Here is a 72,089-nt window from a genome sequence, read left to right on the forward strand (position 1 = left end):
GGATTTGCCATTTTTCTCCATAGAACCTATATCGTCTCTCAGCACTGACCTGGTGTTGTCCTTGAATACAGAGCTACACCACCTCCTTTACCTTCCTGTCTGTCCTTCTGAATAGTCTGATTGTGAAACGGCATACACTGGAATCTAAAGCAGCAGGTCTGGCAACATCTGTAAAGAGAAATCACGTTAACATTTTGGATCTGGTGACACTTCCTTAGATCTAATAGTAGTTAGGAAAATGTTGGTTTATGTGCAGAATATAGGGTGGGGGGATGGGGGGTGATGGTGGGGAGCGCATAAGAAGATGGGGATATTTGAGGTTAGATGGAGCTAGAAACAATAGTTGGTGATAGAGCCCAAAAAGAGAGAAGAGCAGTTGGACAGGCAAAGGATTGGATAAAGATCTGGCTTGGAGAGTGAACAGCTGGTAATGGAGACTGTCAGTGGCTAACAATAGTTATTGTGTAATGTTAGACCATGTGATAACAAGGTCTGATGTGTGGGATAGGGGGCTAAGACATGGGAGAGCTTTGGCCCTAAAATTATTGAACTCAGTATGGAGTCCAGAGGGCTGCAGATCCCCAAGTGGAAATGGAGATGTTGTTCTTCCATCTTGCACTGAACTTCATTGGAACACTGCAGCCAGCCTGAGACAAAGATTTTGGCCAGGGAACAGGGTGGTGGGGTGCACCGGAATCTGTTTAGGAATGATGATCTTATGATCATGTCATTGCCAAACTGATTCAGAGTGAATTCAAAGAACTCTTTGCATCAGAAGTTAACCAATATTATATTTGACAGCTTTTAAACAGTATAGTTGTTGTTTATACAATCGTGTGGATTCGTTTAATTAAAAACATGACAGATTGATTTAATTTTGATTACCAGTGTCATTATTTTTCATCATTTACAATGGCAACCAACTTTATCAAAGTGTTCATTTTTTTGCTTTCCTTTGTCTGTCCAACTGTTCTTCTCTCTCTTTGGGCTCTACCAACTGCTTACTCCTTACCACCTTCCTCATCCTATCTTCTGCACATAAATTAACATTTTCTTAGCTACCATCAGTTCTGAGGAAGGGTCACCGGACCTGAATTGGTAACATTGATTTCTCTTCGCAGATGCTCCCAGACCTGCTGACCTTTTCCAGCAACTTCTGTTTTCGTTCATTTTTTAAAGAAAGTTTTAAAGCTTCATAGATTAGCATATGCATTATAAACTATGAATTTACAATAAATAATTGATTTCTTATAATGTTATACTGTATTAACATGACTTCAGAGCAGATTTAGTGGCCAGAATATGGTTTAAATGAGATGTGTGAGTTACAATAACTATCAAATGTTCACAAGATTACTTCAATCTGTTCAAATAGAAACCTTAATCTTCTCAAAGCACAATTATAAGTTTTAGAGGAGCTTCAAGTCCTATTTAAAAAAAAACACCAAGAACAACTCTGATACTGATGATGCAATGCTAATACAGATGTTGTATATGAATGTATTGAAATTTATGCTAATAATAGTCAGGCTATAGGGAAATTCATATCACCCTTGCATATATAAGGAGCATTGTAAAATATTAATAATGAAGTTAAGGTGTTAGGAGAATGAGTTTGATCATTTATAATTAAATCAGTTAATGGTGTGGTAATTTAGATATACATAAATGAATTGGCATAGGATTGTTGAACAATGAAAGCCTTGGGCAACTTGAAGCCATGGCAAATACTTCCTGCATTGCCCTCATATGTAACTTCAGAGGAGCTGTGAATAGAGCCAACAGCTAATGCATTGTGAAATAGCTAATTCATGATCCATACAGAGGAATATTGATAGCATTCATAATTCAAGAATTAATGCTAAGTGTCTGACCCTATCACCATGAACCCAAAAACATTTGGAATCGTAATGAATGTGAATCATGTTATAAAATGCTTTTAGAAAAGTTGTGTGCAAATGAACAGCATGCATGAAAACTGGATCGGGTTAATCAGTAAAGCAGTTTGGCAATAGAGTTTGTCTCTAATTTTATTCTTAATTGTCACAAATTAAATTATGAATAAATAGTGGACAGATAAACCGACACCATTTGGGATCTGAGGATATTATTAACCAAAAGATACAAAGTCCAGTAAGGCATTCAAAAAAAGCACAAGTCTGACAAGCTTTTCCAGACGACTTTCTTTTACTGTTAAGCTTGCAGTAGCAATAGTTCAATTTCATCAACAAACTACTGAACGTCTTTACTATTTAAGATTTAAAAAAAAAACACAACAAAGCTAAAGGATAATGCAAATATTTAATTGGTATCGATTCATGACACAGGGTTACATTATGATTGTTTTCACTGAAAACCTCAGATTATTCAACACTTTGAAAGGAAGCAAGAACGTTAGGTAGGCCTCTAATGCAGGAGGTAAGTGTAAAAGCCCAGCAAACATGTCTCTAAACAGCTGAAGTTTGGCAGTGGTTGAAGAATGGCATGTTTTATGAGGAATCCAAAAAAAAGTATTGCCAAACAATCAAAGAAAATGTTTAAAAAGATGGTTAGATAAAGATGCATTGGGGAAAAAATAGTGAAGACTAAAAATGATAAGTGTTTAAGCAGTCATCACAATTGCAGTTAACAGAGGAGGTTCCTCATGTTTTATGACTTTAGTTTGGTCTTGTGCTTGTTGACAAATTAGAAGTGGACTGATTATAGGACATTGCAGCCGTCAGCACTATGTTTAATACAAGCAGGTGCATCCTCATCATGTAATATACTAATCCTGGACATATTACAACTATATAACACATTTAACACACCAAAATATGCCAAGGTGCATAACAAGGCAATATCAATAAAAATGTTTTGGCATAATATCAAAGAGTTTTCAGGATTGATGACCAAAAGCTTAGTCAATGAGGCATGGTTTATAAGCATCTTAAAGGAGAGGAAAGATGGTGGAGAGTTTTGGATCAAGGCAGCTGAAGGCACAGTTGTCACCAAGGGTGATTAAAATCTAAGATGCACAGGATGCTGGATTTGGAGCATTGAAGAGTTACTGAAAGATTAGAAGGCGGGAGAGGTTTAGAGGGATTGGGCTGTGGGTTGGGGATTAGGGATTGGGGCAAGGTCCAGAAGTGATTTGTAAACTAGAATGAGAATAACATTTTGTCAGATTCAAACTGGGGTGCAGTGTCAGTCAGCAAATACAGAGGTGATAAATGAATAAGTGAGTGAGATAACTGGAACAAAAGAACAGAAGTAAACTATTTAGTCCTTTGTGCCTATTCCATCACTTACCAGATTATGATCAATCTGTGAGCCAGCTTAATGGATCTACACTTGCCTTTCATCCCTTAATAATCTTACAACAGCAGAGTTTATATTGTATATTTTACATAGCACCTTTAAAATAACAAATCATCCAAGGTGCTTTACCCAGAGCAATATAAAACAATGTGACACCAAAACACATAAGGCATTATCAGGTCAAGTGACCAAAGGCTTGATCAAACAAGTCCTAACAAAAGAAAATGAAGTAATAAAGTAGATAGGTATTGGAGTGCATTCCAAAACTTAGGGTTAAGGCAACTGAAGATGTTGTCAAATTTTGTGGCTTCATCATTGGCCATGTACAAATTTAGAAGAATGCAAATATCTCAAAGGATTGTGGAGCTAGAGGAGATTACAGAGAATAAGGCCAGAATAAGGTCATGAAGGGACTGGAAATGAGAATGGATGAGATATTTAAAACCATAGATGATTGAATAGCATTTTATGTAAGTAAGTACAGGTGTGATGGAGACTTAGGACTTGGTGCAAGTTAATGGATAATTAATGGAGCTTTAGATGACCTCATGTTTATTGAGAGTAGCATTTGAAAGACCAGCCAGGATATGTTGGTATCACTGAGTCCAGAGGTAAAGAAGGAACAAGGTGAAAATAGTTGATTTTGGTGATGGTTCAAACATGAGGTTGACAGCTCATCTCATCCTGTAATATGGCATTAAGGGTACGATCAAACTAGCTTACTCTAAGAGTTTTACCAGGAAAAGAGATGGAATCAGCAGCTGCCAAATGGAGTTTGGAATGAACTTGAAAAACAATAATTTCAGTCTTCCTAATATTTAACTTGATGAAATTTCTGCTCTTCCAGTACAGGTAAGCTGTCTAATAATGTGACAATAGTAGAGGAGGCAAGGTGCTAGTTGTGGGATAGAGCTGAATGTCATTAGCATTCATATGAAACTAATTTATGTGGCCAAGAGCCAATATGTAGTTGAAAAATAGGAGGCAAAAATAACACTTCTTGGGGTTACAAGAAATAACTATGTGTGAGTGGGAACGCAAGTGTTTTCAAGTAATCCTCTGATTATGGTAAATAATCAAGCAATGAGAGCAATCTCAACCAGCTGGACAGCAGTAGAGAAGTTTTGGAAGAGGATAGAGTGGTTAACCATGTGAAAGGCTGCAGATAGATTCAGAAGAAAAGATTTATCTACTTCACAGCAACTCGTGACTTTGATTTTTGTGTCCAATGGCATTAATGGAAACCTGTTTGGAAGAATTCAGATATGACTTTCAGTAAAGAGAAATTACCACAAACCTTCTTTTCGTCCTTTCCCCAGCCATCTTTCTCTACCTCTTCCTAGTCTAACTAAATGTCATGGGCCTGAAATGTGAACTTGTTTTTCTCTCTCCATAGATACTGCCTGATCCGCTGAATAGTTCTGGCATTATATCCTTTTATTTCAACTTTCTAGCATCTTTAGTATTCCAGTTTTTGATTAGTACGCTTAGGTGACTTTCCTGCCGTGAGAAGTTTTTAAACTGTTGTCAGATACTACCATGGTGCGATTGTCTTGCCAAATCCGAAACGCACTGAAGATCACATGATTAGCTAATAGTTTGCATTTGCCTAGAGGAACTTTCAACGTTAATGTAGACAGACTATAACAAATGTAGAAGTAACAATTTATTGTAAAGAACATAACCAACCAGCTCTTGAATAACCTTTTAGCCTCACATCATGCTGAAGTCCAATCTACGTCTTTATAAGCTCTGAATTATTCTTAGAAACTTGAGCTACAGTGTCTTGGTTTTATCAGTGCTCATCTAACGTACATAGAGGTTATAATGGTCAGCATGGATTTAGAAGGATTGCTCATTCTTGGCAAACATTGAAAGGCAGACTAGTTGGAGTGCTAACCTGTTTGATTACCCCACTCGGCTAATTCAAGGAAAGGAATAAAGACATTCCTAATAACTACAGACCAGTTTCCCATCAGTGTGGGAAAGATTTTAGAAACAATAATCAAAGAAACAAAAACAGACTCTTGGAGAGGGTCGTGTTAATTAAGCATACCAGCATGGATTTGTAAAAGACAGATTGTGCTTCATGAATCAAACTATTGTCTTGAATGAAGTAACAACGATGTTAGATGTAATGAAAGTTGTATACATATATATAAATGAATGTTAACTAGTGGTTTATGGTTGTCAGTTATCTTTGTGAAAAGTTTAAACAAAACAAGGACAGAGTGTCCTTTTAAGAGTCCTAATCCAGTATTGGTGTCAGCAGGCAGTAATTGCAAAATGGCTGAAATGTCTTGAAATGCAAAAAAGTGGATAAATTCCCAGGACCTGATCAGGTATACCCGAGAACTCTGTGGGAAGCAAGGGAAGTGATGGCTGGGCCCCTTGCTGAGATATTTGTATCATCGATAGTCACAGGTGAGGTGCCAGAAGACTGGAGATTAGTTACTGTGGTGCCACTGTTTAAGAAAGGTGGTAAGGACAAGTCAGGGAACTATAGAACAGCTTTGTGCATGGGAAATCATGTCTCATGAATTTGATTGAGTTTTTTGAAGGAGTAACAAAGAAGATTGATGAGAGCAGAGCAGTAGATGTGGACTTCAGTAAGGCGTTTGACACGGTTCCCCATGGGAGACTGGTTAGCAAGGTTAGATCTCATCGAATACAAGGAGAATTGGCTTGAAGGTAGAAGATAAAGGGTGGTGGTGGAGTGTTGCTTTTCAGACTGGAGACCTGTGACCAGTGGAGTGCAACAAGGGTCCACTGTTTTATGTCATTTATATAAATGATTTGGATGTGTGCATAAGAGGTATAGTTAGTAAGCTTGCTGATGACACCAAAAATGGAGGTGTAGTGGACAGCGAAGAAGTTACCTCAGGTTACACCAGGATCTTGATCAGATGAGCCCATGGGCTGAGGAGTGGCAGATAAAGTTTAATTTAGATAAATGTGAGATGCTGCATTGTGGGAAAGCAAATCTTAGCAGGACTTACACATTTAATGGGGAGTGTTGCTGAACAAAGAGACCTTAGAGTGCAGGTTTATAGTTCCTTGAAAGTAGAGTCATAGGTAGATAGAATAGTGAAAAAGGCATTTGGTATGCTTTCCTTTATTGGTCAGAGCATTGAGTATAGGAGTTGGGAGGTCATGCTGTGGCTGTACAAGACATTGGATAGGCCACTTTTGGAATATTGTGTGCAATTCTGGTCTCCTTCCTTTTGGAAGGATGTTATGAAACTTGAAAGTGTTCATAAAAGATTTACAAGGATGTTGCCAGGTTTAGAGGATTTGAGCTATTGGGAGAGATTGAATAGGCTGTGGCTGTTTTCTCTGGAGCATCGGAGAGTGAGGGGTGACCTTGTAGAAGTTTATAAAATCATGAGGGGCATGGATAGGATAAATAGACAAGATCTTTTCCCTGGGTTGGGGGAGTCCATAATTAGAAGGCATAGGTTTAGAGTGAGAGGGGAAAGATATAAAAGTGACCTAAAAGGTAACTTTTTCAGGCAGTGCATGGTAAGTAAATGGAATGAGCTGCCAGAGGAAGAGGTGAAGGCTAGTACAAATACAACATTTAAAAGGCATCTAGATGGGTATATGAATAGGAAGAGTTTGGAGCGATGTGGAGAGGGTGCTGGCAAGTGGGACTAGATGAGGTTGGGATATCTGGTCAGCATGGACGAGTTGAACTGAAGGGTTTGTTTCTGTGCTGTAAATCTCTATGACTCTATGACACTAATTGATGTGCCTGCATACTAATGTTTTTTGTTTATGTATTAGAATATCCAGTACCTCAGAAACTGGCAATCTCTCTCCATTTAAATAATATGTTATTTTTCTATTCTTCTTGACCCACTGGACAATTTCATATTTTCCCATACCATTCTCCACCTGCCAAATTTCTGACTTTTTATTTATCCTATTTGTTTCACTGCAAGGACTTGCAACTACAAAAATTGGGAAGCCATCCTATACTGGCTGAAAGTAACCTTAGGCCTTTGCTTCTTTACAAGAAGCTCATTAAAAGATTCACTGACAATCTCTGCAGACTCTCTGGGACAATCACTCGCAACTGTGATATTCTTATTTGAAAATTCCTGGATTTTGTCAGATTCCCCTCAACTGCAGAGACCTCGGTAGTCTAATTGAATTTGCTGCAATAATCTTAAACCTGCTCCTCTAGAGCCATTTGAGATCCCTGGGGTCACTCACCTGCTTTTTTGTGAATAGGGAAGATATCAATTTGCAAATATCTATGATCATACCAGCTAAATACTCTGGGTTTGCACACAATGTTGATGGAACTGTCACAATACTACATTCTAAAGTGGGTGAAGTCTTTAATGCACCTGCTGGCTATAGGACTAGCTGCTAGGAGAGAGGGGCTGTCCACAGAGACCCACTTGATGACACCAGTGAGGATGTTAGTTATTCGCCTTACATAGACCACAGGAGACCTGAGGTATACAAACAACCTCAGTCTTATACTGGCTAAACAGAATTCTACCTGATATTCTGACCTGGCTGTGACCCACGTTTATCCAATGTCTCTCCATTTCATACAATCACTGCAGTATGGAAACAGGCTATTTTTGCCTATTGAGCCCATGCCAACACTCTGAAGAGTATCCCACCCAGACCACACCCTACCTTATCCCTGTAACCCTACATTTCCCATGGCTAATCCACCTAGCTTACTCATCTTTGTACCATGGTAAGAAACTGGAGCACCCAGAGGAAACCCAGGCAGATGAAGGGAGAATGTGCAAACTCCACACAGATGCTCACCCGAGGCTGGGATCGAACCTGAATCTTTGGTGTTATGAAGCAGCAGTGCTAGCCACTGAGCCACTATGAAAAATATTGAAAAAAAATTGCATATTAAAAAACATCAATCCTTATACACATACATAATTTACACTTCATTTTTGTATAATAAACAGAAATCTTCCACCCTATATCTTTATCTGATAGTCTCCAATCTGCTCTCAAGGCTGATGCAGGCCTTAGGACATAAAAAGCTCCTCTCCAGTGATTTCTAATGACATGAACACTTAGAGTTTTAGCAATAGGGTGTCCATGGATTTTGCCTGCTGAAATGTGTCTTAAGGTATTTGCTGGGGCAGAGGGTGTCTTGCCTTTCCTGGATGGTTTGATGGAGAACCTATGGGAAGGCATCGCTAAATCTTAGGGACAGTTTTAGCTTCGACTTAGACAAATCCAGGAAGGTCTGGGTAACCAATGTAGGCTGGGTGTTGCAGTGACTGATGGGCAGTATGGGTACCTTTAAATATGGCGCTGAGATCTTTGACCCCAGTAGTTGTGGTGGGGTTGGAAAATTCCTGTCCATCCCACCCTCATCAAGTTTGCCATTATGCATATGCTAAAACTAGCATGTGTATGTATTGAATAGAGAATTGTGTGATTGTGTGAGAGAAGTCCAACTGGAAATGACTAACATTTCCAGGCCTCTCACTGGACATTGACTCTTCAATGGAAGATGCTGTTTGTTTGCTAATTTACTGCAAATTAATACGTAAATATCGAGGCTTGTTGACTAACGTTTCCAGGCCTCTCACTGGACATTGACTCTTCAATGGAAGATGCTGTTTGTTTGCTAATTTACTGCAAATTAATATGTAAATATCGAGGCTTGTTGACCACTTCACTGCATTAGTTGGGACTTCACATAAACCTACTGGGAGGGAGAGGTAATAATATTTACTGAGGCCAGGTGGTATAAGTGACTCATAATTTTAAGTAATCTTGCACTTTCATAAATACATATACACTTGCACCCTTAAAATGTCTGCTCTTGTGTGTTTCTTCCTGTTGGACCTGGTTAAGTCGCTCCCGTGTGAGAAATGAATGCCTTCTTCTGAAATCCCAAGCACGAAAGAAGTTGTGATGGCCAAGCATTGCTCATCTGTCACAAGCAACAGCCTGTCTGACTGAAAATAATTTGAAATGTCAGGGATTCTTGAACTGATGACCTTGCCTAAGACTTTGCAATTTAACATGGACAACACTGTGGTTAATGTCCTGTTCAAGGATTATTGTGAGGCCTAGCCTGCACTTATTTTCTAAAATTGCATCCACTTTATGAGGAGAGCACAGATCAATGCTGATTTCTGGAGGGAAAGATTCATTCTATCAACTTTTCAAGAAAGAAAACATTCAAGATTGAGAGATATATAATGGACAGTTCAAATGTTTACCTCATAATCAAAAATTGCACTAAGTCCAAGTTGTGTTGAGTTCTTAATAAGAGTTTCTTGCTACGAAGCTTAATGGGCCTTTTTTTACCGATCTTATCATTAATAACCTATCACACCCCTCTCTTATGTCTGATTTTTGCTCCAACTTACCATGTCCCATTCATGAACACTTGCTGCTTAGCAGATATCTGCTCAAAGATCGACATCCCCAGCACCTACACTATCTTTAAAAGATCGCAGTGCACTTGGCATTCAAAGCTGTCCTATTCATTGATATTCTGAATTGGAACACATCGGAGAAGGGGAAGTTGTCACTAAATTTCTGTGACAGGTACCTGGGGGGGTCCAGGTGAATGGGGTGGTACAACAAAGAGGAGTTGTCTTCCTGGAGATCAGGCAAAGGATCCTGCCATTCTGGTCTGATGGCAACATCTATGTCATGACATCTCCAGGATGCAGAAGAATGGCTAGTAATGTAGAAAGAATCTTAACTACCTTATTTGCATTGCCAGGGGAAGCACACGCTCACTCTATCAATACCACTGCACATTACCTCCCACCAAGTGTCATGCCTCACCACCCACATTGTAGTCTGCAGCACATTGCCTCACCCGTTCTACTCCCTCAGGCTGGCACACCACTAAGCCAGCATACCCTCTGTGCTGCCTCTTCAGTTTTTCATACCACTTTCACAACTTTCACCCACATGCACTTGAACTAAGAGCCATGCCATTTCACTCAATTTCCCCCTTTTGCTCATTATTGGTGAAGATAAACCATAAGACAGCAGCTGTAACCCATACAAATGGGTCTGTGTCCCCACCTTCTTGGGGGAGAGAATCTTGTTTTTTTTTCATTTTTTTATTTTCCTTTTGGGAAGTGAGATAAGTGCACAGAGACTGGTATCCCATCATCAAGTCACCTTTATTTACTTATTCCCCTTTTTTTTATGAAACCCCCACACTACTGCCTAACTGTGGTAGTGCTTATATTTTCCCCAGTACCCATGATGTGTGTGTGCAGGTGTGAGACACAGTGAAGACGACAGGTGTACAAATCTTTATTCAATTTTCATCATCTGGAAGAAAGAAACACCAGAGTGGCCAGTGACAAGCAGTGCCCTTCTCATCAAAGGACAATGCTGCATGATCAAAAAAGTGAAGGGGAGGGCAGGGATTAAATCAAAATAGAGTTGGAGGGGGAAATAAAACACTCCACTCCCTGAGGTGCCCACCTTTTCCTGAAAATCAAAGGTGTTAGAATCCTGGTCTATTTAGGAGAATTTTGCGACCAAAAATGCATGAATGTGAGATATTTATGTCCTGCCAAATGAATAAAATTCAGTCCACATGCTTATTCCTCTTTCCTATTAAACCTGAATCACTTTCAATCATTGCACACCACTTCTAAGCACTCATCGCAGTGTTTTCTTTCACTTCAGTCTTCTGTGGAGAAGCAACTGGCTGCAGAGGAACTGGCTCCCAAAAATCTGAGCATACTGAGACCTCAGAGGAAACATTGGCAAGGTTGCCTCCTACCCTTCCTCTATGAATGCCGACACTACAGTGGGAATTGTAGGCATTAAGAGTGTGGGTACACAATGTGGCGAGAACCTCACTACAACATCCACAGCTAGCCAAGGAAGAACCTCCCCAGGTTGCTGGCACTTGGAGAACTGGGGAGACCAGGCACCTGCTCAGCCCCAGGTGGGAGAGAACCTGTAATATTGACGATCAAAGAGACATTCCAAATTTGCAAGGCAGAGCAGCAGCTGCAGACAGACATATTGGTTATAATGGGCCTCAATGCCCAGAAATTGCATTAGTGTAGTGAATCCTGTGACCATCTAGCTCCCTCCATGGGCAGGTTGGTGGGTGCCATGGACAGACAGACTCAGCACCCTCAGCATCTGGAGGAGAGCCATGTATACATAGCCATTGGCATTTCTGGTTTATCTAGACATGAATACCCCAGGGTGACCCTACCTAAACACGAGGGACAATGGGCTCCACACCAGAGCAAGCTGTCTTCTATCCAACTCAGTGTACTCAATTTTTACCTGAATGGAACACCAGAATGATTCACATTGCTGTGGTGATTGTCTTTGGGAAGGGAAGAATACAAAGTAATACATTGTGGAATGAAGCTCAGGTTCACATAAAATATTACTGAATATCACAGACAAGTTCGTCTGCCATGGTTTGGGAGATCGAGCACCAAATTATCAAAAATCTCTATTGTTTGCCATGCAGAATGTGGTTTGGAGCTTTTAGCTTGGATTGAAAATATTACATTCATGAGAAGTTTACGAAGAAGCTAAAAGATTAATCTAGGTTTAGCTAATAGAGAGAAATCTCTACCAACATTCATATCATAAAAGAGAGTGTCAATGTTCAATGTTTCCAGACTGGGAAAGAAAACAATTGGAAATAAATCCTTGGGAGCTAAGAATCATTTTAGAACAACTTCTGAGAGAGTTGATCGTCTACTTAAAGGACAGTGTAATGTATAGCTGGTTAATTTTGATTATAATTGTGTTAAAAGTTCTGTCCTGTAGCTTAAATTAGAAATAGTTTAGTCAATAGTCATTTTAGTGTGTTGGTTACACTGTGTTTTAAGATGTAAAATTCTCTAAATTAAATTTTTTTTCTGATGTTATCAGTCTCTAAGGCGATCATATACTAATGCCACCTGCATTAATTGGACTTAGGAACATGAGGGCAAAGTTCTTTCATAACTACAAGCAATGAAGTGCATAAACCGGTGTCAAACAGTTTTAGCTGTTAATACATAGCTTTGTGACAGCCTCCTTGCTGATACAATGCTGCCAAACACATTATTCTTCACCCAACTGGATGTTCAATGTACTTGTTTTATACTGGCTAAAATATGCCTCCTCCAATATTTTATCTTTTGTCCTCTTCTCCTTATTCTTGTTTCCTGCTCGTTTTACTTCTGCCCCATCAGCAACAATAGCAGACTGGACATACTGCAAGAAGTTTCTTGCAGGAGTCCCCGAACTGAAATCATCTCTCAACTCCAAAATAAAACTATTGAAATGATGATGACAGCTAAAATAGCCGAAAATTTCTTGTGAGGAGGTATGAATCAGAAATAATTCCTCCCTTGGGAGGCAGAGAATGTGAAAGGAAAATCACTCCTACCATGGTTTTGCATTTTCTTGTCATTTGCTAGTCATAGATTGACTCAGGCAGAGTCTTGGCAACATATATTCTACGCTTCTCAGCCAGAGATGAAATTGGACACTTTGGAGGCTGATCAGGATTTGGGACAAGATGAATCATGTACTTCAGAATAAATACATTAAAATTGATAAAAACAACAATGCTTTGAATAATATTCTCTTGCATTTGGGATGGAAGAAAGGATTCTCTTGGATATCTTTTATTTCTAGAAATAAAATTCAAATCAAAGATGCAGATGGTGGGAAGATTTCCTGCTATCACTAACTGGGAGGTTTGGTCCTGATAAATCGGTAACAGTTTAGCAGATCATTTTCTCATCAGTTCTCAATGTTCATGTAAGAAAGCTAATTCCAGGATTCAGAATATAGTTTAGCAATGCAAGTAAAGTACTAGTGATATGACTCTTTATTTTGCACATGTTGACACAAGTACATTGCAAGCTCATGTGATTTCAACACAGTTAATTCATTTAACTTGCTAGATCTCTGGGGCTCTAATCAACTGCAGTTTTACTTCAAAGGAGACACCTTGACTCCAAAGGTAACCTGCTTAACAAACTTTCAAACATTCCACTTTATACCTGGTTATATGCAATCAGTCTTAATGTGGTTTACGGTCAGTTCAGAAAACAAACTCAGAGAACAGTTCAATTTCTCCAATTTGCTGCAAGCACCAGCAAATGAATAGGTTCCTAGTTGATGACAGCTGCTTAATTGTGGTGTTTTTATCCAATGGATCACTATTGGATCAGTTTTGCTTTTGATTTTTTGAAAACTTTTTGAGTTATTTTGATTTTTTTCCCATAAACAGGAGGCACGCTTTTTTGTAACCAGCTGTAGCTTACAAGTTTCTGTTGTTCATATCACAAGGTCCTTCCCCTGCTGTGACTGTCAACACTGCTACCTTTGGCTGTCATTTTTACTGTGGTGTAAAAAAAGAGAAGCATTAGAAGTAAGTAAATATCCTTGGCTACTTGCACTCTATTTATTGCCGATACCAAAATTTTTTTTGAAATAATATTAATGTCAAATTAGAAGATGAAACAAGCTGGTGGGATTTTTTCCTCAGAAGTGGCTCTAGTCATAGAAATGCTCAATCTAGCACACTTCAGAACTTTTGAATGTAAAGTTCCAAGTTAAATTTGAACTTAGTGCTAAGTATGTTGACTTTATTAATTCATGCATAAAATGTGGGCATCATTGGCTAGTTCACCATTTATTGCCCTTGTCTAGATGCCATTGAGAAGATGGTGATGAGCTGCCTTCTTGAATTGCTGCGGTCCATTTGTGTAGGTATATTCATAATGTATTAAAGGAGGAATTCAAAGATTTTGATCCAGTGATATTGACAGAGTGGTAATGCATTTCCACACATCAGTGAATGGCTTGGAAGTGACCGTGTCCTTGTAGATGGAAGTGGTCATGCATTTAGAAGATGAGTCTAAGGAGCCTTGGTGAATTTCTGCATTCCATCTTGTACATACCACTGTTACAGAGGTTCAATGGTGGGGGGAGTGAATGCTTGGGGGTATAGTGCCAAACAAGTGGATAGCTTTGTCCTGGATTGGGGTCAAGCTTATTAAATGTTTTTGAAGTTACATTCATTCAGGCAATTGGGGAATATTCCAACGCACTTCTAACTTGTGGAATGTAGACAGTGGACAGGCTTTGGGGAGTCAGCAGGTGAGTTACTTTTAGCAGGATTCCTAGTTTTTGACCTGTACTTATAGCTAATGTATTTACACGACTAGTCATTTTCTGGTCAATGGTAACTTCCAGCATGTTGATAGTACAATGCTTAGCGATGGTAGCACCATTGAATGCCAAAGGGGTGACTATTAGATTCTATGTTGTTGGAGATGGTTATTGCCTGGCATTTATGTGGCATAAATATTACTTGCCACTTTCCAAGCCAAACCTTTGGACATGTACTGCTTCAGTTACCTGAGGAGTCATAAATGGTGCTGAACATTATGCAATCATCAGCAACTTCCCCATTTCAACCTTATTATGTAGGGAAGGTCATTGATGAAGCAACTGAAGATGGTTGGGCTTAGGATACTAGCTAGGGAATGCCTACAGCGATGTTTCAGAGCTGAGACAACTGACCTCCAGCAAACACAAATACCTTCCTATGTGCCAGATATGACTGCAATCAGTGGTGAGTTTGCCCCTTGATACCCATTGATTGCAGTTTTACTCGGGCTCCTTGATGCCACACTTGATGCCACACTCTCACCTCATCTCTGGAACTCAGCTCTTTTGTCCATGTTTGAACTAAAGCTGTAATGCAGTCAGGAGTGGTCCTGATGGAACCCAAACTGGGATCACTGAACAGGTCATTGCTGAGCAAATATTGCTTTTTAGCATTGTTAATGACACCTTCCATCACATTACTGATGATCTTGAGCAGACTTGATGTATTGAGAGGAGACTAGCAGCAAACAGGTCTTATTCTATCTTGTCTTCAGTCTAACAAATAATATTCCCATCTGTCCAAACTGTTCTCAGCTTACTTTTATATTTCTAAAGTTTTGAAATTTAGATGAAATTGTTTTTAAATGTACTATACACCAGAAGAACAAAAATAATAAACCAAGGGCAGCATTTTCACCAGAAGATGTATATTGATTTACTGAGATTGTCAAACAAGCCTGAACTAGAAAGTCACAGATTCAGTTCCCAGTTGGTGCAAAGATTGTGGCTGGGATACTTCATTTGATCTTATTCCTTGCAAATATTCTCATAAAGACTTCACATGAACACATCTTTGTAAGATGAAATTAATTCAACTGTCTTTAATAAGTATGTTTGTCCAGGTAATTTAAACTTCAAAGTCAAATATAATGTAACAAAAAACAAAATCTTCTGTCTTTGAGGCAAATCATCACTGGGCAACCAGAGAATATAGTTGGCTAAGAATTTGCTGAACTGTGCAAGAAGCCCATTTGCCATTGTATAAAAGAACCAGAGACTGTGGAATTGCATATTAGTAAATGACAAAAAAATTGAGGATGAAAATAAATCAGCAAGAAAAACACTGTTGCCTTTTCAAGCAAACTTCATGCTGTTTGCTTTTCTCTATGATTATGCTTTGTAGTCCAACGGTTAATGTCAGTTAGCTGCACACTCAGCAACAGACCCAGTTGACTGTTTAAGATGAATTAAAGCTAACTTGCTCTTCTTAAAGGCAACTTGTCATTCTTAATTAGGTGACGTTTTAGTACAGAAGTTGGAATGGAAGAGAAATATCATTCTTCCAGAGTCTTTCCTGTATAAAGAGCATAAGGAATGGGTGCAAGTGTCCATCAAAGTCACTGCAATGGGTCTGAATCCAAGGCTGCAGAGCTGTATAAAACTTAATGATCTTACACAAGTGGTTATCTACATATGACATTTCCTACCAACTGTATCACCAATCTCACATGTGACAGAATGCAACAATCCCATCATCAATCTTCCAGTCAGGACACATAACTAACATTCATTTGCTCCAAATCACCCTTGCATGTGCGTTACTGATCCAAGCTTCATACCCATTTCTCATTGCTTCTAAATAGTTTATTTAGGTACATCACCCAAATACTTTGCAATGCATTCAAGTCTTCCCACTAACTTGCATGACAGGCCTTGAAAAGAGTGCAGTATAGGTTTACCAGAATGATACCTGGACCCCAAGGATTGAAATACAAAGTCTGGTTAAACAAACTAGAATTGCCTTCCTTAGACTTTAGAAGGCTAAGAGGTGATTTAATCAAAATTTCCAAAATTATGTCAGCTAACTTCCTAGTCCAAGACTATGGGACAGAGTCAAAATATTGAAGCCAGACTTTTCAGGAGTGAAATTATGGAATTCTTCTGAACACAGAGGATGATAGAAGTATAGACTGCTATTCAGGAAATGGTAATTGTTGGTCAATCAATTGTTAATTTTAAAACTGAGCAAGTAGGAAGGTCTTGTGGTGCAGTGTTAGTGTCACTTTCTCTAAACCAGAAGGTGTGTGTGTTCAAGTCCCATCTGTCCTGGAGGTCTGTAATAACATGTCTGAATAGGTTCATTAAAAAATAATTAAAACTGAACAGACTTCCACCAGCGATGCTTTAGCCACTAGGTGAGTATTGTACAGGGTCATTACGTTAAGCAGCCATGTGGAAGGCAGGCATTGTGGGAATATACTACCATGAATAGTTATTTTAAAATATTGTTGAACAAAGTGTTGGTTGAATATTTTTTCTTTGGCATCTTTTATTTCAGCATTTTCCAAAGAGGACCCTCAGACTGTCTAAGGCAGATGGATGGAATGTTGGAACAACAGTGATCTGGAGATATGATCAAGGGAAATAGAGTATATGGTGAGCAACTCATGAGTATTCTGTCAGGAGCGAAGGGGTCCCAGGTGCAACCTCCATTTCTTATTTACCACTTCACCTTCCTCAACCTGTTCCTGAGTAGCTCTGCCAAAGGTTCTTAACAGCCATGTTGTGTAGGTTGCAAACATGAATTTGGAAACATTCTCTGGCAGGTATTGCAGAATTCTCCCTGGGTGGACCACATATCAGAACATTTATTTAGAATACCTATGAATTGCCCCACATAATTTCTGGTTAATGCATTTTTCTCTTTGGATGAATGTCATCTTTGTATTAATGGGTAGCTGAAGGGAATCCTAAGCCAACTTTAGAACAAGCAGCTTCCCTCTGGTTTGTTGCAGTGGTTGGAAGATGAAAGCAAAGGCTATTTGGCACAGGATAAAATCATTGTGGTAGTCGCCAGGATAAGATTATGGTGCTCTGTTCATGAGTCATGCAATAAACAAACTTTAAAAGATTGAAGCACTTTAGCACTGCAAATTTTGTGTATCTCCTAAATGAGATGGAATGCCTCAAGTCTCCCTGGATGACTGGGAATCCTGCCACCCTGGAAAGGATATGCCCACTTCACCAATATCTCTTTGTTAAAAGAGAATCAACAAAATCTGAAACAAAACAGAAGTTGCTGGAAAAAATCAGTCAGCCTGATAGTATCTGTGGCACAAAATCAGAGTTAATAATTTGGATCCAGTGACCCTTCCTCAGAACTAACTAAATCCTGTCTTCTCAAATGTAGGCCATGGTGATGACTTATTGGAGGAAAAAAATATACAATGTTCCCAGCTCCAAGCCGGCAGAATCCTGAGATGTACAAATTGCTGGCAAAGTGTTATTGATAGCCACAGGCAGTATAGATAGACTGTGGTGCTGGAAAAAGCACAGCAGGTCAGGCAGCATCTGAAGAGCAGGAGAACTGACATTTCCGGCAACACCCATGTCCTGATGAAGGGTCCTGCCCAAAACATCAACTTTTCAGCTCTTCCGATGCTGCCTGACCTGCTGTGCTTTTTCTAGTGCTACACCCTATCAACACTGACACACCAGCATCTGCAGTCCTATCTCCTAGTTGTCACAAGCAGCACCATCATTGCCTTAACAACTACAAGTTCAGTTAGCAGAGGTGCCAATAGTAACTGACCATCGTTTTATGTATTATAATCACTTCAGACCTTGCTCTTGCCTGAGCTACAGGTATGAGAAGTATTCTGTGGATACTTTACATAGGTAGAGGTTTTTGTTGAAAGCCATTTTCTTTCTCCTATTTCAGTGCACAGTTTCCCATCTCTATTTTCTGGGATCTATTCCTTTATTGTGTAGTAGGCCAAGAGAAACTTCAAATGTAGTGCCCATCAACTGATGCATGCTAAATATTAGAAGTTATCAAAGTCCACATAACGTCTGTCAAAGATGCTGTTCGAGTTCCATTTAAACAATCAACTTTTTTTGAGCTCTTGCAAAAACACAAAACATTGTACTTCCACTCACATTGTGACAGATGTAAAACGAACCTCAACTGAAAGTCCCATGCTGATGCTTTAAATAGATCTAGCTGGTGAGGCCACTCTGATATACATGTTCAGCTGTGATTGTTCAAGATAGCACATCATGTGGACTTGCAGGTTCTAAAATGGCAGGTTGGGCTTCAAATCAGTGTTTGACATTGGCATCACAATCCTGCCCACTCTGTATGCACAATAAAACACACCTTTACAAGCATGACAATTGGCAGAGGTGATGCTAAAATTAGTTTCACACCATTTTTTTAACCCTTCAAAGCCCTTAAACCAGTGGCAGCACACAGTTCAATGTTACAGCTATGTGAATTAGTGACGTGGGTTTCAAGATTTGTAACATTCTTCAACTGAAAGAAATACGCTTCAATTTAACATTTGCGGGAGAAATGTACTGGACAGTCCTTTTCAACTTCGGTCAGCATGGCTCACTCGATCTTCGGGAAATCTGAAACAAAATAAGAAACACTGCAAACCTTACAAAAGTTCATGCAATGTCTGTGGGAGAAGGCACATAGGTCAATATTTCAGTTGCAGATCATCATTCAGAAGTCAAAGAGATTCCAAATGAGCTGCATTTGTTAGGAGGGTGGGGGGGTGGGGGGGGGGGGGGGGTGGCGGGGGGGGTTTCAAGGCAAGTGAGGGAAGAGATAATAGTGGCCTATTAGTATGCATTATTGTTCATTACCATCTCCATGAGCAGTGGCCACACACACAGACATTGGCATCTGAGAGGTACCAGCTTCAATGTATCACTGTGACTCATCTCTGTTCTATTTACTTCTGCACTGCAAAGTTGGACTTTTGTGTACACTGGCACAATTCATTGTAATGCTGCTGCCTTGACCCCCCACCCTCCTAACAAATGCAGCTCATTTGGAATCTCTTTGACTTCTGAATGATGATCTGCACAGGGACCCAATTCACGACTGGACCTGGATGCATTTCAGAGCTGCTTATTTGTTCTTATAGCACATAATCACTTAGCACCTACTTAGATGTTCGCAACATCTCTACCTTGACTTTCTGTGATTGTCCCCTCTCAGCGACACTTTATAAGCTCATAGTACTTCTGTCTTGCCTTGCTGTTGAGTGTAGACACAAAGCCAGGCATCTTGTCATAGTTCTCAGCAGTCATCAGTTTGAGGCCATGTTACAGTGCAGTACATCAAAGGCAGTCTCCAATATTATCTAGCTTTTGCATGGTTTGCAGGCCACTTGGAGCAGTCATAGCCAGGACTCTTTCCTCATAGAGGTAGAGAGCCAAAGTATTGCGTATCCACCACCTATTTTAGCTTTTAATGCTCTGTTGTGGATGATTTTCTTTTGGAATAAGACAAAAGAAGGGATTGAGTAAGGTGAAAGTGAGTGACACAATTATTCATGCAGGTGCAGATGGAATAAAAGGTGGTGAGATGTCCTAAGTGAGTGAGCAGATAATGCAGATTGCATGCAGGGTAAATAGAGTGAGAGATTTGAAAATGAGTGAGGGAAGATGTAGCATGCAAGTGTGAGAGCGGTAGACCATTAGCCTTGGTAGGAAATGGGTGCAGTAGCATGGATAGACTGAGTGCGAGGCAGTATGCAGAAGATGGTGGCACTTTATCCTGACAGAACAAAAAAAGGTCATTGACCTTCATTTGGTACTGCTGGGCATTCCTTCATCTGGCTGAGATGTCATTGATGTGAGTGGCAACATTGGAACAACCTGGCATGATCTGGAATCTTGGATTTCTCTGCTCTGTCTAGGGGAAGAGGACAGTCCTCGTCTGCATCACTGTGCACATCAGGAACTCCAGGCTTTAGAGTCATAGGGTTTTATAGAACAAAAATAATAGACAATAGACAATAGATAATAGGTGCAGGAGTAGGCCATTCTACCCTTCAAGCCAGCACCACCATTCATTATGGTCATGGCTGATCATCCTCAATCAGTATCCTGTTCCTGCCTTATCCCCATAACCCTTGATTCCACTATCCTTAAGATCTCTATCCAACTCTTTCTTGAAAGTATCTAGAGACTTGGCCTCCATAGCCTTTTGGGGCAGAACATTCCATACACCCACCACTCTCTGGGTGAAGAAATTGCTCCTCAACTCTGTTCTAAGTGGCCTACCCCTTTTTTTAAACTGTGTCCTCTGGTTCGGGACTCACCCATCAGCGGAAACATGCTTCCTGCCTCCAGAGTGTCCAAACCTTTAATAATCTTATACATCTCAATCAGATCCCCTTTCAATCTTCTAAACTCAAGGGTATACAAGCCCAGTCGCTCCAATCTTTCAACGTAAGATAGTCCCGTCATTCTGGGAATTGACCTCGTTAACCTACGCTGCAGTCCCTCAATAGCTGGAATGTCTTTCGTCAAATTTGGAGACCAAAACTGCGCACAATATTCCAGGTGCGGTCTCACCAGGGCCCTGTACAGCTGCAGAAGGACCTCTTTGCTTCTCTACTAAATTCCTCTTGTTATGAAGGCCAGCATGCTATTAGCTTTCTTCACTGCCTGCCGTACCTGCATGCTTGCTTTCATTGACTCTTATACAAGAACACCTAGATCTCGTTGTACTGCCCCTTTATCTAACTTGACTCAATTTAGGTAGTAATCTGCCTTCCTGTTCTTGCCACCAAAGTGGATAACCACATATTTATCCACATTAAATTGCACCTGCCATCTGTAAATAAGCCTACTTTCCAGCACTTGGTCTTCAGCCTTAGGTTCTCGTGTATTTCAAGTATTCTTCTCAATACCTCCCTGATGTTGTGAAGATTTTCACCTCTATCACTCTTTCATGCACTTAGTTCTGATGTCCACCACCCTCTGTGTGAGAAAATACTTCCTAAAATTCCCTCTAAAAAACCTGAATATTGTCTTAAATCTATTCCCCCGGTTATTAACTCTTTTAGTGAAGAGATTTTTTTTCTGTGCCCCTCATCATTTTGTACACCTCAATCAAGATCTCCCTCAACCTTCTCAGCTGCAAGGAAAACAATCCCAGCCGAACGAGACTCTTTTCCGAACTAAAATGCTTCTGTCCAAGCATCAATCACCTCTGTACCCTCTCAAAAGAGTGGAAGTCAGCCTGTGGCCTACTAACTATTACTTTAGTGGCACACTGCAGATCGTAAGGATTTATAAGATTTTAGCTTAGGGATTAGGGTTAATGTCATATATTTTAGTGCCACTCATGAAATTTAATCCTATCTGACAGCCCATCTATCATCATGTAGTCTAAGGCTTTCCTGCTTGCTATTTACCACACCACCAATTTTCATGTCTCCTGCAAACTTATTGATTAAACTCATGTCTAGATCATTTATGTACACCATTAACACCATTAACACCATTACCCTGTCTGCAAAGCTTTTGAACAACGTATTTTTCTGGATGTCACCTAGACAGCGCTCCACCGCACCTCCTCCACCTCCCGTTCCACTGCTTTAAAACCAAACTCCCCCAAACGCAATAAAGGCAGGGTCCCCCTTGTCCTCACCTACCACTCCACCAGTCTCCAAATTCAAAATATCATCCTTAAATACTTCTGCCAACTTTAATTAGACACCATCACTAAGAACATCTTCCCCTCCCCACCCCTCTCTGCCTTCACAAGGACCTTTCACTTTGCCAATCCTTGGTTCACACCACTCTCCCCACCAAACCCCCCGATCTCCCCAGGTATCTTCCACTGCTACCGTCAGCAAAATCTGCCAGCCTCCTCACTTCCAGCCAGGTCCCCAAACAGTCCTTCTAGGTGAGACAGAGGTTCACCTGCCTCTCCTCCAACCTAATTTACAGTATCCGGTGCTCCTACTGTGGTCAGGGCACGTTTTGCCAAACATCTCAGTGGGGCCTGCCGGGGCTGACCTGACCTCCCAGTCACTGCCCATTTTAATTCCCCTTCCCACTCTCTTTCCGACATGACTATCCTTGGCCTCCTCCATTTCCACACTGCAAATTGGAATATCAACACCTCATCCTCTGTCTGGGCAGCCCACAGCCCAGAAGACTCAACATTGAGTTCTCTAATTTCAAATAATCTCCCTTCCCATCCCCTGACTCCCCTCCCAGACCCTCCCCCTTCCATCCCTCTGATCCACCCTTCCTTCCAGCTACCAAACGGATTTATTCCTCCCAAAGACCGACCAGGTCATACCCTCTACCTGTGTTATCCTATCTCTACATCACCACTTGCTCCACCACCCACTAAATATCCTCCCCCACCCCTAACCCCTTTATCTGCAGCCTCCCTTACACACAACCCCAGTCTTGGAGACAGGTTACATGTGAAACGTTGACTTCTCCACCGCCTCAAGCTACCTGCTTGCTTTGTTCTTCCAGCTTCCCACTTGTTTACCTTGGATTTCGGCATCTGCAGTTTTTTTGTCTCTGCAAAGCTTATCTACCAAGTCTGAGGCTAATGTCATGAACTATACTGTGCAGTTCTGTATTGCTGGTACTTGACCAGGTACTCTATGGTCTTCTAAATGTGTTTCCAGTGACATGTATCCCACAATGTATTAACGATTATTTACATTTACAATGTTTGAGAGATGCAAGCTAACATTGGACAAGACCATTGCCACAGGGGCCTGGTAACTCACTAATGAGGTGAGTTTGGGATGAATGTATTAAAAAAAACTCTCTGAAACCCTCATGAAACTGGAGAGAAATGACATTTGTCTGATTTCCAGTCAGATTCAGCCCTAAGGGTTTCTTAATCTTTTCATGGGATGTGGGTACCACTTGCAAGGTCAGCATTAGTTATCCATTCCTAATTGTCCTCGAATGACTGGTTGTCAGAATATTTCCAATCAAAAGGGGCAGGCACGGTGGCACAGTGGTTAGCACTGCTGCCTCACAGCGCCAGAGACCTGGGTTCAATTCCTGCCTCAGGCGACTGACTGTGTGGAGTTTGCACATTCTCCCCGTGTCTGCGTGGGTTTCCTCCGGGTGCTCCGGTTTCCTCCCACAGTCCAAAGATGTGCAGGTTAGGTGAATTGGCCATGCTAAATTGCCCGTAGTGTTAGGTAAGGGGTAGATGTAAGGGTATGGGTGGGTTGCGCTTCGGCGGGGCGGTGTGGACTTGTTGGGCCGAAGGGCCTGTTTCCACACTGTAAGTAATCTAATCTAATCTAATCTAAAAAAAATGTGTGGCGCTGGAAAAGCACAAGTCAGGCATCATCTGAGGAACAGGAGAGTCGATGTTTTGGGCATAAGCTCTTCATCAAGAATGTAGGGGTGGGGGCCCAAGGGGGCTGAGAAATAAATGGGAGGGACGTGGGGATGGGAGAAGGTAGCTTGGAAGGCAATAGATAGATGAAGTTGAGAGGCGATGGTGATAAGTCAGAGTGGAAGGTGGAGCGGAGAGGTGGCAAGGAAGATGGACAGGTAGCACAGTTCAAGAGGGTGGTGCCGAGTTGGAGGGTTGGATCTGGGATAAGGTGGGGGGAAGAGACATGAGGAAACTGGTGAAATCAACAATGATGCTGTGGGGTTAGACGTCCCAAAGTGGAAGATGAGGCATTCCTCCTCTAGGCTTCCGGTGGCTTGGATTTGACGGTGGAGGAGGTGCAGGACTGGCATTTTCTTGGCAGAGTGGGAGAGGGTTTTGAAGTGGTCAGCCATTGGACGATGGGGTTGGGTGCGTGTGTCTTGGAGATGTTCTTTGAATTGCTCCACAAATTGGCGTCCTGTCTCCCCAATGCAGAGGAGACCAACGGATGCAGTAGATGAGGTGTTTGGATATGCAGGAAAATCTCTGCTGGATATGAAAGGATCCTTTGGGGCTTTGGATAGAGGTAAGGGGGTAGGTGTGGGTACAGGTTTTGCACCTCTTGCGATGGCAAGGGAAGATGCTGGGAGTGGAGGGTGGGTTGGTGGGGGGCTGTGGACCTGACGAGGGAGTCACAGAAGGAATGGTCTCTGTGGAATGCTGATGGGGTAGAGAGGGAAATATGTCTCTAGTGGGGTCTGAATGTAGGTGGTGGAAATGAGAGCAGATGATGTGTTGTATATGGAGATTGGTGGGGTGGAAGGTGAGGACCAGGGCGGGGGGGGGGGCGGGTTCTATCCTTGCTGCAGTTGGAGGGGTGGGGTTCAAGGGCAGAGGTAATTATATCAATATATGTTATAGTAATATAGATAATATATTAACATTGGCAAAAATCTTGTATGCTCTTATGTGTGCCATTAAAACAATGGGATGTGGAGCAGAGTTCGATAGATTCAGGATCAGTTCCTGTGGATTGGAAGGTGGCTAATGTTATACCACTTTTTAAGAAATGTGGGAGAGAGAAAGCAGGAAATTATAGACCAGTTAGTCTGACCTCAGTGGTGGGAAAGATGCTGGAGTCTATGATAAAGGATGAAATTACGACACATCTGGATAGTAGTAACAGGATAGGTCAGAGTCAGCATGGATTTATGAAGGAGAAATTATGCTTGACTAATCTTCTGGAATTTTTTGAGGATGTAACTCTGAAGATGGACGAGGAAGATCCAGTAGATGTAGTGTACCTGGACTTTCAGAAAGCTTTTGATAAAGTCCCACATAGGAGGTTAGTGAGCAAAATTAGGGTGCATGGTATTGGGGGCAAAGTACTAATTTGGATTGAAAGTTGGTTGGCTGACAGAAAACAAAGAGTAGTGATAAACGGCTCCATCTCGGAATGGCAGGCAGTGACCAGTGGGGTACTGCAGGGATCAGTACTAGGACCGCAGCTTTTTACAATATATGTTAATGATATAGAAGATGGTATTAGCAATAACATTAGCAAATTTGCTGATGATACTAAGCTGGGTGGCAGGGTGAAATGTGATGAGGATGTTAGGAGGTTACAGGGTGACCTGGACAAGTTAGGTGAGTGGTCAGGTGCATGGCAGATGCAGTTTAATGTGGATAAATGTATGGTTATTCACTTTGGTGGCAAGAACAGGAAGGCAGATTACTACCTAAATGGAATCAATTTAGGTAAAGGGGCAGTACAGAGAGATCTGGGTGTTCTTGTACACCACTCAATGAAGGTAAGCATGCAGGTACAGCAGGTAGTAAAGAAGGCTAATAGCATGCTGGCCTTCATAACAAGAGGGATTGAGTATAGAAGCAAAGAGGTTCTTCTGCAGCTGTACAGGGCCCTGGTGAGACCACACCTGGAGTATTGTGTGCAGTTCTGGTCTCCAAAATTTGAGGAAAGACATTCTAGCTAATAAGGGAGTGCAGCGTAGGTTCACGAGGCCAATGTCTGGAATGGCGGGATTACCTTACACTGAAAGACTGGAGCGACTGGGCTTGTATACCCTTGAGTTTAGAAGACTTAAGAGGGGATCTGATTGAGACATATAAGATTATTAAAGGTTTGGACACTCTGGAGGCAGGAAACATGTTTCTGCTGATGGGTGAGTGCTGACCCAGAGGACACAGCTTAAAAAAACGGGGTAGACCATTTAAGACAGAAATGAGGAGAAACTTCTTCACCCAAAGAGTGGTGGTTGTGTGGAATGCTCTTCCCCAGAGGGCAGTGGAGGCCCAGTCTCTGGATTCATTTAAGAAAGAGTTGGATAGAGCTCTCAAGGATAGTGGGTATCACGGGTTATGGAGATAAGGCAGGAACAGGATACTGATTAAGGATGATCAGCGATGATCATATTGAATGGTGGTGTAGGCTTGAAGGGCAGAATGGCCTACTCCTGCACCTATTGTCTATTGTGTATTGTCACAGGCTGACTTCTAGTTTTCCAAATTATTTCAATTTCTATTACAGTCAAGTTCAGAATATGAGCATATGTAACTTGAGAGATTTACAAGCATATTGCTGTAGTTGACAGTATTTGTGGAATCATGAAAGCTTATATTGACATCCAGAAAAAGAGCTATTAATACCCACTCACTGGGTTTCTGGTCTGTCAGCTAATTCCAAATCCATGCCAGTATATTTTTGTCTCTCTGCTATTGACACTTAAGTCTTCATTTTCTTATGTATTCTGCATTGTTTATTTCAATAACAATGTCTTTCATCGCAGCATTGTTTTACTGTGGTAGTTTTGGAAAGTCTTGTACAGTACTGTTGAAACAATTTGTGAATGTTGATGAGAATGCCCTAAATCCTACATGCCTGCATATTTTTGCCAGTGATAATCTTTTCCATCTTCCCTCCTTTCTCTAGTTCATTCCTATTTGTGTTTTCTCCCTCTCTTCCCTCCCCTCTTTATTAGGTTTCTGTTTTCTAATGATTCCTGTTGTGAATAGTAGTTCACTTCAAGACAAAATTGAAGCCAAAACATTCCAGTGTCCAACGAAATGCAGTAGACTCAAGGGCAATTACATTGAAGTTTCACGTATCACATCTGAGAGACAAAAATGAAATTATGTGTTCATTCAGGAAGGAAAATGTCGAGGCAACAAAGAAGCAATAGAACGTCAGAAGATTTAATTTAGTTTAAGAACTTTTTGAGACAGTAGTGAACTAAAACTAATTCAACATTATTCAACAGCAATCAATGAGGAAACAATGGATTTTGGAAGGTGCATGGGTATATAAAATGCAGTGAGTGAACTTCCCGTCAGCTTCACCATTTACCAATCTGAAAGAATTTCATTTGCAGAGATGAGAAGGCATCGGTCTACTCTTGGGTTTTCTGATGTCCTTAAGTGGACCTAATATTATTTTACCCATGGACTGGGGGTGGGGGCAAGGGAACAACCTCAGGGATCAATTGGGGGCACACCTTCAGGTCATCTCCTGACAGGTCTGGAGACAGTAAATGCCATTCAGCATATTAAACTTACAGCACCAAGATTCTTGATCCTGCAATGTCACAAATATAAATCACTCAGGTTTATGCCTCAGAATTTCTAAAGCACAGACAATAATTGTCTATTTTCTCAGAATAATGGATTGTTATGGGGAAAGTTATTTTAATCTATAAAAACACTAGAAAAGTTGATGCCCCTTTTCAATGTTTAGGATTGCTCAGCAAAGCTGATGCCAGGCCTGTATACTTCTAATCTTTTCTTTTTATTCAGGAAAATAGCATCATAATAATTGGTTTCCCTTCTATAAAGAAAAAAGTTGCATCTTATCTTTCCATGTTCTCTCAGACAATACAAAAGATAAAGTCACCAGTATCACCAATTAATTATGGAGTAATCTTCTTCCTATTGTGTTCCTATTGTGGTAAAATCCATTCCAATTGCATGATGATGTTTCAATTGTGTTAATTCTGGAAGTTCTTACATTTTTCAGATCCCTTTCCTACTCTAATCAGCAGGCATTTTAAAGCCATATTAAGGTTTTCAATCACTGAATTAAGTTACTTTCTCATTTGCTTTTTGCTGTGGGCTTCAGCCTCTCAACTGGAAATTTAGAAAAAAACAAACCATTAAACGGGTTTGTGATTAGCTAAGTTGCAAGTCAAAGGAACACATAAAGATGTGATTGATAATATAATCCATTAGCTCTAAAATGGAGTAATAATCCTTCTAAAATAAAATGAAGTATTAATATTCAACATGGCATTTCCATCCTGAAAGAATATTGAATTGAAATCATCCATTTAGCTGGTGAGAAAATGTGATATATACCAATGCTGCACTATATGTCTTGGAAAGATGTAGGTTACTAAATGAAATTCAGCATGAATTTGTTAAAATCAAATCAGGTTTGAGTAACTTGATTGAATTCTTTAATAAAATATTGGAAATGGTTGATAAGAGTACAACAGTTAATGCTGTGCATATGGACTTGCAAAAGCATTTGATAACTACCAAACAGTAGACTTGATAGCAAAATTAAAGGATTTTAGAAATAGTGATGCCACCGATATAAAATTAGATAAGCAGAGATTAGCAGTGAATGGTTGTTTTTCAGAATATTATGCACAAGCATTTCCCAGGGATCTGCAGAATCCAGAATGATTGCTTGTGTTATATATTCATGATCTTCACTTTGTATTACGGACATCATTTTAAAGCTTGCAGATCGATGCAAAAAGTCAAAATTGTGCCAAATAGTAGGATAGTAACAGACTTCAGGAAAGATAGTAAGAGGAAATCATGGCTAACTAATCTATTCAAGTTTATTAAGGATGTAACTTGCAGAATAGATAAGGGAGAACTTGTTGATGATGTGGTAGTTGGATTTCAAGAAGACTTTTGATAAGGTCCCACATAAGAGGCTAATGGGCACAAGAAAGCACATGACACTAACAGTACTATATTACCATGGACCCCCTTTCTGTCAGGAATCTGGGGTGGAGGGTGCTGCATGCAGCAGTCCCCTGCAACTGCAGATTGCGGCAGTTCACTGACTCCCAGCCCAACTGCTCATTCTGTGGTGCTGTGGTGTCCGTGGACCATGTATATATGGGGTGTGGGCATTTGCACTGCCTTTTTAGTTTTCTAGAAAACCTTCTCTTCTGTTTTTCTTTGCACTTCAGTCCCACGCTCCTGATCTTCGGGCATCTGATGCAGAGTGAGGAGGGTAAGTCAGAGGACCTCTTTGTGGGTCTGCTCCTGGACCAGGCCAAACTGGCCATAAACTGGTCCAGGCAGCAGGCCAAAGAGGGGGTCATTATGGCCGATTGCCTGCCCCTCTTCTGTGGTTATGTTCAAGCCTGGGTATCCCTGGAGAAGGAACGCGCGGTGTCTACCAACACCGTTCAGGGATAGGTGGGAACCGCAGGGAGAGGAGTGTTTTTTACCCCCAACTCTTTTTTGATTTAATCCCTGCCCGGCCCTGCACTAATTTGATCATGCAGCATTGCCCTTTGATGAGAAGGGCACTGCTTGTCATTGGCCACTCTGGTGTTTCCTTACTTCCTGGTGATGGGAAATGAGTAACGATTATGCACCTGTTGTCTTTCACTGTGTCTCACACCTGCACACACACATCATGGGTGCTGTGAAAATATAAGCACTACCACAGTTAGGTGGTATTGTGGTGGGAGAAAAAAAGCAGAGAGACAAAAATATACTGGCATGGATTTGGAATTAGCTGACAGACCAGAAACCCAGTGAGTGGGTATTAATAGCTCTTTTTCTGGATGGCAGGTGGTGGCTAGTAGCATACTGGCAGCCCAGCTACTCAGATATTTATAAATTATCTGGATTCGGGAATCAAATGCAATATTTCCAAGTTCATTGATGATACAAAACTGGGAGGGATTGTGAGATATGAGGTGGATGCAAGGAGGCTTCAGGGTAATCTAGACGAGTTGAGTTTAGATGAACACATAGCGGATGTAATGTAACATAGATAAAGGTGAAGTTATGCACTTCAGTGTGAAAAACAGAAAGACCAAGTATTTTTTAAATGGTGATATGCTGGGAAATGTGGATATACAAAAGGATCTGGGTCTTCTTGTACATTAGTCAATGCAAGCAACCCGTCAGGCGCAGCAAACAATTAGGAAGGCCTAAGAAGGCTTAAGTGTTGGCCTTATTTGCAAGAGGATTTGAGTTCAGAAGGGTGGATTATCCTACTGCAGTTACTGGGTTTTGATAAGACCGCACCTGGAGCATGTGTGCAGTTTTGGTCTCCTTGCCCAAGCGAGACTATACTTGTCATAAATGGGGTGCAACAAAGATTCACTCAGCTGATACAGAAGAGAGATTATTTAGGCTGAGCCTTTATTCAGTACAGTTTAGAAGAATGAAAGGGATCTAATTAAATGTATAAAAATCAAAAAGGGCTCAACTGACTATGTTATCTGAATCATAGAATCCTTACAGTGTGGAAAAAGGCAACATATGGGTTAATATCCACAACAGCAGCTCGTGGAATTTAAATTGAATAAACATAATCTGGAATATTAAACCATTTTCAGTAATAGTGACCATGAAACTATTTCATGCACTAACATCATTTAGGGAAGGAAAGGGCTTGCCAGAGATTCTGTGTGCGCGCATTGTCTCTAAGAGAGTTAACTTTAAGGACTTCCACAAAGTAGTATGGCCACTTCCTCCCATTTGTTTTGATATTTTAAACTTTTTTCTTTGTTCATTCACAGGATGAGGGCATCGCTAGCTAGGTTAGCATTTATTACCTACCTCTAATTGTCCAGGCACAGTTAAGAATCAACCACATTGCTGTGGGTTTGGAGTCACATGTAGGCCAGACCAGGTAGGGATGGCAGATTTCCTTCCCTAAAGGGCATTAGTGAACCAGATGAGATTTTTCCTGACAATTGACAATGATTAAACTCTTGATTCCAGATATTTATTGAATTCAAAATTTTCAATCTGTCAGGGCAGAATTAACCCTGGGTCTTTGGATTAATAGTCTTGCCATAATGCTACTAGGACATTGCCTTTGCTTATTTTCAAGTAATCATTGTATACATTTTTAAAGAATTTATGGATTTTGATTCAATAATGGTTTGTGGAGGAGCATTCCATAAGCTGACAATCAATGCAAAGAAATGGATTGCTTGTTCCTTGCCTTCAAGGCAGTAAATGGTGCATAGCAATGAACATGTAAATAGAAGACATTCCTTAAAAAGAAGGAATTTTACAGTCTATTTTCAGAGAGAAAAAAATTGAGAACACTGCAGACGGTGTCTTTGATGTGATATTTCAAATGCCTGTGACTGCAGATAACAGGGATCTTTAGATTAGGTTTAAGGTTTTGGAGCACAGCATGTGGTACTGATGTTTAATTGATAATTTACTGTTGTGAAATATCATTTTTAATTTCACCGCGGCAAATTATCACATCAGGAGTTAGTGATGCTATCAGCAATGACCTCAGTACTCATGTCTACTTAGCACAAAAAATATTTTAAAATGTCAAGGTAGTTAAGGAAAGATCTCGAAAAATTTCCTCAGAAAGCATTTCATTGAAAACTTACTTTCAATTATCATGAAAGGAACTGCCCGTACATATATAGAATATTTGTATATAGCCCTGAGGTTAAGAGCAAAACTTGAATATCCACATAAGGTGACTATGATTTTCAGAAATACTTAAATTTTTAAAAAAATTTAACGTAAATCACAAACAATTTCACTTATGGCTAGATGATGTATGTTTCTCACCTTTGAAATGAAGTAAGGCAGAGACTGACAAAAGTATGCATCATATTTGTAAGCTTGGTTCAGTTGACACACCCGAGATTAAAAGCTTTGGGTCAAGTCCTGCTCCAGGACACATTAAACTGCTACCCACTTAATAAACAATAAACCATATGTTTTAGGCTTTTATTCAGGGCTTCCTTTTAGGAGTCAGTGATTTTCTCAGTTTTTGATGTTTTCTAACCAAAATAAAGAAAATTAAGACCTTGGCTTTTCATGCTATTTTCAACATTTCACTAATGTTAAACCAGTAATGTTATTCATTTGATTACTGTGAACAACAGTAGATCCCATACAGGTTGCTTCAGACCCTGGTTGGGTGGCTGCAATTTCCATACTGGTCTAGAACCTTCCTGCAGTGAGCACAAGGGTGCAACCTGAAGCTCATTGTAATCAATGCAAATAAGCCATTGAAGTACCTAAAATCCATTACTTACACTCCCAATAAGAGTGTTTTGCATGAAGTCAAGGAGGCACAGCTGTTTGGCAGCACCAGCTGTTACTGGTAGAAGTTCTTACTTTCTGCCTAAAGATGCTGTAATTATTTAAAGAACAAAAGAATTCAAAATGATTTGATCTGAAAAGTACTGCCTGAAGTAATGTTGGGTACAGACTCAGTTATAACTTTCAAAAGGACATTGGATGTAAACTTGGCAAAATTTGCAGGTGTATGGGAGAAGAACAGGGTGGTGTGATTAATTTGCATGCTCTTTCAATATAGTGCCATTGACACGTTCTTCTGAAATGTCTTTTTCTGTGCAATGTGATTCTACAGCAAAAGATATTTTGTAGCTGTTCTTAAATGCTAGATTGGGATTATCATGGAAAAGGGTACATTACGTTCTTCAATAATGCGACAGTTGCATTCTTCTGCAAGCTCGCCCTATAGAAAATCACGTTGTAGAAGATTGCTATAGAAAATTGCTATACCTGTTCAGTACAAAGCTCCCGTTATCCAAACATGTCCACAATTTGTCAATCATGTTACAGCCAATTCGTGTTGATGAAATGCACATTATACAAGAACGATGTGCGCAGAAGTTATGCAACACATGTACAGAGTTTTGGTTTGATCACCTATGGAGTACAATGTCAAGTCTTGGACACCACATCTCTGAAAAGATGGTCTGGCTTTGAAGCAGATGCAGGGTTATGCTTAACAAGATTATATCATGACAACAGCTGAAAATGTGTTGCTGGAAAAGCGCAGCAGGTCAGGCAGCATCCAAGGAACAGGAGAATCGACGTTTCGGCATAAACCTTTCTTCAGGAATGAGGAAAGTGTGTCCAGCAGACTAAGATAAAAGGTAGGGAGGAGGGACTTGGGGGAGGGGTGTTGGAAATGCAATAGGTGGAAGGAGGTCAAGGTGAGGGTGATAGGCCGGAGTGGGGTGGGGCGGAGAGGTTAGGAAGAAGATTGCAGGTTAGGAAGGCGGTGCTGAGTTCGAGGGATTTGACTGAGACAAGGTGGGGGGAGGGGAAATGAGGAAACTGGAGAAATCTGAGTTCATCCCTTGTGGTTGGAGGGTTTGTAGGTGGAAGATGAGGCCGCTTCCTCCAACCGTCGTGTTGCTATGGTCTGGCGATGGAGGAGTCCAAGGACCTGTATGTCCTTGGTGGAGTGGGAGGGGGAGTTGAAGTGTTAAGCTACGGGGTGGTTCGGTTGGTTGGTCCGGGTGTCCCAGAGGTGTTCTCTGAAACATTCCGCAAATAGGCGGCCTGTCTCCCCAATATAGAGGAGGCCACATCGGGTGCTGCGTATGCAATAGATGATGTGTGTGGAGGTGCAGGTGAATTTGTGGCGGATATGGAAGTATCCCTTGGAGCCTTGGAGGGAAGTAAGGGGGGAGGTGTGGGCGCAAGTTTTGCATTTCTTGCGGTTTCAGGGGAAGGTGCCGGGAGTGGAGGTTGGGTTGGTGGGGGGTGTGGACCTGGCGAGGGAGTCACAGAGGGAGTGGTCTTTTCGGAACGCTGATAGGGGAGGGGAGGGAAATATATCCCTGGTGGTGGGGTCCGTTTGGAGGTGGCGGAAATGACGGCGGATGATACGCTGTACATGGAGGTTGGTGGGGTGGTAGGTGAGGACCAGTGGGGTTCTGTCCTGGTGGTGGTTGGAGGGGCGGTGCTCAAGGGCGGAGGAGCAGGAAGTGGAAGAGTTGCGGTGGAGGGCATCGTCGACCACGTCTGGGGGGAAATTGCGGTCCTTGAAGAAGGAGGCCTTCTGGGTCGTACGGTTTTGGAACTGGTCCTCCTGGGAGCAGATGCGACGGAGACAAAGGAATTGGGAATATGGGATGGTGTTTTTCCAGGGAGCAGGGTGGGAGGAGGTGTCGTCTAGGTAGCTGTGGGAGTCGGTCGGTTTAAAGTAAATGTCTGTGTTGATTCAGTCACCCGAGATAGAAATGGAAAGGTCTAGGAAGGGGAGGGAGGAGTCTGAGATGGTCCGGGTGAATTTGAGTTCGGGGTGGAAGGTGTTGGTAAAGTGGATGAACTGTTCAACCTCCTCCTGGGAGCACGAGGCAGCACCAATACAGTCATCGATGTAGCGGAGTGGTGGTGCCAATGTAGCTGCGGAAGATGGACTGTTCCACATATCCTACGAAGAGGCAGGCATAGCTGGGGCCCATGCGGGTGCCCATGGCTACTCCTTTGGTTTGGAGGAAGTGGGAGGATTGGAAAGAGAAGTTGTTCAGGATGAGGACCAGTTCAGTCAGTCGAAGGAGGGTGTCAGTGGAAGGGTACTGGTTGGTATGGCGGGAAAGGAAGAAGCGGAGGGCTTTGAGACCATAGCAACATGACAGTTGGAGGAAGAGCGCCTCATCTACTGCCTAGAAACCCTCCAACTACAAGGGATGAACTCAGATTTCTCCAGTTTCCTCATTTCCCATCCCCCACCTTGTCTCAGTCAAATCCCTTGAACTCAGCACCGCCTTCCGAACCTGCAATCTTCTTCCTGACCTCTCCGCCCCCACCCCACTCCGGCCTATCACCCTCACCTTGACCTCCTTCCACCTATCGCATTTCCAACGCCCCTCCCCCAAGTCCCTCCTCCCTACCTTTTACCTTAGCCTGCTGGACACACTTTCCTCATTCCTGAAGAAGGGCTGATGCCCGAAACGTCGATTCTCCTGTTCCTTGGATGCTGCCTGACCTGCTGCGCTTTTCCAGCAACACATTTTCAGCTCTGATCTCCAGCATCTGCAGTCCTCACTTTCTCCTATATCATGACAACAGTCTACGCAGACCAGGCTTCTCTTCCATCCAATAAACAAAATTAAGGTGTGCTCTAATTGAAATAATTAAGATATGTAAACATAGATACAGTAAAGTTATTTCCTCTACTGGGGAAGTTTAGGAACTCAGAATAACCTGAAAATTAGAACTTGCTGTTCGGGGATGATGTCAAGAAACATCTGCAAAAAAAAGGTAGTGGAATCTGGGTAATTGCTCCAAAATCTGTTAAGGCTGGATCAAGTGAAACCTTCAAAGTTTGATTGGTTTTATTCAGTAAAAGTATTATGGATTACAATCCAAGCTAAATAAATGACATGAAAGCACAGATCAATCATGATCTATAGAAAGGACAGACCAGATTTGACAGACCGGATGATTTATGTACTTCTTATTGTCTTTGACACCTGTGACCCTGGGCAATCATTTGAATATTTCCTTCGTCTCTATCCAGCCATTGTGGATTGCATGTTCACTATTATATAGAGGAGAAACAGTAAAATATAAAGTCACCGTAGTCCTGCTCTCTCATTCCAGGGACACAACTGGTGGTTTATTTGATTTATTGGATTTATTTTTGTCACATATACCTAAGTAAAATGAAAGGTTTTGTTTTTGCATGCAGTACAGGAAAATCATAAAACACAAGGCCATACAGATCATATGCTGATTGCTCAAAGCTAGGCATACAAAGCCATGGCTGCACAGGAGATATACAAAAGCAAGATCAATAATAGATTTGAAATTTGAGAGGTACATTCAGGAGTCTATTACTGGTGAGTAAGAAGCTTTTCTTGAATCTGTGGGTGCATGCATTTAAACTTTTGCATATCCTATCAGATGGCAGAGGTTGGAAGAGATTATAACCAGGCTGAGAGGGGCCTTCAATGGTGTTGGCTGTCTTTCTGTGGCAACAAAAAGTATGGATGGGAGGTTGGCTTGCATGACGGTCTGGGTTGTGTTCACAACTTTCTGTAGTTTCTTATGGTCCGGGGCAGAGCAGTGCTGCAGCTGAAATCAGTGGTGGTTTAACCTGTGGGTGACCACACCTCAGATAGGGAGAGAAGTTGAGAAGGGGATTCCTTCATTGTAACCTCAGAAAGTGCAGGAACTGAACCCATGCCATTGGCAGGAAGGTAAGGGAGGTGGGATCACATTCTTAATTAATTAATTAATTAATTAAGGATGAGATTAGGGCAATATGGAGAGATGATATAGGATTTAAGGAGCAAAATATTGAATCTGTTTGGGTGGAGATCAGGAATAGTAAGGGAAAGAAGTTGGAGTAATCTATAGGCTACCCAATAATAATGCTACAGTGGCACAGGCAATCAACCAAGAAATATCTGATGCATGTAAGAATGGAATGGCAGTAGTCGTGGGGGGCTTTAACATGCACATTGATTGGCTAAATCAAGTCAGTAGAAGCAGTCTTGAAGAGGAGTTCGCAGAATCGATCGGTGATAATTTTCTTGAACAGCATGTTACCGAATCTACGAGGGAGCATGCAATCTTAGATCTGGTCCAGTGTAATGAGACAGGTAAAACTAATGATCTGGTAGCTAATGATCCTCTCAGAAAGAGTGATCACAGTATGATCAAATTTCGGATATAATGGAGGGTGAAATAATATGATCTAAAAACAAGATGTTATGCTAAAACAAGGGAGACTATAATGGGATGAGGAAAGAGTTGTCTAAATTGGACTGAGAACACAAGTTATATGGTGGAACATTGGAGAACTTTCAAAGAGATTTTTCACTGTGGTCAAGAAAAGTAAATTCTAATCAAAAACAAGGATAGCAAGGTTAGGAAGAGCCAACCTTGAATAATCAAGGAAATAAAGGAAGGTATCCAACTCACAGATCTGGCTTACAAAGTAGCCAGAAGTAGTGGGAAACAGGAAAATTGGGAACACTTTAAAAAGCAACAAAGAACCATGAAGCAAACAAAAAGAAGGAATGATAGATTATGAATACAAACTTGCACAGAATATAATTTTTTTCCTATTTAATTTTATCAATATGTAAAACGGAAAAGGGTGAGGAAAGTAGACAGAGGTCCTTTGCAGGGTGGGGAATTAATATTGAGTAATGTTGAAACAGCTGAGGCCTTGGATAACTATTTTGTGTCAATCTTTACAGTGGAAGATGTGTTGAACATGCCAAAGAATGTTGTAAAGGATATGATGGGAGGTGAGGACCTCAAATCAGTTGTTATCACTAAGTAGGTAGTGTTGAGGGTCTAAAGGTAGATAAGTCCCCTGGTCCTGATGGAATGCATCCCAGTATGCTGAAGGAAATGTTAGAAGTTACAATAGATGCGTTGGTGGTAGTTTACTGAAATTCACTGGACTCCGGGCAGGTCACAGCGGATTGGAAGACAGTGAATGTCACGCTGCTGCTTAAAAAGGCAGGTAACTGTAGGCCAGTTAGCTTAACATCTGTATTCAGGAAAACACTGCAGGCTATCATTAAAGAAGTAACATAGAGGAGTTATGAGGGCAGAGCAGTAGATGTGATCTATATGGACTTCAGTAAGGCGTTCGACAAAGTTCCCCATGGGAGACTGATTAACAAGGTTAGATCTCATGGAATACAGGGAGAACTAGCCATTTGGACATAGAACTAGCTCAAAGGTAGAAGACAGAGGGTGGTGGTGGAGGGTTGTTTATCAGACTGGAGGCCTGTGACCAGTGGAGTGCCACAAGGATCGGTGCTGGGTCCTCTACTTTTTGTCATTTACATAAATGATTTGGATGCGAGCATAAGAGGTACAGTTAGTAAGTTTGCAGGTGACACCAGAATTGGAGGTGTAGTGGACTGCGAAGAGGGTTATCTCAGATTACAACAGAATCTGGACCAGATGTATCAATGGGCTGAGAAGTGGCAGATGGAGTTTAATTCAGCTAAATGCGAGGTGCTGCATTTTGGGAAAGCAAATCATAGCAGGACTTATACACTTAATGGTAAGGTCCCAGGGAGTGTTGCTGAACAAAGAGACTGTGGAGTGCAGGTTCATAGCTCCTTGAAAGTGGAGTCACAGGTAGATAGGATAATGAAGAAGGAGTTTGGTAAGCTTTCCTTTATTGGTCAGAGTATTGAGTACAGGAGTTGGGAGGTCATGTTGCAGCTGTACAGGACATTGGTTAGGCCACTGTTGGAATATTGCATGCAATTCTGGTCTCCTTCCTATCGGAAAGATGCTGTGAAACTTGAAAGGGTTCAGAAAAGACTTACAAGGATGTTACCAGGGTTGGAGGATTTGAGCTATACAGAGAGGCTGAACAGGCTGGGGCTGTTTTCCCTGGAGCGTTGGAGGCTGAGGGGTGACCTTATAGAGGTTTACAAAATTATGAGAGGCATAGATAGGGTAAATAGACAAAGTATTTTCCCTGGGGTCAGGGAGTCCAGAACTAGGTTTAGGGTGAGAGGGGAAAAATATAAAATAGACCTATGGGGCAACTGTTTCACGCAGAGGGTGGTACGTGTATGGAATGAGCTGCCAAAGGATGTGGTGGAGGCTGGTACAATTGCAACATTTAAGAGGCATTTGGATGGGTATATGAATAGGAAGGATTTGGAGGGATATGGGCCAGGTGCTGGCGGGTGGGACTAGATTGGGTTGGGATATCTGGCTGGCATGGACAGGTTGGGCCGAAGGGTCTGTTTCCACGCTGTATATTTCTATGACTCTATGACTCTAAGAAATAGTGAGACATCTGGATGGAAAGGGTTCCATCTGGCAGATGCAGCATTGATTCAGGAAGGGAAGGTCATGTTTGACAAATTTACTGGAGTTCTCTGAGGATGTAACAATGCAATGAATGGGGGGGGGGGGGGAACAGGTGGATTTTGTATACTTGGATTTCTAGAAGATGTTTGATAAGGTGCCTCATAAAAGACCCATTCACAAGGTAAGAATGCATGGAGTTGTGGGAATGACTAACATGGATAGAGTGAAGATTAGAGTGACTTGGAAAAGTGCAGCAGGTCAGACAGCATCCGAGGAGCAGGAAAATCAACATTTTTGGGCTAGCCTGGATAGAAGACTGGTTAACCAATAGAAAGCACAGAGTTGGGACAAATGGGTGTTTCTCTCTTTGGAGATCAGTGGTGAGAGGCGTGCTGCAGGGGTTGGTGTTGGGCCCACAGCTGTTCATAATATATATAAACAATTTGGAAGAGGAGACCAAGTGTAACATATACAAATTTGCTGATGACACTAAATTGAGTGGAATGGCAAACTGCACAGAGGATGTGGAGGGTATGCAGAGAGATTTAGATAAATTAAGTGAGTGGGCAAAGGTCTGGCAAATGGAGTGCAATGTTGGTAAACGTGAGGTTATCCACTTTGGAAGTAGAAAATAGGAGGTCAGAGTATTATTTAAATCGTGAAAGATTACAGCATGCTGCTGTGCAGAGGAACTGAAGAGTGCTTGTATATGATTTGCTAAAAGTTGATTAGCAGGTGCAACAGGTAATCAGGAAGGCAAACAGAATATTGGCTTTCATGACTAGAGGGATTGAATTTAAGAGCAGGGAGGCTCTGCTGAAATTGTACAAGGTGTTGGTGAGGCTGCACCTGGAGTAATGTGCTCAGTTCTGGTCTCCTTACTTGAGGAAGGATATATTGGTTTTGGAGGTGGTGCATTGGAAGTTTCCAGGTTGATTCCAGAGATGAGGGGGTTACTATGAGGAAAGGTTGAGCTGCTTGGGACTGTACTCACTAGAATTTAGAAGAATGAGAGGGATCTTATAGAAACATGTAAAATTATGAAAGGGACAGATAAGATAGAGGCAGGCAAGTTGTTTCCACTGGTGTGTGAGACCAGGACTAGGGGAAATGGCCTCAAAATTAGGGGGAGTAGATTTAGGACAGAGATGAGGAGGAACTGCTTTTCACAGAGAGTAGTGAATCAATGGAATTCTCTGCCCAAGGAAGCAGTAGAGGCAGCTTCATTAAATATAATCAAGATACCAAATGGGTTTTCGCATGGTTGGGGAATTAAGGGTTATGGGGATAATGCAGGTAGGAGGAGCTGAGACACGGATAGATCAGCCATGATTTTAATGAATGTCGGAGCATGCTTGGTGGGACAACTGGCCTACTTCTGCTTCTATTACTATGAAACTATGAAACCATGTATAATTCTGCATAAGAAAACAACTATCAAGACAACTGAGCGAACTAATCTCCTCGGTGAAGCAATGTAGGATGGAGAAAACTAAGCAAAAAAGGATGGAGTGTTACAGAAGTCTAAACAACAATGGCTACGGTGAGATTTGAGGAAAAATTGTATGCAAAGTCCCAGGAAGACTATCCCAATGTTGGGTGTACCTTGTGGCATCTTTTATGCTTTTGACGAATGGTAAAATGGGTTTTAGTGGTAATTTGCCAATAAATGGCATTATTGTTTGTTAAAAGCCTTGTTTATGGCCAAAATTGCCTAATTAATATTTAGGTTCCTTTCCATCAAATGTGCTCAACAAACTAGATGTCCAGAAACTCTGCCATGGAAATCAGAGTGGGTACATGATGATCTCAGCTCTCTGCTTGCTTCGCAGACCACTGAGCATCTACATCACAAGTTTTTTTCCATGGCTACTGATCACAAGCACCCCATGTCCACAGACATTGGCAAACAAAATATGCCAGAGTCAGGTATTACATGAAATGAAAGTTGATGGCTCAGCTATTAATTTCTGTGCAGGTATTCTGAGTAGGCTGTGCAGAGAGTATGCAGGATATTTGGTACCTGGGGTTGAGATGAGTGCAAGCAGGGTTGGTGGTGACTGGGGTTGAGATGTGTACATGCAGAGTTAGGGGTGTCTGGGTATTAGATGAGCACATGCAGGGTTAGTGCTGTCTGGGGTTTAGAATGGTGTTTGGAGTTGAGATAAGGATAAGCAGGTTAGTGGTGTCTGAAGTTGAGGTGAGTGTAAGCAGGGTTGGCGGTGCCTGGGATTGAGATAATTGATGGTGAGTGAGGGGAGATGTTCAGGTAATAATGAGACAGTTAGAGCATGAGAATGAGAGGGAGATGGGTGCATTAACAGAGACAGAATGATTTTGAGGTATCAGAAGGAAAGTGGTGGCACTTAACTGGTGGAGTGGAGAAAGACATTGACCTTCTTCCTGCAGTGCTGGGCATTTCTCCAGATAGCTGAGACTACACTGATCTGGATGGCAATGTCTCATCAGATTGGTATAGTCTGGTGTTGTGCCCTCCACTGCTGGGACGAGGAAATCCTGCCTCTGCACCAAAATAAAACAAAGAACTACAGAAACCAGAAATCTAAAGCAAAAACAAATTGGTGGAGAAACTCAGCAGATCTGACAGTATCTAGCAGTGTTCTGAAGAAGGGTTACTAAAGTTGAAATGTTAACTCTGCCTTCTCTCCACAGATGCTGCCAGTTTCTCCAGCAACTTCTGTTTCTGCCTCTGCAACCCACCCTGTCCAGAGTCGGATATCTTTTTCCCTGTGTTGACCATGCCTGGGGCAAATGTCAGGAATTGTGTAGTGCATCTCTGGAATGGTAGTGCTTGCATAGTGGCAGAATGGGATTTTAAATATGGTGCAGGCATGAAAGTTGGTGTCAGTTCTGGGAGATCTGCTAACTAGTGAGTTGTTTCAGGATGATGCATGGAAACTTGAAGCTGTAAATAGACGTGAGAGATAGCGATGGGGTAATTAAGGAGGTGCATTCAGTAAGATGTAGGAGAAGATGCACTAGACAATAGACAATAGGTGCAGGAGTAGGCCATTCTGCCCTTCGAGCCTGCACCACCATTCAATATGATCATGGCTGATCATCCTTAATCAGTATCCTGTTCCTGCCTTATCTCCATAACCCTTGATTCCACTATCCTTGAGAGCTCTATCCAACTCTTTCTTAAATGAATCCAGAGACTGGGCCTCCACTGCCCACTGGGGCAGAGCATTCCACACAGCCACCACTCTCTGGGTGAAGAAGTTTCTCCTCATCTCTGTTCTAAATGGTCTACCCCGTATTTTTAAGCTGTGTCCTCTGGTTTGGCACTCACCCATCAGCAGAAACATGTTTCCTGCCTCCAGAGTGTCCAAACCTTTAATAATCTTATATGTCTCAATCAGATTCCCTCTCAGTCTTCTAAACTCAAGGGTACACCAGCCCAGCCACTCCAGTCTTTCAGCGTAAGGTAGTCCTGCCATTCCAGGAATTGACCTCGTGAACCTACGCTGCAGTCCCTCAACAGCCAGAATGTCTTTCCTCAAATTTGGAGACCGGAACTGCACACAGTACTCCAGGTGTGGTCTCACCAGGGCCCTGTACAGCTGCAGAAGAACCTCTTTGCTTCTATACTCAATTCCTCTTGTTATGAAGGCCAGCCTTCTTCACTACTTGCTGTACCTGCATGCTTACCTTCATTGAGTGGTGTACAAGAACACCCAGATCTCTCTGTACTGCCCCTTTACCTAAATTGATTCCATTTAGGTAGTAATCTGCCTTCCTGTTCTTGCCACCAAAATGGATAACCATACATTTATCCACATTAAACTGCATCTGCCATGCATCTCACCACTCACCTAACCTGTCCAGGTCACCCTGTAACCTCCTAACATCCTCATCATATTTCACCCTGCCACCCAGCTTAGTATCATCAGCAAATTTGCAAATTTTATTGCTAATACCATCTTCTATATCATTAATATATATTGTAAAAAGCTGCGGTTCGAGCACTGATCCATGCGGTACTCCACTGGTCACTGCCTGCCATTCCGAAATGGAGCTGTTTATCACTACTCTTTGTTTTCTGTCAGCCAACCAACTTTCAATCCAAGTTAGTACTTTGCCCCCAATACCATGCGCCCTAATTTTGCTCACTAACCTCCTATGTGGGACTTTATCAAAAGCTTTCTGAAAGTCCAGGTACACTACATCTACTGGATCTCCCTTGTCCATCTTCAGAGTTACATCGTAGACCTTGAAGTGAAAATCTTCTCAACAACTCAACTTAACTCCAACTTTGCCAAAAATATGTTTGGATTCAGCACACAGTATTTAAGAAGATAAGCCCTTTAAGCCTCAAAGAAGAGGATGCATGTAAAGAATGTACTTTTAAGATAAGCTGCAGGAGAGCTATGCTTGATAGTGCATGAAGACATGATATCAAGATCGCCTGCCCAGGCAACTTGACCTGTCACTGTGTAGGATACCATTGTGCTCGACTATTAATGAGGTAAACCTCCTCAAGTAACAGTTTGATCCAGAGGAGGATCCAGCACAAACTTTATTTGTTGATCTTCACTTTGACTATCTTGGTGTCTCAGATGATCTGAAAGGACCATACTGACATTATGAGAACAGACAGGTCCCACACAGGTTGACTCCAAGAGCAGTATTTTCCCTTCTGGAGTGGGGATCAGAGCTCAGATCTGTTTCATGGTCTTGAATTTGCCTCCCAGGAGGGAGAGTGGGGTGGATAGAATATGTAACCATGCCCTCATTCTGACAGTCACTGAGGCACCCACATTATTGGCCTAGAGATGGGCTCACTATTTAGTTAATGATATTGAATTAGCTGTTGAAACTGAAGCCTTCCAGTGCAAAGAAGCAGCAAACTGCAATACTGTGGAGGGAAGGCAACAGAGAGGGATCTCAAAAAGAGAAGTGCCACTTTCTTAACTCTTTATACATCTATAGAATAGGTCCTCAGCAAGACAGGAGGACATTTTCAGAAGTCAGCCTGCAGACGTACCTACACCCAAATAGGGATTCTGGATTTGCCCAGAGCTCAAGAGTCACCCCAAGAGTCAAGAATCAAGTCAAAAGTCATGAGTAGCTTTATTTGTCATTTCTACCAGATACAACTGATACATTTTAAAAAAAGACAGTGTTCCTCCAGGACCAAGGTGCTACATGGACAGCACAAACTACACAGGGCATCATAAAGTGCAAAAGAAGTGCAAAACACACAAGACAGCACAGTGGCACAGTGGTTAGCACTGTTGCCTTGCAGCGCCGGAGACCCGGGTTCAATTCCCGCCTCAGGCGACTGACTGTGTGGAGTTTGTACGTTCTCCCCGTGTCTGCGTGGATTTCCTCCGGGTGCTCCGGTTTCCTCCCACAGTCCAAAGATGTGCAGGTCAGGTGAATTGGCCATGCTAAATTGCCCGTAGTGTTAGGTAAGGGGTAGATGTAGATGTAGATGTAGATGTAGGGGTATGGGTGGGTTACGCTTCGGCGGGGCGGTGTGGACTTGTTGGGCCGAAGGGCCTGTTTCCACACTGTAAGTAATCTAATCTAATCTAATCACAGTAATTCCTGACACGTCAAGACAAAAGACACAGTTGTGGACAAATCACAGTGGACAAATAAACGATTGATAATTCATAAAACATTGTTCTCGTAGCAATTCAAAGTCATGCAAAGAGTTTCAGATGAGACTGAATGTTCTGCCAGATGGCAGGAGAGAGAACAGTTTGAGTGAGGGATGTATGGGGTCTTCCATAATGCTGTTAGCCTTTCAGATGCAGTGTGTGGTGTAAATGTCTGTAATGGAGGGAAGAGAGACCCCAATGATCTTATCAACTGTCCTCACTATATGTTGTAGTGTCTTACGATCCAAGACGGTGCAATTCCCGAACCAAGCAGTGATGCAGCATCTCAGAGTAGTCTCATTGAACCCTCTGTAGAATATGGTGTGGATGGAGGTGGGGAGGGGGTGGGGGTAGGAAGTGGGCTTTCATCAGCCTGCACAGAAAGTAGAGGTGCTGCTGCACTTTCTTAGGTATGGAGCTGGTGTTGAGGGTCCAGGTGAAATTCTCCAACAGGTGGACACCAAGAAATTTAGTGCTTTTCACGATCTCCATGGGGGAGCCAGTGATGTCCAGCGGAGAGTGGCCCCTCTGTGCCCTCCTGAAGTCAACAACCATCACTTTTGTTTTGTCCATGTTCAGAGACAGGTTGTTGGCTCTGTAATAGTCCGTTGGCCACTGCACCTCCTCTTTGTATGCTGGCTTGTCGTTCCTCCTAATAAGACCCACTACAGTCGTGTCATTAGCAAACCTAATGATATGATTCAAGTTGTGCATCGCTGCACAGTTGTGTGTCAGCAAGGTTAACAGCAGTGGACTGAGCACACAGCCCTGGGGGGTCCCTGTGCTCAGTGTGATGGTGTTGGAGATGCTGTTCCCAATCCAGACTGACTGAGGTCTCCCAGTCAGGAAGTCCAGGATCCAGTTACATGGGGATGTACTTAGGCTGAGCAGACTCAGCTTTCCAATCAGGTGCTGAGGAATGATTGTGCTAAATGCAGAACTGAAGTCTATGAACATTAGTCTGATGTAGGTGTCCTTCTTCTCCAGGTGGGTGAGGGCCAGATGGAGAGTGGTGGAAATGGCAAGGGTGAACTTGACCTATTTTCTAATCAATCTGTGTGGAGATGTTATTACACACCCCTGGAGCAGGTTGGGGTTGAGTCTATGCCTCCTGACCTGGAGTAGGGGCACCACCACTGTGTCAAAAAAGCTTCCCTCTCCAGGAACTTGAAGGCTGACTAGGAAATCTGACTCAGCCATTTTTAATTTGTCTTATGTGGCCCCTATGAGTCATGTTAGCTACCCACAGCCAGCTTTCACATAGCCCTGGTGAACCTTGATCCCACTTGTGTGAAAATGACTTAGAGGCTGGCCACCTTGGCTGTTTTTGGTCCAAAATCCAGCCTCAAATATCAACAGGTGCATTGATTCTATTTATCAGCTGGTAGCAGAGTGTTATCAGATCGAGGAAATCATTAGAAATAGATGTATTCATCCTTGCTCCAAGTGTCTAAAGGTGGAATTCTTTGAGGAAGTATCAAGGAGAATCAATGAATGTTTTCTACCTCGACTTCAAGAAGGCCTTTGACAAGGTGCCACTCAGGAGGCTACTGAGAAAGATAAGGGCCCATGGTGTTAGGAGCAAGGTGCTAACATGGATTGAAGCTTGGCTGTTTGGCAGAAAGCAGAGAGTAGGGATAAAATGGTCCTTCTTAGTGTGGCAGCCGGTGACAAGTGGTGCTCCACAAGGCTCACTGTTGGGACCACAACTTTTCACTTCATACATTAATGATCTAGATGAAGGAGCTGAGGGCATTCTGGATGGATTTGCAGATGATACAAAGAAAGGTGAAGGAACAGGTAATATTGAGAAGACAGAGAGACTGCAGAAGCATTTGGAAAGATTATGAGAATGGGCAAAGAAGTGGGGAAGTGTGAGGTCATGCACCTGGGTCAGAAGATTAGAGGCATAGACTATTTTCTAAATGAGGAGAAAATTCAGAAGTCTGAAGTGCAAGGAGACTTGGAAGTTCTAGTCCAGGATTTTCTCAAGGTAAAGGTTGAATCAATAATTAGGAGGGCAAATGCAATGATGGCATTTATTTTGAGAGGACTTGAATATAAAAGCAAGGGTGTACTTCATAGGCTCTATAAGGCTCTGGTCAGACCACATTTGGGCCCCATATATCAGGAAGCATGTACTGACCCTGGAGCATGTTCAGAGGAGATTCATGAGAATGGTCTCAGGAATGAACAGCTTATCACATGAGGAATTCTGGGTCTATACTTGGTGGATTTAGAAGGATGAGAGGGGATCTAATTGAAACTTACTGAATGCTCTGAGCAGAGTGGATTTTGGGAAGATGCTTCCATTGATAGGAGAGACCAAAACCTGAGGGCACAGCCTTAGAGTAAAGGAAAGATCTTTTAGATTGAAGATAAGGAGAAACATCTTCACCCAGAGAGTGATAAATCTGTGGAATTCACTTCCACAGAAAGTTGTCGAGGCCAGGTCATTGTGTATATTTAAGATGAAGACAGATAGGTTCTTGATTGTAAAGGGGATCAAGGGTTATGGGGAGAAAACAGGAGAATGGGATTGAGAAACTTATCAGCCATGATGGGCGGAGCAGACTCGATGGGCTGAATGGCCTAATTTCTGCTTCTTTATCTTACGGTCTTATGGATTACAAAGCTACTTGCACCTGACTGACTGACAATGGTACAATTGAAGGAGAGTTGGATATGGACTGTGTATAGGTCTGAGCTACTCTTTAGATAATTTCTTGTTACATATTGGCACTGGTGAGGGGCTGTTTTGCTTTGAATAAATCTAAAAGGAAGTAAAGATTGATTCTTGTCTATAATTCGAACAACTGGCTGTCAGAAGTTTAACACTTGTTCAGAGATGCAATCTTTATCTCTGATTTTAACCTCTTGTGCTGGGCAAGAATGGGGTGTCTTGGCTTTGGGGTGTACATAGTTAATTGCAGCTTGGTACACTTAAACCAGAACATTTCTGATCTCGCATAGTAATAACAACATTATTTCCTTACACCATCCTCACAATTTTCCATCCGTCCCCCACATGTCCCCAGTCCTGACAAACTGGGGTATATTCTAGTTAGAGAATTCAAGAATGCTTGACAAGGTCAGCTTCATCACTTTTATATTTATATTAAGATTAGGGAATTTAGCCATTTCCAAGCTGTATCCAGTATACTCATTGTGGAAAGTATGTCTTGGTGTATTCATTTTAGTTGAACAATATGGTAGTTTATGTGCCAAAAATATTCTCCTTAACTGCTTTTTAATAACACTGAACTTTATTGGGCACTAATTTATAAGTCCATTGTAATGCCACTGCCACATCCCTGCACCGTCTTTATTTGTCTGAAGGCTCCTCTGATAGCCAGAAGTTCCTATTCCTCCATTGCTGCGTATCAGTCAGGTGGGTCTGAAAGACAGCCTTATTAAAATTTTGGATCCTTCCTTTCTGCTTTATTCTAATACTCCCTTCTTTTATGCTCCTGCCCAATTCTCCCTCAATATTTAATAAATACCTCAAGAGCTCATAGAAACCATCTGTCAGAGGAAATTGGCAGGGAGAAGTTTTTTTAAAAATGCACTATTTTTTGCTTTCCCATTCTTCTATTTAATTTTTTGTTTAGCCATTCTTAGTGTTTAACGTTACATTTACAACACTCACCACCCAATCATTCCTGTCCCCTAAATATTCTGCTGCAGTGTTATGTGGGTATTGGGTTCAGTCCATACCAGTGGGTATACAGAAGAGCTGACTCACAGTGAACCATTTCAGTATGATTGTTAGAGTAGCTCAATTAGCAGAAGTCTTGATTTAGAGAGGCAATGCTGGAGCTGATAGGAACTCAAACTAAAACTTCCACTTATATAACATCTTTCACAAACTCAGGAATCCCCAAAGCTCTTCCCAGCCAATAAAGTACTTTTGAAGAAATCACTGTTGTGTTGTAGGAAATGTGACAACTAATTTGACGCAGCAAGTTTTCATAATCAGCAATGGAAAAAATGACCCGATCATTTGTTTTTAGGTGTTGACAATATATTACTCATTTGGTATTGCATTGAACTATTAGCGTAGGTAATGACTTAAAGTCTCTGGTATGATACAATAAGGTGCAACACTTGGTACAACATTTTAATGGCATATGAGAACGAAGACATGGTTCTGTCAACATAATAAAATTTCTGTGAATAATATCATTTTAACAGTAAATAATAATCTAGGGATTATGATTATGATATTAATATATAAACCATATTATTGTCCATTTTTTATCGACAGGCAGTAGTAATCAGGTCAGCATCTCTATCTAAATAGAAATGGGGACCATAATCCATTAAGTGTTTGTTCACTAATATTGAAAATATCATTTTCTTGACTAATATTCTTTCTCTGAAAGGAAGTAGCCATTAAAATATAACAGTATTTACACTTATGTTACTTGTTGTATTTTTCAAACTTTTTCAATGACATTATGTAATTTTATGTACTTTTCCCAAGTGGTCAAGTCTGGTCCCAGATGATGGACGTCAGCAGGCTATTTGACTGTCAAGATTATTACAGTTGAGCACAATCTCTTCCTCACTTGGTGTCCATATGTATAGGCACTTGCCTTTAGGGCCACTGAATGGTAAACTGAAGTGGACTCCTGTGCTAAATCATTTTCCTCCCTTATTCAGGAATGTTGATGCTATTCTTTGTGCACTCTTTTGTATGTACTATTACCGAAATCAAAGTCGATGTCTTGGACAGAATTTATGTGTTCCTTTTTACTTATAATCCACATGTTTGCACAAAAGGAGATTGCCTTTTATTACTGTCTGAATAAATAATCTCAGTTAATACTGTCTAGTGGCAAGCTTTTTGTGAGTTTTAAAATATTGAAGATTAGCTTTTTCCACAGACCCCAAATGTTTAAAACATGACATCTTACTCACTTGTCTCACATATACTATTACACACACAAGATTAGATATAAAGGCAGATAGGATGATACTATATAAAATATGATTATTTCATTCTCTTTTTGTGACGGGCCTGTGACTTTTTAGATGGGTTGGTACTTCATTTGAAATTAAGGTCTTTTAACGCAGAGGATTGTCAATAAACTTCAAGGCTTCTTATGTAGAATTTACTACAGGTTTTTCTCAGGTGAATTTGAAGTTGGAACAGAGTGGGTGAGTTCTTTTCTCATTTTCAAAGTATTGCTTTGCATTACCTTGACTGCTTAAATATCTTGATACTGGTTCAGTGATTTCTGATGGAAATCATTCTGCAGAACAGCACCTTGCTGGTTTAAAAGTACACAGGAAAAAATTGCTATCTCTCACTGTGACTTGTAATAAGTTCATACTCTCATCAACAAAGGGTGGTTAGGTTAATTATACATCCTGTTTTGGGAACGTCATATCTTGAGAGTTAAAAACAGCTAGTGTTTTTATACTTGAAAAGACCCATTCAATTGATAATATTCTGTTAAATTAGTTTCAGGAAAGGGCATTGGATCAACATCAGCCTGAAGAATTCTTTCTATTCCTCCGCAAGACAGTGGAGTAGTTTCAATCCACAAAAGAAGTGTAGTGATCCTCAGGTGGGCATATATTTTACTACCTTTAAAAATATACAAATTAATCTGAAAATACTGAAACATTATACGAAGCAGGGAATGTAATCTGGGCCTTTGTTCTCTATGGCTCAGGATTGTTAAGCATATTCTCTCAGCTCTTATATGAAATTTTATGGATTTGCGACCTTTACTTCAGGAAAGGAGTTGAGTGGGAGTGAACAGAGAGCAGCCTGGGAAGGCAAGAGTTTGATTCTGAAGTTTTTGACTGAGGGGGAAACTGAAAGGTGACGTCACAGGAGGACTGTGATTTGATTGACTGACAATGGGTCTGCTAAATTTGAATCTGTGTTAATTTGAATCTTGTTAATTTATTGGTAACAACTTGCATTCAAATTGAGAAAATAAGTAGTGACATGAAAACAGTTAAAAATAAAGAAGAACAAATTCAAAACTAATTAAATAAAGTAAGGATGGAGGATCAGATGATGTGTTGTTTCTGCATGATGTGGGAGCTGGTGGACTTCATTGTGGTTCCTAGTGATCATGTCTGCAGTGAATGTTAGTTGCCGGAAGAACTCCAGTTCAGAGTTGATGAACTGGAGTCTGAGCTGCAAACATTGTGACACATCGTGGAGGAGGAGACTTACCTGGACTCTGTGTTTCAGGAGACTGTCACACCCCTTAGACTAACTAATGCAAATTTGGTCCATGGTCAGAGACAGGAGGGTGTAGCTGTGAGTGAGGAAGATAGAGGGATCCAGGAGGTAGAGTTGCAGGAGCCTCAGCTCTTGTCCTTGTCCAACAGGTTCAAGAGTTTTGCTCCCTGTATGGACGGAAATGGAGACTGCAGGGACGATGAGCTGACTGACTGCAGCACCGTGTTGCAGGGAGCCATTCAAGTTGGGGGAGAGAAGAGAAATGTTGCTGTAATTAGAGATAATATTGTTATGGACCAACCAGACCCCCTCAAAACATTTTAAGAAAGTAGCTGTACCCTAACTTTTCTACTTGTTTTAAGCAGGCATCAGTGGATATTCCAGGAGTTGTGCAGTTGGCCCAACCACTCAGTTTTAAACAATACAGCACTTATTTTCAAGATTACTGAATGAAGCACAAACAAAAGAGAACAGAACATAGAATAGCTTAACCTATCTGAAAACTCCACAGATTATCCTGCCTTAAAGATGATGTTCCAAATTCCTGCCACAATCCCCATTAACACCCCTTAGCAAAAAAAGGTAAAATTAAACACAGGGTCTTAGAGGAGGGAGAGATGTCAGAGAGATTTAGCATGGAACACCTTCTTCCATGTAGCTGTTTCTTTGGATTCCCAGCTAAAAACTGACCAGCAACCCTTGAACAACCAGACTGCTAAAAAACCAAACCAAACCAAACCAGAGATAAGCTGAGCTGGGAGAACTGGCCACTCCCCTTTCATTGCACAAGGGTTTGCTTTAAAACTTAAAGCTTCTTCAAGTAGATAAAAGTGAGGAGTGTCAGATCAGCCATGATCCTACTGAGTGGCCGAGTAGGCTTGAGGGGGCTGAACAGACTCATCCTGTTTCTATTTCTTATGGTGTTATGATTCTATTGTCTCTAGTTCTGGTCTTGCCCTTAAATGGAAGTACCTCTGTTTGCCCTGTAATGCAACTGCTGTCTCAGCACTTCAGAGTCTATGATACTGCATCATTGCATGTTCCAGTTCAACAGAGCACAGTATACCCAGGCTGATGCAGCACACTCTGTTCAGAGTGCAATGCCAACCTCCCCAAGTCCATTCCAAGCATCTGAGCCACATCTTCAGCAGGCCTAATGTCTGCTCAACACCAGCCTTGGTGGAAGAATGGGCAGTGTTGTATTCATGCTCGAGCTCAGTTCTGAGGCTGTGAAATGGAGACATCAGCACTGGTCACAGTGGATAGTCCTTGTCTCCCAATAACCATCATTCTTTGAAACAAAGCAAGAACATGGGAGTTCTCAAGGACATAGACATCATAGCAGCTCCCAGTGGCCCTGGCATGGCACAAAATCCTAAGTTATGCCATTAAGGATCAGAGATGATTTGCACATTTTTGAAATGGTTCAGATAAATGTGAGGTGCTGCATTTTTGGACATAAAATCTTAGCAGGACTTATACACTTAATGGTAAGGTCCGAGGGAATGTTGCTGAACAAAGAAACCTTGGGGTGCAGATTCATAACTTCCTGAAAGTGGAGTCACAGGTAGATAGGATAGTGAAGGCAGCGTTAGGTGTGCTTTCTTTTATTGGTCAGAGTATTGAGTACAGGAGATGGGAGTTCATGTTGCAGCTATACATGGCATTGGTTAGGCCACTGTTGGAATATTGCATGCAATTCTGGTCTCTTTACTATTGGAAAGATGTTGTGAAACTTGAAAGGATTCAGAAAAGATTTACAAGGATGTTGCCAGGATTTGAGGAGTTGAGCTGTAGAGAGAGGCTGAACAGGCTGCGGCTGTTTTCCCTGGAGCGTTGGAGGCTGAGGGGTGACTTTATAGAGATTTACAAAATCATGAGGATAGGAGAAATAGACTAAGTCTTTTTCCTGAGGTGGGGAAATCCAGAACTAGAGGACATAGGTTTAGGTTGAGAGAGGAAAGCTATAAAAGAGACCTAAGGTGCAATTTTTTCATGCAGAGGGTGGTACGTGTATGGAATGAGCTACCAGAGGATGTGGTGGAGGCTAGTACAGTTGCAACATTTAAAAGGCATCTGGATGGATATATGAATAGGAAGCGTTTGGAGGGATATGAGCCAGGTGCTGGCAGGTGGGACTAGATTGGGTTGGGATATCTGGCATGGACAATTTGTACCGAAGGGTCTGTTTCCGTGCTGTACATCTCTGTGACTCTATGACTCTATCAACCCAGACAACTCAGCAACTCTGCCTCGTACAATACTTCTGAGAAAAAAACTAAGGACAACACAACCTTGGTAAAGGAGCAACATCGTCACAGTATAGTAAGACACCACAGACACTGTTCTCTGTGACCACAATCAAGAGTCCCAAAGGTTGTGTTGCCTGCCTGGTGCTTGGTTTTGGGATATCTCATCTGTGCTACAGAGGAACTTGGAGTGGGAGGGTAAAGTTCCAATGGTTGCAGTCCACATAGGTACCAATGACATAAATAAAACTGGGGCAGAGGTTCTGATAACAGAGTATGAACAACTAGAAGCTCAATCAAAAAACAGAACCAAAAAGTTACTGATCTCTGCAGTATTACCTTATCCACAAGCTAATTGACATAGGGCCAATAAAATTAAGCAGGCAAATGTGTGGCCCAAAGATTGGTGTGGGAGAAATGGGTTTGAATTCATGGGAGATTGGCACCAGTACTAGGCAAGAAGGGACCTGTTCCAATGGGACAGTCCTTTTTTTGAACCATGCTGGGACCAGAGTCCTAGTGAATTGCATAACTAGGGCTGTAGAACAGGCTTTAAACTAAATGAGGGGTGTGGTTTCAGTTATAGGGGAAATTAGCAAACCTAAATTGAAGGAGAAGGTAAGAGTGTGGAATTGAGGAATGGGTATTAAAACATCTCGCGCAGGTACAAGTAGGACGGAATGTTTGGAAAGGGTTAACAATCAAACTTTAAGCACGCTAGACAAAGGAATGACAATGAGAAGAGGGATGGTTAATATCGGACTGAAGATGTTGTATCTGAAAGCATGAAGTATAAGGAATAAGGTAAATGAGTTTGTCGTGCAGATCGAAATTGGCAAGTATGACATAGTAGGCATTATGGAGACATGAATGCAAGGGGATCAGTGCTAGGAGCTGAATATTCAAGGATACACATCCTATCGAAAAGATAGGCAGGTGGGCAGAGGGGTTGGGGTAGCCTTGCTAGGAAGAAATGAAATTAAATCAATAATAAGAAACAAAGTCGGGTCAGATGGTATTAAAATTGAGGAACCAGAAAGGAAAAAAAGACATTGTTGGATTTATGTACAGGCTTCCAAACAGTGGTCAGGAGCTGGGGTGCAAGATACATCAGGAGATAGAAAAGGTTTGTTGGACAGGCAAAGTTACAATGATCATGGGGGATTTTCAATATGCAGGTGAACTGAGAAAATGAGGTTGGTAGTGGATTGCTAGAAAAAGAATTTGTGGAATGTCTATGAGATGGTGTTTTAGAGCAGTTTGTGGTGGAACCCACTAGGCCACAGGCAATACTAAATTTAGTGTTGTGCAATGAGGCAGAATGAGAAGGGAGCTTTGAGGTGAAGGAAGCCTTACAAGGCAGTGATCATACTATGATTGAATTTACTCTGCAATTTGAGAGGGAGAAGATAGGATCAGAAACAGGGTTACAGCTGAAAAAGGCAACTACAGAGGCATGAGGGAGTAGCTGGGTAGAATTAACTAGGAGAGAAATCTAGCACGCAAGACAGCGAAACAGCAATTCAGGAGAGACAACAGAGATTTGTCCTCAGGAAAGGAAGCATGGTACAGGGAGGATGAGTCAACTATGGCTGACTAATGAAGTCAGGGATAGCATAAAAGTGAAAGAGAAAGCATATATGGTGGTGAAGGGCAGTGGGAAACCAAAGGATTGGGAAGCTCACAAAGACAACAGAGGGCAACAAAAAAAGAAATGAGGGAGAAGATTAAATATGAAGGTAAGCTAGCCAGTAATATAAAGGAAGACTGTAAGAGTTTCTTTAGATATATAAAGAGCAAAAGACAGGCAAAAGTGGACATTGGGCCACTGAAAAATTATGCTGAAGAGATAGTAGTAGGGAACAAGGAATTGTCTGACAAATTGAATCATTACTTGGCGTCAGTCTTCACAGTGGAAGACAACAAGTAATATTCTAAATATTCAAAAGATTGAGGGGCAGATCTGAGTATGATGGCCATCACCAAGGAGAAGGTGCTAGAGAAACTGAATAGCCTGAAGATGGATAAATAACCTGGACCAGATGGACTACACCTCAGAGTTCCAAGGGAGATAGTTAAACAGATAGTGGAGGTATTATTGGTGATCTTTCAGGAATCACTAGAATCAGGGAGGGTTCCAAAGGATTGGAAAATTGCTAACATGAAACCCCTATTTAAAAAGGGAGGAAGGCAAAAGACAGAACATTACAGACCAATTAACCTACTCTTGGTCATGGGTAAGATCCTGGAATCCCTTGTGATGGATGAGATTTCTGAATACTTGGAAGTGTATGGAAAAATAGGACAAAGTCGGCATGGTTTTATCAAGGGAAGGTCATGCCTGACAAATCTTCTGAAGTTTTTTGAGTAAGTAATGAGCAGCTTAGACCAAAAGCCAATGGATATTATCTACCTGGACTTCAAGAAGACCTTTGACAAGGTGCCACACTGGAGGCTACTGAGTATGATAAGAGCTCATGGTGTTATAGGCAAGTTGTTAGCATGGATAGAGCTTGGCTGTCTGGCAGAAAGCAGAGAGTGGGAATAGAAGGGTCCTTCTCAGGATTACAGCCGGTGACAAGTGGTTTTCCGCAAGGATCAGTGTTAGGACCACAACTTTTCACTTTATACATTAACGATCTAGATGAAGGAATTGAGGGCATTTTGGCTAGGTTTGGAGATGATACAAAGATAGATAGAGGTAAAGGTAGCATTGTGGAGGTGGAGAGGCTGCAGAAGGATTTGGACAGGTTACAAGAGTGGGCAAAGAAGTGGCTGATGGAGTACAACATGGGAAAGTGTGAGGTCATGCACTTTGGTAGGAAGAATAGAGGCATGGACTATTTTCTAAATGGGGAGAAAATTCAGAAGTCTGAAGTGCAAAGAGACTTGGGAGTTCTAGTCCAGGATTCTCTCAAGGTAACAGATTGAGTCAGTTGAAAAGAAGATAAATGCAATGATGACATTTATTTTGAGACGACCTGAATATAAAAGCAGAGATGTACTTCTGAGGCTTTATAAGACTCTGGTCAAACAATACTCGGAGGATTGTGCACAGTTTTGGACCCCAGGAAGGATGTACTGTCCCTGCAACATGTTCAGAGGAAGTTCACAAGAATGATTGCAGGAATGTACAGCTTAACATATGAGGAACGTTCGAGGACTTTGGGTCTATACTTGATGGAGTTTTGAATGATGAGGGGGGGATCTAATTGAAACTTACACAATACTGAATGATCTGGACAGAGTGGAAGTTGGGAAGATGTTTCCATTGGTAGGAGAAATTAGAGTATAGGGAAGACCTTTTAGAATGGAGGTAAAGATAAACTTCTTCAGCCAGCGAGTGGTTAATCTATGGAATTCATTGTCACAGAAGGCTGTGGATGCCAAGTCTTTGAGAATATTTAAGACTGAAATATGTAGGTTCATGATTGTCAAGGGCATCAAGGGTTACAGGGAAAAAGCAGGAGAATGGGTTTGAGAAACATATCAGCCATGATTGAATGGAAGAACAAACTTGATGGGCTTAATGGCCTAATTTCTGCCATTATGTCTTATAGTCTTATGGTCTGAATAAATTCTGGTAATGTTGTAATGTCTTGAAGGGACTGGTGTTTTCCTTTTCTCCACAAGAACTTATCAAATAGGTCCTGCTGTTGCATTAATTTCCACATTAATTTCCCTTGTTAAGTAGATTAGGGTTCCTTTTAAAACAATGAACAACAGAATTAAATATTTGTAAACTAAATATTCAAAGCCTGTATTCAAGCAATATGTTACAGCAATCAAAACCTCTGTTTTGTTTTGTTCAAAGATCTATTTGACTGCTCAAGAAAGACAGCTTATAAAATGATTAATATCATGAAAAGTTTTACATACTACTGCTGACTAGTTCAGTACAAAGCACAACTTGTTTCTGTGTAGCAGATGGTGGTAAAATCACTACTTTTGACTTGTAGCTACAGGCCTCCCTTAAAAGGCCAATAAGATTATTAATAATAGCCTTCAGAACACAATGAATAAAGTGGTAAATTGCAATAATATGAAATAAGCCTTAATGTTATTACTATCATAAACAATCAAAGTGACCTTTAATTTGTGGAAAGAAGATTGCCAATATGACCCCAGGCTTGGATGGCAAAGGTCACGTTGGGCAGATGGCACGTTTCTTATTACAGATGTAAATTGGCTGAAATCTGTTACTAACAGTCTCAATCCCATTTCACAAGACAGTTCCTCCTGTTGTTGTGAAGGTGAAGGATCCATTATTCATGTGGACACAGTTACCAGATACACTCTTGTTAATTTAATGTGAATTGTTCATTTTCTGAAGGCAACATGGGATGTGATACATGGTATGGATATTTAGTTTTTTTTATTATTTCCCTTCAGCAAATAATTACATTAGGAGACTAGGGATTAGTGAGAATACCAAAATGGTAAGACATGGAATGCTTTTAATCACATTTCCTTATTTTGACCTTGCTATGGTTGAAGGCTAAGTACTGATGCAAATTGTGATTTTATATAACTGAGTTCAGATGATGTCAAAGTGCATAACAGGTTTTTAAAAATGTGATTAATTAATAGAAAGCAAAGATGTAGGCTACATTATGGTTCATTCCTCCAACCTGAGTCCGTCCAAAACTCTGTCACCCTTATGTTAATTTGCACGAGTCCTACAAACCCATTATCCCTGTGTTAAAATGACTTACCTTGGTTTATGGTACAGGAACTCTTCATTTTTAAATTCTCACCCTTTTGTCTGAATCCCCTGTGGTTTTCTCCAGTCATTCAATCCTTCAAAAACTCTGGGGAGAATCTTATAGGGGTCAGAGTGATATTGGCAATGGTGCGATTTGTAGCAGGATTGGATGAGAAATCCTTCCAGGTCCATCTTGATGTCAAGAGCAACTCCTTCGTCTTTTATGCTTTCCACAAGTGGCATAGCAAGATTCTTAGTAGGCAGCGGTGAATGCTAATTAAGAGGGATTACAGCTTTTAAACTCCTTGCTAATGTCACAATTTGACTCATTAATATTCAGTTTTCTATATTACCAAACTTGCTAAACAAGCTAGATGTTAAGAAAATGCGACATGGACCTCAAAATAATGAGTTCAGCTCACTACTTCCTGCAACGAATCTTCGTGTTGCCTATGATTAAACTGCAGCCAGGGCATGATACACAGGCACAAGCTGCATACACCCACAGATGCTGGCACCTGCTTACCCCTCATGACTAGCATGGCAACTCTCAGCTACAGTTGCAAAGCAGGGAGGGGGGTGCAAGAGTGTGAGGTGGATGTGGTCGCAACAAAGATGCCCATTTCCTCAGGAATGAGGTTTGGTAAGTTAATCTTTGGGAACTGGGTCTGCCATCTTTAGGGAAAGGAGGATTGCCATTGTGAAGGATGGCAACAGTATCTCCAATGAGGAGATAGAGGTAAACATGGCTGGCAGTGGAATCATGCCAGAGAGGGTATCACTCATAGTCAAGAGCATCTGGCTTCAAGATGAGGTGTAGCATTGGATTACCATCCTTGGTATGCTCGCTTCCTTCACTGGGTGGGAAAGATGTGAACTTGTACTAGTTGGCTGGGGAGCTATGAATTACCTTCAATAATTTTTGTTCTTCCTTTCATTTGGTCTATGTCTCAGTGTAGTCCCTGGTTCTGCAGCTGGGATGGAGGGACCCTGTTTGGCACCGGTGCCTGTTGGCCCCAATGAGTTGGTCAGGTAACAACCGGAACACTTGCCATTGGAAAGGCCAGATATGCCAAAGGTTTTCTTGCCAGAAGCTAGTTGACTCACCTCAACTTGAACTTTCAAGTGTCAAAAAGGACAGGAAGGAAGGAGTTGGAGGCTGGCCACTATAGAGTATCCTCAGTAGAGACCACGTGCATCACCCTGCCTCCTATTAAGGATGCAGAAACTTAAGTAAGGTTCCCTATCCTCTTGTCACCATGTCTTCACATCTCAGGACCAAGGTCTGGAGGTGATGGAATGCACCCCAGCAGACACAGAGGATGGGCTCTTCATGGCAAGCTACAACCTGTCCATGGATGTAGACAACAGTTGCAAGGCTTGCTGCACTGCTGCAGTGTTTGGGTATTGGAGACTCTTGTGTCTCACAAATCTGTCTGATATTCCTGTTCCTCCCTGTGCATGTAGTTCCTCCTTGCCAACACTATTGAGGTTCTTTCCTACCTGGGGCTGAGCAGATACCTGGTCACTAGCAGTTCTCCATGTACCAGTATCACAGTGAAGTGCTCACCAGGTTTTAGTCTTACACTGCTAAAGTATAATGTATCCATCAGGTTATCAATATCTGAACTGGTATGGAGTGCAGGAGGCCGTCTTGCTGCCATTATCTCTGAGGTCTCAATATGTTGGTCTTCAGATATCCAGTGTGTGTCTTCTGGGGAAGTTGACCATTCCTCTGCAGATGTTGATTCTAACAGTATCTGCAAGACAAGAGACAAAGAAGGCATCATGGTCAGTGGTTAGAAATGGTTTGTAATGAAAGAGATTGACAGTGGGGTTAATGTGAAATTTGCTGTGGAATGAAGAATGATATTTACTCAGTTATTAGGACATGGGTGTTTCTGTATTCTCACAGGAAAAGTTATGGTCTTTCCCTGCGAGGGCCAGACCTGTCTCACTGTAGGGATTGAGGAGTCAGATATCAGGTGTCCCCTACCCCACTTGTATGACCTCCTTCTGTACTGTGTGAGAAGTCTTCTCCTTTATTGAGAGAGAGGAATGGATTGAGTGAGGTGAAAGTGAGAGTAAAGTTGTTAGTACTGGTGAAGGTATTATAAAGGTGGTAAAGTGTTCCAAGGAAGTGAGCAGGTAGCACAGAAAACAGTCAGGCTTCATAGGATGGAAGATTGGATCTGGATGAGAGTGAGAAGAGTGAGAATAAGTGAAGGAGGGTTTACAGGTGATAGTGTAACATAGTGTATCTTTATATTTTCCTTTTTTTTATTGTAGATGGAAATTGAAAATGAACTGATTTAGAAACTAAAGATTTTGAATGACAGCTGCACATTTTAAAAACAATTAACCTTAAATTCATTGTATGTACTGTTTACATAGCTGCTTGTTTAAGCAATAGTGGAATTCTGGATTAGTGGGCTGGAAGAGCACAGCAGTTCAGGCAGCATCCAACGAGCAGTGAAATCGACGTTTCGGGTAAGAGCCCTTCATCAGGAATAAAGGCAGTGAGCCTGAAGCGTTGAGAGATAAGCTAGAGGAGGGTGGGGGTGGGGAGAGAGTAGCATAGAGTACAATGGGTGAGTGGGGGAGGAGATGAAGGTGATAGGTCAGGGAGGGGAGGGTGGAGTGGAAAGGTGGAAAAGGAGCTAGGCAGGTCAGACAAGTCCGGACAAGTCAAGGGGACAGGGCTGAACTGGAACTTTGAAACTAGGATGAGGTGGGGGAAGAGGAAATGAGGAAGCTGTTGAAGTCCACATTGATGCCTTGGGGTTGAAGTGTTCCGAGGCGGAAGATGAGGCGTTCTTCCTCCAGGCGTCTGGTGGTGAGGGAGCGGTGGTGAAGGAGGCCCAGGATCTCCATGTCCTCGGCAGAGTGGGAGGGGGAGTTGAAATGTTGGGCCACGGGGCGGTTTGGTTGATTGGTGCGGGTGTCTCTGAGATTTTCCCTAAAGCGCTCTGCTAGGAGGCGCCCAGTCTCCCCAATGTAGAGAAGACCACAATAAATGATATTAGTGGATGTGCAGGTAAAACTTTGATGGATGTGGAAGGCTCCTTTAGGGCCTTGGACAGAGGTGAGGGAGGAGGTGTGGGCACAGGTTTTACAGTTCCTGCGGTGGCAGGGGAAAGTGCCAGGATGGGAGGGTGGGTCGTAGGGGGGTGTGGACCTGACCAGGTAGTCACGGAGGGAATGGTCTTTGTGGAAGGCGGAAAGGGGTGGGGAGGGAAATATATCCCTGGTGGCGGGGTCTTTTTGGAGGTGGCGGAAATGTCGGCGGATGATTTGATTTGTGCGAAGGTTTGTAGGGTGGAAGGTGAGCACCAGGGGCGTTCTGTCCTTGTTATGGTTGGAGGGGTGGGGTCTGAGGGCGGAGGCCTGAACTCATCTCTAACTACCTCGACACTGTCCTATCCCCCCATCTCCGAGACACCCGCACCAATCAACCAAACTGCCCCATGGCCCAACATTTCAACTCCCCCTCCCATTCTGCCGAGGACATGGAGGTCCTGGGCCTCCTTCACCGCCGCTCCCTCACCACCAGACGCCTGGAGGAAGAACGCCTCATCTTCCGCCTTGGAACACTTCAACCCCAGGGCATCAATGTGGACTTCAACAGCTTCCTCATTTCCCCTTCCCCCACCTCATCCTAGTTTCAAACCCTGTCCCCTTGACTTGTCCGGACTTGTCCGACCTGCCTAGCTCCTTTTCCACCTATCCGCTCCTCCCTCCCCTCCCTGACCTATCACCTTCATCTCCTCCCCCACTCACCCATTGTACTCTATGCTACTCTCTCCCCACCCCCACCCTCCTCTAGCTTATCTCTCCACACTTCAGGCTCACTGCCTTTATTCCTGATGAAGGGCTCTTACCTGAAACTTCGATTTCGCTACTCGTTGGATGCTGCCTGAACTGCTATGCTCTTCCAGCACCACTAATCCAGAATTTGGTTTCCAGCATCTGCATTTATTGTTTTTACCTAAGCAATAGTGGAAGCCTGGTTTGCAGATGAGCTGGAGCCAAGGGAATGTGTGTGAAATTTGACTTTGAGCAAGTAGGTGATTGGTCTGTGGACTAGTGACAGGTTATTGATGATAAAGATCTGCTACTTGCCTGTATGATTGTCTCCCAGGCAGCTAAACAATTTTGGGGTGTGATGTTTAGGCAAAAGTCATTAGATCTCTGCAAAGGCAGGAGTTATCTCTTTTCTCAGTCGTAAGAAGTATCACAAGTCTAAAGATAGCCAATTTATTTCCCTTCATTGGTTGCTGCGAGCTGTAATCCTTTGAAGTGGGAATCAGTCATGACCTGCTGCCTGCAAACAATGAAACTATCTGGAGAAAGAAGACAGAGTAGCAGCATTCTGACAGGAAAGTTTGGCTTCCAAGAAATCACTGTCCCTTTCCTTGTCATGGCACCTATTAATGAATGGACCAATCAATTCTTATGGCTGTGGTTTGTAGGTTAATCCAAATCAAACTAAAAAAATGTTTATTTCATGTGAAGCTATTTCTCTAGCATGTTTCATGGGTTGGAATAATCTTTCTGGACCTCTATAAAAAGCTTGAAGAGTTGATTCTGTGCAATTCCTTTCTTTAGATTGCTACCTTTATTTTTGCCACTTGCTTATCTGTTCTATGGTTGTCAGTCCTTTGTTTCAAAAGCAAAAATTCAAATGAGACACCTCTGGCCTTCTAATTCAGACTAGAAATTTGCTGATCACTTCCCTAACACACCCTGTCATTTGCAAATACAATGGATGTGTGGAGATTTAAAGCCTTTCTGCTCTTTAAGGAGACTTGGCAGTGCAGCTGCTGTGCTTCTTTTGCTTTTCTTCTCCTCTACAATGTTTTTGAATGTGGAGCTTGGGATTTTCTTTGAAGTTCTTGTGCTTTTTTCTTTTACCATGGGAATGGCACCTGAGAGCCGTGCAGCTTTCATAGTCTAATTCAGAACCAATCCACTGCTTGCAAGTACCATCAATCCAACCAAGTCACAAACCACATACTCACTGTTCAGCTGTCACTGTTTACAAATGATATTTTTTTCTCCTAGCATTCTAAAGCTAATGTAATTATGTATGTCTTGTCTGAGGCTTTTTTTTGGTGGTTTTCAAGTTCCTATCACTACTTTTGTTTTCAAGAAAATCACTGTTGAACACATGTGTTATTGAATTGGTTTCTAAACACAAACTTCAGGATCTTACAGGAACCTGAACGACGTGAAATATGGTGAGAATTGTGGTAGGTTTGCATGACGGATCTGGAAAGGCCTATCTCAACACCAGGAGCAACTTGCTCTATCTTTTCTGCATTTTCTGTGCGATAAGGCAGGTTTCTTACTAGGCAGCAGCGAGTAGTAAATTTATTGCTTGTTATGCATATTATTAACAGATCACCTAACTAATAATCAACTTCTTAACATACTAAACATGACAAACAAATTATCTGTTGAAAGTTCTCAACATGAAAGCCAGAATGGGTACCTGACGACTCCAAAACTTGTTTTAAAGGATTTTCATGTTGGACTTTCACTGGGCACCAATCTGTCAGGGTAATAACATCACCATGGGCATTGCCCACAATACCCAAAGTCCACAGATATGGATATTTGATATGTGCCAGCCTCTAGAAACCCTTATGGCATATCTTAGGTCCACAAATAGGATGTTTCTGCTCGTAAGTGCTACATCTTGGACTGCACAGCAACTATCAATGTAATGCTGCTCTATACCAGTTCATGGACTGAACCAAAGTGCATCTTTTTTGCAGACATAAGAATCACTCACTCTGAGCCTAACTAGATGCTCACAGCATCTCTGCGTGACTTGCCTTGTGTAGCCATTTTCTGACTTGTCCCTCAGACAAAGATCAGCAAAATCGACGTTTCGGACAAAAGCCCTTCATTGGGCTTTTGCCCGAAACGTCGATTTTCCTGCTCCTTGGATGCTGTCTGAACTGCTGTGCTCTTCCAGCACCACTAATCCAGAATCTGGTTTCCAGCATCTGCAGTCATTGTTTTTACCTCAGACAAAGATACCAGGCTCTCAATATTGCTGTATTGCCAGGTTGCTTAACTCAGTCACAAAACCAGGAAGTATGTCATGGATATCAGCAGTACTCGATCAAGTCAGGAGAGAAAGTTGTAATTCAAGAGGATCTGGCACAGAAGTCATGGGCAGCCTGTAATGCCAGACCAAGGGCTTGGGCATGGTCAATCTGCAGCTTGGAGTGGTCAGAGTAAGGATACTCTCTCCACAAAGATTGAGGAGCTGAATAATGGGCAGCTCACAAGCCATCTGCTCTATTGTAGAATGGAATAAGACAGAGGCAAGAACTAAGGGAGATAAAAACGGATGGCACAGCTGTTATTTTTGATGCAGATGGGGAGATGGTCCAGGTGAATGAGTGGTGAAATCAGAGGACATGCAAAGTTAATAGTGTGGGGTGATTAGGTGGATGAGAACAAATGAAAAAAGATGTGGGTAATCATGACAGTGGTAGAACTTGAGCCTATGTGGGAGATGGGTATACCAGCAGTGACATAGTGAGTTTTAGATATTGGACAGAAGATGGCGGCACTTACATTGACAGAGTGGAGGTGATTGACCTTTTTTCCTATAGTGCGAGGCATTCCTCTAGATGGCTAAGACTACACTAAAGGTTGGACCAGGTTGGCATGGTCTTGTGCTATGGCCCACATTGCTAGTATGGGGACGAAGCAGATGTCCTCTCTGTGCACTACCCCACACAACAGATGCCTCCCTCAAAGTGGGGCATCAAGTTTCCCTTGCCTGTCAATGTCAGGAAACATGCAATGATATGGAGGCGTGTTCTGTTGGACTGGGTGGATAATGTCAGAAGACACACAACACCAGGTTATAGTCCAACAAGTTTATTTGAAATCACAAGCTTTTGGAATACTGCTCCTTCATCAGGTGAAAGCATGCAATCGGCCTGTTGACACTGTGCTGATGCATTTGCCTCTGGTTTCTCTATCCAGTGTCACACATGAACCTCAGAGGTCCACTGGAGAAATTAGAGAAAATGCAGCACCACAGTCTTCTTAATATAGTCTTAGCACCATGGATGCTTGGTAGCTCTGGGATATTTGCTGAGTTGCTAGTTTTTCCAGAAATGGCGTGGAATAAGATGGGATTAGCATTGGGCAGGAGAAGTGCCATTGGGGCAATGTACATAATTAATGTGATGGGCTTAGTAAGGTGTGATGAGAAAACATGGTAGACCTCGCTGTTAAAACCTCTCCAAAAAACTCAACACAAGTGACACTTAGCTGAATAAGCCTAAGATTCAGCCTAAAGTTACAATTCTCATGTGGGACTGATAAACAAAACGTTCATTTTAGTTAAGATAGGATAGGTAGGATAGAGATGTGATGAGATTTGGTGAGATTCGCTCATCAGAAAGAATGACTAAAGAAACCCGGTACCTACAGTTACCAAAAATCATAGTTGCACAAACTAACAAGTACTCTGTACCTTAATGCCTTACGGCTTCTAGTCATGAGTTTGCATTCTAGTGTCTATCTCACTAACATTCATATCCCTTAATGTGCTATCACAACAATGGTTGTCGAGTAGTCTTTTCAAACTGTTGTACTTCATTTGGCATTGATCCACCCATATTTCTGTAAGGGAGAGATTCTCGGAACCAGGAACTGTGAAGGAAAGATGATACAATTCCAAAACAGAATATTGTGTGTGACATGGAGGGAAATTGTAGGTTTTGTTGTTCAGTCTTCAGGTTTTGAGCTTCTAATTGATGAATGTCCTGTATTTGGAAGTACGTTTCAAACAACTGCTTTGACTAATTAATCCCACCTTGAGTAGGAGCTTGGGAGTGGAACATCTGGAATTGGGCTCAGTGATCTTGGGCTAAGAATAGAAAAATCAGCCATACTTCCCCCTCCTGATTGCTCCGAGGTGACCTTTGGCAAAACTTGTGCATGTATGGATGTCCTGTGAGAAGTGACTAGTTGATTGAAAGCTTATCTAGACTCTGGTATGAAGAATGCCCACATTGGCATTTAACTGTCCCAGCATTTTCTTTTGGCAGAATTGTACCTGATTTTGATTTTACTGTCACATGTATTTTCCGGTAAAAATACAATAAAATACAGTGAAAAGATTTCATTTGCTGCCACGGCACTGCACCATTTGAATAATTTAAGAATATTGAAAAAAAAATCATGGGGAGAGTCCATTGGTTCTGAGCCAGCTTTCCACTGTCAATGATTCCTACACAATTATCTCTGCACAACTGCTTCACCACCATCTACACCAGACCCAAGCAACATTGAAGTAATCGATCCTTAGGTGCCATCTTTGCTGCTGGGCATATCTCGCTTCTGCCGATGTAGCAGCCACCAATTCCAGGTCCTGTGATTGCTGCAAGAAACCAAGGAGGGCCTTACTCTCCTCTGTGCTGAGCCTGCTTGAGGTCTGCAGTTGGCCCGCCTGAGGTCTGCGCCCTGAGCCCTTTTGGAGACCACTCGAGTTCTGCGCTCTGGGTCCACTCGAGGTCTGTCTGCTGGGGTCTTGCTGCCGCTGATGAAGTTCAAGCTCAGGACCAGGTAAGTAAGTTTAAAAAAAAGAAAAGAGGGGGAAATAATTAAAAGAAAAGACCATAAGACCATAAGACATAGGAGTGGAAGTAAGTCTATTCGGCCCATCGAGTCCACTCCGCCATTTAATCATGGCTGATGAGAATTTCAACTCCACTTACCCGCATTCTCCCCATAGCCGTTAATTCCTTGTGACATCAAGAATTTATCAATCTCTGGCTTGAAGACATTTAGCGTCCTGGCCTCCACTGCACTCCGTGGCAATGAATTCCACAGACCCACCACTCTCTGGCTGAAGAAATGTCTCCGCATTTCTGTTCTGAATTGACCCCTCTAATTCTAAGGCTGTGCCCACGGGTCCTAGTCTCCCCGCCTAACGGAAAAAATTTCTTAGTGTCCACCCTTTCCAAGCCATGTATTATCTTGTAAGTTTCTATTAGATCTCCTCTTAACCTTCTAAACTCCAATGAGTACAATCCCAGGATCCTCAGCCGTTCCTCGTATGTTAGACCTACCATTCCAGGGATCATCCGTGTGAATCTCCGCTGGACATGCTGCAGTGCCAGTATGTCCCTCCTGAGGTGTGGGGCCCAAAACTGAACACAGTACTCCAAATGGGGCCTAACCAGAGCTTTATAAAGTCTCAGTAGCACATTGCTGCTTTTATATTCCAACACTCTTGAGATAAATGACAACATTGCATTCGCTTTCTTAATCACGGGTTCAACCTGCATGTTTACCTTTAGCGAATCCTCAACTAGCACTCCCAGATCCCTCTGTACTTTGGCTTTATGAGTTTTCTCTCCATTTAGAAAGTAGTCTGTGCTTTTATTCTTTTTGCCAAAGTGCAAGACCTCGCATTTGCTCACATTGAACTTCATCAGCCATTTCCTGGACCACTCTCCCAAATTGTCTAGATCCTTCTGCAGCTTCCCCACTTCCTCAGTACTACCTGCCTGTCCACCTAACTTCGTATCATCGGCAAGCTTCGCTAGAATGCCTCCAGTCCCTTCATCCAGATCATTAATATATAACGTGAACAGCTGCGGCCCCAACACTGAACCCTGTGGGACACCACTTGTCACCGGCTGCCATTCGGAAAAAGAACCTCTTATCCCAACTCTCTGCCTTCTGTCAGACAGCCAATCCTCAATCCATGCCAGTAGCTCACCTCGAACACCATGGGCCCTCAACTTACTCAGCAGCCTCTCGTGTGGCACCTTATCAAATGCCTTTTGGAAGTCTAGATAGACCAATCTGCTGGGTTTTCCTGGTCTAACCTACTTGTCACCTCTTCAAAAAATTCTAACAGGTTTGTCAGGCACGACATCCCCTTACTAAATCCATGTTGACTTGTACTAATCCGACCCTGCTCTTCCAAGAATTTAGAAACCTCATCCTTAACGATGGATTCTAGAATTTTACCAACAACTGAGGTTAGGCTAGGTGGTCGGAACAGACGAGCTCCCTTACAGGATAAGATTTGCATCCAACAGCATTTATGGCAGATATAATCCGCAGTAACCCTTAAACTTTCTTTAAACTCCCACAACTGACAAGAAGTACATATCACTGCAAAGGCCATTTTTGTTCCTTCACAATCCACAGACCCAGAAAATAACACTGTCTTATTCCCCTATAAACACTGCCCCAGGTTAAATTAATAGCTATGGCTTACATTTTAAGTTTAATCAAGAGACTTATCTTCAAAAACATATAATCAAGAAAGAATCCACTATACTCACTACTGCAGCTTTTCTCTTGGACAGACTTAAAACAACAATTAACTTATCTGATTCTGTGCTGTAAACTTCGCCCAACAGTTCCTCCAAGATTACTCGTGAATTTCACTGTTTGTTCATTTTCCCAGATACTCTCCGACGTCCAATGATACACAAATTCAAACAGCAAAGGCAGTAACTGTGCAGGTCCTCTCTCTCCTCTCTCCTATCTCTCTCGACCTACTCTTGGGATATAAGACAGGGCAGGTGACTGAGGTGTCAGTGGGGGAGCACTTTGTGGCCAGCGACCATAATTCTATTCGTTTTAAAATAGTGATGGGAAAGGATAGACCAGATCTGAATGTTGAAGTTCTAAATTGGAGAAAGGCCAATTTTGATGGTATTAGGCAAGAACTTTCGAAAACTGATTGGAGGCAGATGTTCGCAGGTAAAGGGACAGCTGGAAAATGGAAAGCCTTCAGAAATGAGATAACAAGAATCCAGAGAAAGTATATTCCTGTCAGGGTGAAAGGGAAGGCTGGTAGGTATAGGGAATGCTGGATGACTAAAGAAATTGAGGGTGGTTAAGAAAAAGAAGGAAGCATATGTCAGGTATAGACAGGATTGATCGATTGAATTCCTAGAAGAGTATAAAGAAAGTAGGAGTATACTTAAGAGGGAAATCAGGAGGGCAAAATGGGGACATGAGATAGCTTTGGCAAATAGAATTAAGGAGATTCCAAAGGGTTTTTACAAATATATTAAGGACAAAAGAGAAACTAGGGAGAGAATAGGGCTCCTCCAAGATCAGCAAGGTGGCCTTTGTAATCTGGACATGTTGCAAGATGTCACCATCTATTTCCCTACAGTCTATATCTTCCATATCCTTTTCCAAAGTAAATACTGATGTAAAATATTCATTTAGTATCTCCCCCATTTTCTGTGGCACCACACAGAGGAGGAAGTGCTGGATGTCTTGAAATGATTAAAGGTGGAAAATCCCCAGGACCTGATAAGGTGTAACCGAGAACTCTGTGGGAAGCTAAAGAAGTGATTGCTGGGCCTCTTGCTGAGATATTTGTATCATCGATAGTCACAGGTGAGGAGCCGGAAGACTGGAGGTTGACAAATGTGGTGCCACTGTTTAAGAAGGGCGGTAAAGACAAGCCAGGGAACTATAGACCAGTGAGCCTGACCTCGGTGCTGGGCAATTTGTTGGAGGGAATCCTGAGGGACAGGATGTAAATGTATTTGGAAAGGCAAGGACTGATTAGGAATAGTCTACATGGCTTTGTGCATGGGAAATCATGTCTCACAAACTTGATTGAGTTTTTTGAAGAAGTAACAAAGAAGATTGATGAGGGCAGAGCAGTAGATGTAACCTATATGGACTTCAGTAAGGCGTTTGACAAGGATCCTCATGGGAGACTGATTAGCAAGGTTAGATCTCATGGAATACAGGGAGAACTAGCCATTTGGATACACAACTGGCTCAAAGGTAGAAGACAGAGGGTGGTGGTGGAGGGTTGATTTTAAGACTGGAGGCCTGTGACCAGTGGAATGCCACAAGGATCAGTGCTGGGCCTTCTACTTTTTGTCATTTACATAAATGATTTGGATGCGAGCATAAGAGGTACAGTTAGTTAGTAAGTTTGCAGTTGACACCAAAGTTGGAAGTGTCGTGGACAGCGAAGTGGGTTACCTCAGATTACAACAGGATCTGGACCAGATGGGCCAATGGGCTGAGAAGTAGCAGATGGAGATTAACTCCGATAACTGCGAGGTGCTGCATTTTGGGAAAGCAAATCTTGCAGGACTTATTCACTGAATGGGAAGGTCCTAGGACATGTTGCTGAACAAAGAGACCTTAGAGTGCAGGTTCATGGCTCCTTGAAAGTGGAGTTGCAGGTAGATAGGAAAGTGAAGAAGGCATTTGGTATGCTTTCCTTTATTGGTCAGAGTATTGAGTACAGGAGTTGGGAGGTCATGTTGCGGCTGTACAGGACATTGGTTAGGCCACTGTTGGAATATTGCGTGCAGTTCTGGTTTCCTTCCTATTGAAAAGATGTTGTGAAACTTGAAAAGATTTAAAAGGATGTTGCCAGGGTTGGAGGATCTGAGCTACAGGGAGAGGCTGAACAGGTTGGGGCTGTTTTCCCTGGAGCATTGGAGGCTGAGGGGTGACCTTATAGAGGTTTACAAAATTATGAGGGGCACGGATAGGATAAATAGACAAAGTCTTTTCCCTGGGGTTGGGGAGTCCAGAACTAGAGGGCATAGGTTTAGGGTGAGAGGGGAAAGATATAAAAGAGACCTAAGGGGCCACTTTTTCATGCAGAGGGTTGTACCTGTATGGAATGAGCTGCCAGAGGAAGTGGTGGAGGCTGGTACAATTGCAACATTTAAGAGGTATTTGGATGGGTATATGAATAGGAAGGGTTTGGAGGGATATGGGCTGGGTGCTGGCAGATGGGACTAGATTGGGTTGGGATATCTGGTCGGCGTGGATAGGTTGGACTGAAGGGTCTGTTTCCATGCTGTACATCTCTATGACTCTATGACTCTATGACAGGAGCCGCAATCCCACCGCTATCCTGAGCTGGAAGCTTCTGAACTCTGGTAAAAACAATGACTGCAGATGCTGGAAACCAGATTCTGGATTAGTGGTGCTGGAAGAGCACAGCAGTTCAGGCGGCATCCAAGTAGCTTTGAAATCGACGTTTCGGGCAAAAGCCCTTCATCAGGAATAAAAGCTTTTTATTCCTGATGAAGGGCTTTTGCCCGAAACGTCGATTTCGAAGCTACTTGGATGCTGCCTGAACTGCTATGCTCTTCCAGCACCATTAATACAGCTTCTGAACTCTACTGTGAATCTGAAATGTGGATTAGAAACTTGTAGTATATCAGAAACTCTTATTCAGTCTGGTATTCCCAAGACAAACATTTAATGGCCAGAGCAAGCTCAGCAAATCAATTAAGGATGCTGGTCAGTCTCTCAAAGCTGTACAGTAAATTAGGGGCTTTTCAGAGTGCAAGGATCAGCAGGCTGAGCTTATGCTCGAAACATCGATTCTCCTGCTCCTCGGATGGTGCCTGACCTGCTGTGCTTTTACAGCACCACACTCTCTGACTCTGATCTCCAGCATCTGCTGTGAGGGATAGCTTCAAAATGGAGGTGCTATCTTTCCAACTATTTAAACTTTGTACGAATGCTTTTTGGCCACTAATAAAGTCAGATGAGCAGGTGAAGCCCATTTACAGGAAGCCCTATGACTAATACAGCACGAAGCAATCAGGAAGGGCCTCTGCTTCGGTTTGCCTGGGTGACTGCCTCCTGCCTACCTGCATGCTAACTGGAAAACTCCCGTTGGAACATTTCATTGGTCTTAATCAATCCCACTTCTGGAATAATAGCCCGGGGTAGCTCGAGTCAGGGAACCAGCAGATAGGTTAGCAGCATGGCTTTATTGCTTGCTCTCCTCAAACAGCAACCTTGCTGAGGCCTAAGGATCAAGACCACATTTCGTTTAAGCAAAGATAAGGCAAACATGGAGAAAATCTAGAATGCAACGATTAAGGAATGCTGAAGGAGATTGCTCCCTCAGTAGAATCTTCATCCATGTGTTTAATCACTTAGAATTTCTAAACAGCCATAGAACATTTTCTAGAATAGATGACAAGTTTACATCTGAAAATGAGCACGGACCAACTGCTGAATAAAAATGTGATATGGACCAGTTAACAGACCGCAGCAACAGTTGGAAATAATACCAAAACCTTACATTAAATTTCACACTCAGGAGTGTGATTCAAACAAAGCAGTCAAAGTAATGTGCTTCTACATGAATATACTAAGTTACAACAAGCAGAATGAATAGTTTTCAGTGAGTCAGACAAACAATTTCAAGGACAAAAACTGAAACTGCTGGAAAAAGCTCAGCAGGTCTGGCAGCATGTGTGGTGAGAAATCAGAGTTAATGTTTTGGGTCCAGTGACCCTCCATCAGAACAGTTCTGATTTCTATTGTTTCTGATTTACAGCGTCTACAGTTCTTTCAGTTTTTATTTTTAAAAAATGCAAGGGTTAGTAATTCAGTGAACAAATTGGAGTCCATATTGGAACCTTGAGATTAAATTCCTACTTTAACTTCCTGCAAAGTTAAGTTTACGTTTAGAAAATGCACCACACTTTTTAAAAATTGTTCCAGCAGAATACTTCTTTGAAATTGGAAACTGGAGATAATGTCACGTTACAAAATAAATACTGGGATTATAGTGGATCAGACTGCTGTGTAAGCATTGTTTATGATAATTGATTATAAGGCATTTTTTTCTCCTAAT

The sequence above is a fragment of the Chiloscyllium punctatum genome, chromosome 19, assembly GCF_047496795.1.
Source record: "Chiloscyllium punctatum isolate Juve2018m chromosome 19, sChiPun1.3, whole genome shotgun sequence".
In the NCBI taxonomy this organism is placed as follows: Eukaryota; Metazoa; Chordata; class Chondrichthyes; order Orectolobiformes; family Hemiscylliidae; genus Chiloscyllium; species Chiloscyllium punctatum.